We start from the raw sequence: 72,089 nt of genomic DNA, 5'->3' as shown, positions 1-72,089 counted from the left end.
GATCATCAGAATCATCTAGGAATTCATATTCATATAAAAAACCAAACCAAACCCAGTGCCGTCAAGTCGATTCCGACTCATAGCGACCCTATAGGTCATATTTCTATAAATTCCTAGTCCATACTTCAGTCCTACTGTAACTTGACACTCCACGGTCTGCTCAGCATGGCTGTAAAGACACAGGGAGCTGATGAAAGTGAAAGAGAAGCTTTATTTAGTTCGCCAAGTAAAGGAGAGCACCGGGACTCAGGTCACCAAGGTGTCTCCCAGAATAATAGCCAAAGGGGTTTATATAGACAAAGTAAATTGGGTCTGGGGTCCTCAGGAGCACCCCAGGTTGGGGCCAGCTAGCTGATTGGTTTGACATGAGAGGGCATTTTTGCAGCTGTACAGTCTTCTATGCCTGCTCAGTCTGAAAGGGGAGCTACAAAGATGGCATTTTGCCCACATCCAGGGTGTAAACGGGGGTGTGTTTTTTGACCTCTGACGTCAATAAGTTGTCTGAGGAGTAAGGTCATCAGTACCATGCAGTCCAGGAGGGCCTGAGCTGATCCAAGACCGGTTTTAGGTGGACCGAAGGCCCCAGTCTCTTATTTTCTTTAGCTGAGTCAGAACCGGAAGTATACCTAAATAAGGAGATACTCTAAAAGCAGAGGTTAGTTCCTGTTTTGCCTAATAAGGGGACTTCTACACTGGGAGTTAACTCTCTATGTTACTGCAGACAGCATGTTACCAATTGTCAATCTGACACAAAGGGTCTTTGTCTTTTCCCTAGTAAGAATACATGCAAAAGACAAACTTTATCTTCAGCAAGCTTTATTTTGCTTGAGTCAAGCAAAAGGAGTCAGTGAGGATCTAAACCTCTCCAAAAGACTGACTCGAAAAGGGAAGCAAGGCTAAGGCTTATATGGGTTCCGTGGAGACAACAGAGTAATGAGTATTTAGTGGGCTTCTTTCAAGGGACAAGTACTTCTCAGAATGGCGGTGCATGTTAATTAGGTTGCACGCGCATCTGGAATCCAAGATGGAACCTGCTGATATTCAAGATGGAGTCCTCTCAGCAGCCCTTGGCATCACTTATTACAGGATATAGTACAAGTGCACTGATTTTTGGCACTATATCACCATCTTCGGAGGACTAAGGTTAAACAGCAGTCACACTTCGTTCTTCTGCACATGTGGGAGCCTGTAAAGGGGGAAGGGACTAGAAGAACACTAAGAAGGAGATAGTAATTCACGGGTTGTTTCAGCCTTGTCTCTTGTTGACAGGGTGTGGTTCCTATCTACCCAACTTCTAGATGGTAATCTTTTAACAGCTCTTCTGTTCTGCCAGCACAGTTAACCCTATCTGTCTCAATCCCCCCTGAGAGATTTCATACTCATGATTCTTTATGAGGGTGTAGGGGCGGAAGTCTCTTCTGTAACTTTTTCAAGCTGACACTGGGTTGTTGGCCTGCCTAGCAGAGTAGAAATCTCTCCCTGTCTGGTCTCAAGCTTTGTAAGGACTAGCAGTCTCACTTTCAAGAATGGGCTAGAAGCCCTGCATCATCTTGGAATTGTTGTAACCTAGAGGACACAAACTTTATCACAAGCTTGAGGAGACAAGGCCCAAGAATCAGAAGTAGAAGTATAGCAACTAGGGGCCCCAAAAAGGGTAGAAACCAAGTAATAGAGGGGAGTGCCTCCCACACTGTCCACCAAATATCTTGGCATCTCCCTTTTTCTTCCTCAATCTCACACTGTATTTACATTCTCTGTGTTTCTATCTCTTTTCTTACGGGCTCTCTCCTTCATACACGCTCACTTTCTAGAACTCTCCCCAGTCTCACTTCTTCTCTCTCTCTCCAATCTTTGTCTCTTTTTGTCTCTCTCACTCGTTCTCCCTCTCCTCTATCCCCCTGTATCACTTTCTCACCCAATCTTTTTGTTTACTTTAGTCTCACTTTTTCTTCACTAACCTGTATAGGGGCCGTAGGCTGTGGGTTACATGGAGTATGAAGAAGCACCAATATCCTAGGAGCCCAAAAAATGCCTGTGGTTGTTTCACATTTTCTGGGTAGGGGTAGGCTTGGACTTTATCTCCGCTTCAGGCATCACTCCCATCTTACCCAACCAGATAACACTCAAGTACTTGGCCAACCAACAAGCCAGGCCCCTGTATTTTTCCTTGTTTACGGCCCATCCCCATGGCTGGAGGTGCATGACTATCTCACCAACTGCAGTCTGGTCCTCCATCTAATTTGCGGAGTGTTTTTCAGATATCTATAGAGCTTTGTCCTATGAAGATGATATTAACCATTCGTTGATTTTCAGTAACTTCAGGATCTATGTCGGTGTGTCTCTGGAAGGCCTGAAAAAATTCTTTCAAGAAACTCAGAGGGGTTTTCTTTAGGTCCCTGAAATACTTCATAAATTTTCGAGAGGTTTTTCTGGTTTTGTGCCCCAGTTTTAAGACCTTTTAGTAAGCACTTTCTATAATGCCTCCACCTACTCATGCCCTCCTTTGAATAGTAGTCTCACTGTGGATAAATTCCAGGGACTGTGTTATTGGCTGGCAACTTGTCAGGATTTTGGGGAGTTTATTGGTCCAACAAATTTTCTATTTACTAAATGCTAATAGAAAAAAGATAAGAGTGGGAAGTCTTTTGTGTTCTGTTTGATTGGCTTTGTGTGAAAATCTCTCTAAAAGATAATTTTCAGGATTGTCTCATCTATTATCTTTATCCTAGGGCTCAATTGATCTGTCTTTGTAAGTCCTTGTGAGTCCTTGTGAGCCCAGCTCCAGTTAGGTTACATTCTCTATGCTCAAGGACAGGAAACATATCGATAATCAATACCTGGACTTAGTTGAACTCCTAGATGGCGGCCACTCCAGGCTCTTTAAACTCATGGTGCAGGCTTTCCACCAGATACCATCTGGTCCTTCACCAAGATCTTAAGTAAGAGCAAAGTTCCCATCAATTGCAGACTCAATGTACATCAACATTTTAGCCCGAGGCTTTTCTTTTGCCTTTTAAGTGTGTAAGACAGTAGAGGATAAATTTTATTATGTCTAATACTATTAGGACTATCCCTAGCAGTAGTGACCTAGCTCATGTACTTATTCTTGATAGTAACCAACCCAGTAGATCTGGTGTTTGTAAGAGCGTAACAGTGTCTAAGCTCAGTGTCTAACCAAATAGCTTGTTGTCCAATTCTACGTGTTCTACTTTTCTTGAGTTATTTAACAAAAGGTATTTTTTACACCACAGACTACACTTTTCTTGGTCCAATAAATAAAAATCTAAAGCTATTCTGTTATGTCATGTCACCTTGGCTTAATGAGGTCAGAGATCACTGTTGTGTATCCATCCCACTAGCAACTTCGTCTGTTATTTGTCCCACAGTGATTGATAAATTTCTTATTAAGATTTCTCCAATTCAAATATAATGTAAATAGGAATTAAAATTACCCACCATACCCTGAGTGTTGGACCAATGGGCTTTTTTTTTTTTTTTTTTCTGGCTCTTGTTTTACAATGAGTAACAAATTTAACATTACCTTTCTAATATTTACTACGGATATCTAAAGATAATCTTAAAGTTTCCAAAGTGTATTGTCTATGCATTTATCAGGAATTTAAACAAGAAATTGTCCACATAAATTCACTATCAGTTGGAAAGGGATCATCTAAACTAGTATAGGTGAATATATCACATAAAAAAAAAAAAATCTAGAAGGAACACACAAAGTTTGTCCAGAGAGAACAGAAAATATAGAAAAACTTACATATGACAACTAAGTTTTCATTAGAGAATTTATGATTACCAAGATAGTACAGGATGGACTTCTCATGTTGGAGGTCTCCAGTTAATCTGTCTAAAACATACTAAGTGTTCTCCCTGAGGAAAAGCTGCCCTTCCTTGGTTTACCTATTAACAGTCATGGGTCACTTTCTCAGAAGCAGAAGTGGAATCTAAGACAAAATGGAGTCTGACTCATGAGATCTATCTCCTCTGAGAACCTGGTTTTCTTAAGATACATAATTTTCTGTACAGCAAAAGAATGAGAGTTTGATTATAAACATTAGGCAGGTATTTTATACAACACTGTCTTGAAGACTGATTAAACCGATTACTGATTTACCCTAAACATAACTCTATTTATTGATCTTGGGAATTGGTTTCTCAAAACAGACTAAATTCTTTAAAAAAAAAAAAAAAAAAGCACAATGCTCAGAGCAAAAATAGTCTTGTCAGTTTATCTGGACAATTGTTTACTTCAAAGTGGCTTCAGGAATCAGGTTTTTTTTTTTTTTCCCCAAAGTTCAAGGTTCAAAAGGACACCCAAAGGCGATGGCCTGTGTGTACAGCCCCAACCTCTACGAAAGCCAGAAATCGGGATTCTGGGAGAATTACATACAACTCTCTCATGGTTTTCTCTTTTGGATCATGATCTTGTTACAGAATCTTTGATCAAAAATGCTCAATCACTATCTGTTTTTAAGATCTCAGGCACCATACAGCAAATCAGGAGGTAGGATAGAAACACTAATATTAGGCCAATTGTCTGAAATAACCAATGAAACCGTAACCCTAAGGTCTTTGAACCAAGGAAACAAATCTCATGAGCTGTTTGTTTGCGCATAAGCAGCATCAGTAACTGCTTTTCATGTGCCTCAGCAACAACTACATTCTGCCAAACCTAAGATTGTTAGTTCAAGAGTTATGATATCTAAGGGGGGTTTTCACTAATTAGATAGTAAAAAAAAAAAAAATTAGATAGTAGATAAGAACTATTTTAGGTGAAGGGAAAGATAACGCACAATACAGGAGAGGCCAGGACAATTGGACTAAACCAAAAGCAAAGAAGTTTCCTGAATAAACTGAATGCTTCAAAGGCCAGCATAGCAGGGGCGGGGGTTTGGGGACCATGGTTTCAGGGGACATCTAAGTCAACTGGCATAATAAAATCTATTAAGAAAACATTCTGCATCCTACTTTGGAGAGTGGCGTCTGGGGTCTTAAACACTAGCAAGCAGCCATCTAAGATGCATCAATTGGTCTCAACCCACCTGGAACAAAGGAGAACGAAAAACACCAAAGACACAAGGTAATTATGAGCCCAAGAGGCAGAAAGGGCCACATAAAGCGGAGACTACATTAGCCCAAGACCAGAAGAACTAGATGGTGCCCAGCTATAACAAATGACTGGCCTGACAGGGAACACAACAGAGAACTCCTGAGGGAGCAGGAGAGCAGTGGGATGCAGACCCCAAATTCTCATAAAAAGACCAGACTTAATGGTCTGACTGAGACTAGGAGGACCCCAGAGGTCATGGTCCTCAGACCTTCTGTTACCCTGAGACAGGAACCGTTCCCAAAGCCAACTCTTCAGACAGGGATTGGACTGGACTATGGGATAGACAACGATACTGGTGAAGAATGAGCTTCTTGGATCAGGTAGACACACGAGACTATGTTGGCATCTCCTGTCTGAAGAGGAGATGAGAGGGTAGAGGGGGTCAGAAGCTGGCCAAATGGACATGAAAATAGAGAGTGGAGGGAAGGAGTGTGCTGTCTCATTAGAGGGAGAGCAATTAGGAGTATACAGCAAAGTGTTTATAAGTTTTTGTATGAATCCAACTTCATTTGTAAACTTTCACTTATAGCACAATAAAAAAATTTTTTTAAAGAGTTACAGTATCTAAACCCACTAGTTAGATAATTTAGGAGAAAAGAGGAATATGGTTTCTTATCTCCAGAAAGTAGAACCTTAAAGCATTTCTTATTTCCAGAAAGGAAAACCTTAAAACATCAGTAATATTCCCACATAAAACCCATAGTATCATATCATTTACTCAGCCTTATGTAGTTAACTTCTTTTCCATGTAATACTAGATCAACCACAGTCTGAGAACCCATCAGCATTTGCATAATAATTTTGGAAATTTTGATTGAGTTTAGTCACAGTCCCTTTCCTAAGTCTAATATAGTCCATCTATTTTTGTTGAAATATTCTGGTCAAATGTTTTCATAAAGTAAAAACTTATCTGTAGATGACAAAACTTAATATGGTCATGATTAATTTATAAACATAATTCTTAATGGTGAAAGACCTGATAGAAATTAATTACGAGCACAACACAGCAGAGAAATAAAACCAGTTAAAAAAAGGTTTTAGAACCATATTTTTAAAGAACTTCAGATGTAACACATAATAATCTTGAGACATAATACCATGTAGTCAGGATATATCAAGAATATACCAAGACCATCGAGTCTGCAAATACCTGAACAGCAACAAAAAATAACTTCATAGGTAAATGATGTGAATTCTCCAATCAGACTGTTGGCTTTAATGATGCTAGATTCAAAACATAAATAAATACACTCGTAACCAAGTTAGCAATTAAGATGACATAATATTATGTGTTTGTTGTCTAATATAGGCAAAAACACAAGAGGATATACTAACATATAAATTTTAACCCAAAGAGAAAAAATCAGGCACATCTCATGATTTTAACAACACGTCCTATGTAATTTATAACATGTTAGATAAAACTTTCTAGCACTTCTTCTTTACAAAAATTTTCATGCCTTTCAAACTCATCAGGAGTTTATCATAAGTTACCAGGAAACAAGACTTATTTCACCTAAAGATTTTTAAATAAAAATTTTTGTTTTTTTTAAAGCCATGTGGCTGCTTTTTGACTCAGGAATCTTATTCTAATGACAGACTGAACCTTTGTATTTGAAGTAGATTCGATTTAACATCAATAAGTTACCTAAAGGAAACCCTGGTGACATATGGTTAAGTGCTACAGCTGCCAACCAAAGGGTTGGCAGTTCGAATCTGCCAGGCGTTCCTTGGAAAATCTATGGGGCAGTTCTACTCTGTCCTATAGGGTCGCTATAAGTCAGAATCGACTCAACGGCACTGAGTTTGGATTTTTTTGGTTGGAAGTTACCTAAAAGAGCTTAGAAATTATTTTAAGCCTGTATACCATAAAACATAACTAAAATAAAGTTTCTTTAAATATTCCAAATTTTCATCCAACTTTTACTATTTCTCATATTTTTTTCAATCTAATTTTATCAACTGGCTTTGGGAAATCACAAGGTTTCTGTTCAACTGACTAATTAAACATTTCTCCAGGCCATTTCATTGTGATTTCTATTTGACCTTGGCAGCTAAGGGCTAGGGGCTAAGTAGGCCTGATTTTGCCCCACCTTACCTACCTTTTAACTCAAGGTAGAAGACAAGATTAGCCCACTCTGATTCATTCATATACAGAGGCATTTTGAATGGCTATGTACCCAGTAAATACCAAATCCCTTTAGCAATTTTATAAATGAACCCAATTCCTAGCTAGGGAGACTGGAGGCTGGAGGGAGTCATCCCAGTTCCAGACATTTTGAAAGGAAAGGTAACTTATTGATGTTAATTGTTCTAGAACTGTTACTTTTCTTTTAAGACAAAATTATCTTTTTTATTTAAACCATTTAGAGCAAAAGATGACCAATTGTTTGGTAAAACAGCCTAATCAATAAATTCTCAGGAGTCTCCACAAGCATGTTCTAATTTAACCTGAATTTCTCCTCACCAATTAGTTTCTATGCAGCATACATATTAAACATAAGATACAGACAGAGGCGACTGAGAAAATCCCACAGTCTCAACCTTCCCAGAAAGCCCCAGTCACACATCAGACAAACAAACAGACAGCGCTCAAACCAGACAAGTCAGGAAGGACTTAGTGAGGGCCAACACATTACTAGGAATATCTGAATCTCCACTTCAATCTTTTAGATACCTCTTATCTCCAATACAAAACAGAGGGGCTTCAATCTCTCAATCCAAACAGAGACCTCTGCATCCATTCCCCAGAAGCAGGGTGCACAAACCAGAGACAGACAACATCTAGACACACAAAAACAATGGCTGCCACACACTCATACACCTGCCAAAACTCTAGAGTCACCAAGACCAAGAATAGTTTAAAAACAAAAGGAAAGAAGAAAGAAAAGAAAAGTCAAGGAAGTAGACTATCAGAGTGCTCTCTGCAACCTCCCTCGGGGGATAGGCAACCCATTCCTGAGCACTCTCCGTGGCCTCCTCTTATCGGAGACAAGTGACCCACTCAATTTACTGAGTGCTCTCTGTGACCGTCTGATGGGGTTCACAACCCACTCAGTAGGAGCCTTCCATGGCTCTGCCCGAGGTCAACAACCTGCCCTTAGGATATGGGGTGATCAGCCCCTAACAAGGATTCATTCCTTGTTCCCAAACTCTCTTTTGCAAAAGCCAAACGACCAGAACGCTCTTTGCTAATCCCCGTTTGTTGAGGCTCTCGACCTGTTCAGTGGAAAGAGGATAGAAGAAGAAGGGAGGAAAAAAATGGAGTACCAGAGACCAATAGAAGTGCCTCCTGAGTGAACAGTTTAAAAACAAAAGGAAAGAAAAGAAGTCAAGGAAGTAGGCTATTGGAGCACTCTCCACAACCTCCTACTGGGGGTACATGACCTGCTCTTGAGCACTCTTCATGGCCTCCTCCTATTGGAGGTGACCCACTCAACTTACCAAGTGCTCTCCACGACCCTCTGCTGGGGTTCGTGACCCACTCGGCAGGCACTCTCCGCAGCTCTGTCCAAGGTCTGTGACCCGTCCTTGGGATATGGAGCAGTCAGCCTCTAACAAGGATTCACTCTTTGTCCCCAGACTCTCTTTTGCAAAATCCAAATGACCAGAATGCTCTTTGTGAACACCCCTTCATTGGGGCTCTCGACCCATTTGGTGGAAAGAGGAAAGAAGAAGAGACAGCAAAAGAAATAGAGACGAGGTACGCAGAAAAAAAAAAAAAAAGAGGATAATAAAGGTTGCTGAAGGGAGAGGGAGGACTGAGGGGGACAGCTGCCCAAACTTACTGCTTCAAAGAGACACCAGACAAAAAGGTCCGCGGGGCTGAATGTCTCTGAGTAGCGGTCTGTTCCGGAGGCTCAGTCCCTCTGGTCTGTGTCCCCTAACCCCTAATTTGAGCCCCTAGTCTCCCGGCTGGCTCGTCAAATTTTGTTACCAATTGCCATTCTGACACAAAAGTCCTTGTTTTTTCCCAAATAAGAATACACACGAAAGACAAACTTTATCTTCAGCAAGCTTTATTTTGCTTGAGTCAAGCAAAAGGAGTCAGCGGGGATCTAAGCCTCTCTAAAAGACTGACTCAAAAAGGGAAGCAAGGCTAGGGCTTGTATGGGTTCGGTGGAGACAATAAAGTGATGAATATTTAGTGGACTTCTTTCAAGGGACGGGTACTTCTCAGAATGGTGGTTCATGTTAATTAGATTGTGCACCCATCTGGAATCCTAGATGGAACCTGCTGATATTCAAGACGGAGTCCTCTCAGCAGCTCTTGGTATCACTTATTACGGGATATACCGCAAGTACACTGACCTTTGGTACTACATCACCATCTTCAGAGGGCTAAGGAAAGTTAAACAGGGTCACACTTTGTTCTTCTGTGCATGCAAGAGGCTGTAAAGGGGGAAGGGACTAGAAAAAATACTAAGAAGGAGATAGTAATTCATGGGTTGTTTCAGCCTTATCTCATGTTGACAGTGTGTGGTCCCTGTTTACCCAACTTCTAGATGGTAATCTTTTAACAGCTCTTTTGTTCCGTCAGCACAGTTAACCCTATCTGTCTCAGGTAGGCTCAGCCCCTTGGCACAGCCCTTTGTTTATTCAATGTGGCCAGTGTACTGCCAGTCTCACTCCTGAATCAGAATCTCTGGGATTGGAAATCCATGGCTTTAAAAATCTCCTCCAGTTAATTCTAATGAAGTTGTTTACCACAACTTTGTGAGTTAGAGCCGCCTGCTGCAAACAGCCAATTCTTGAGCAGGGGTGAGGGGGGTAGTAAGAGAGTTATTATATATCGATATATGGAGACAGAAGGGAATGATCTCCTCCTAAACCTGCCTGTCTCCAGAAACTGGAGGCCAGCTGGGGTTTTTTAGGGAAAAGGGGACAAAGGTTTTAGGAACTTGTGGAATGTCCATTCTCTTTCTGTGTGGTTTCAGTGGTCACATCTCAAAAATGTTGATCTTTTCCTGTCATTATCCCATCAGCCCACAAGGTGACTGGCGTCATCCTGGTAAGCATTATCCTGTTTGACAGGCTTAGATTGATAGCATTTGTTTTTCCACTGTCCTAGGGGAAACACTGGTTAACTTAACTTTTAGGGGAGCTAACAGCAAATTCATACTTGGAGACAGAGACAAACTACGAAAGGGAAAAATAGCCCAGGTTCTGTTCAAGATATGGCTGAGCACCTGTTCCAATGTGCCCAAGGTTTGAGAAGTATGGCATCATTTAAGCTTGCCCAGTATTGTTTGGTTCTGCATTAGGTTTGGGTACCCAGAGCTGCACATACTTGACTATCACCCAGTTCTTAGGGGATAGATAGCTAGCTACCCTTTTTCCTCTGGGGCTTGATTCTAAGCTTCTCAAAAAACATTTTTCCCTTTACAAAGTTTTACCTTGGAGCAGTTCTCTGGTAATTCTAAACAGAGGCAAGGAGCACTCTCATTATCGTAATCACTTCATCAGTCTACATTTTAATGGAGGCACATCCTCAATCCCTTTCAAAAAGGGAATCAGAGAGTATATTTTAAAACAAACAAGTTAGCACTACTTTAAAACCCATTTCCAGTCATTCTCACATCCTTAGTACAAATCCTTTAAAACTTCAGAAGTCATTAAGAGGCAGCCCTGAAGGTTTTTGATTGTCAGGAAGTGTTATTGAGATGGATTTGTTGAAGAGATGCTTTACACCATTTCACACTCCTGTCAAAACTTTTATTGAATTTCTAAACTGAAGATAAATGCTTTATTTATAGTCATAACAATCTGAAGTTTCACAAAGGCAAACGGGAAAGTCAAAGGGTCCTAAACCTGCATATAAAGATGGAATGGCATACTTTGGAGTGGAACTGGCTGCAATTCAAATGAAGAAGGACCTCTACAATAACGAAGAACAACCTCAACTCAAATTGTGTCCGTTATATGTAGAAAGAGTGAACCTTCCTCACTGATTGTTTGATTTAATTTTGTTCTCTAATGCAGCTCCATCACACTCATTCTGTCAAAAAAAAAAATTCCTTCCCTTATTACCTCCTTTAATATGATCAGAAACCTCCACAGGCAGGGTACTTGAGAAACAGCCCGTACAATCTCAGAGCTTTAAAGACCGTTAGGGATTATCTAGTCCAAACATCTCTTCAACACAAGAATCCTTTCTCTGGTGTCATCAACAAAGAGAAGCTCAACCAGGTAATGCTTCAAAGTGTTCAAGGAAATAAGGAAGACTAGCATTTGGCCCTGGTGGTACAGTGGTTAAGAGCTCAGGCTGCTAACCAACTGGTAAGCAGTTTGAATCCACCAGCCACTACTTGGAAACCCTATGGGGCTGTTCTGCTCTGTCCTGTAGGATTGCTATGAGTCCCAATTGACTCAACAACAATGTTTTTCTGTTTTTGTTTTTTTTTAACATTTGGTAGATAACAATTCACCTCCAATTATACTTCATAATTTATATGGTAGGGGATGATATGGAGATTTTGATAGATTAAGCGACTTGCCCATGGTGACACAGCTAACAAATACCTGAGTCAGGGCTTGAATTAGGTCTTTGGATTCCAAATCCATATTTCTTTTCCCTGCTGCCTCTCTGGTGATGATCTCTGTTCTTTGCAAGGCATTCCACTGCTCTGCTGGACAGTTTTAATCATTAAAAAATATTCTTAGAGTCAAACTCTATCTCCCTGTAAGTTAATAGAACTTTAAATTGTGCTTATTACGTGCAAGACACTATTCGAAGTACTTTACAAATGTCAAGTCATTTCATTCTGATTACAACCATATGAAATGGGTACTAGTTATTACCTCCATTTTACAAGTGAGAAAACCAAAGCCATACGTTAAATGGCAGAGTTGGAATTCAACCAGAAGCAAGCTATTTCCGGAGTCCAAACACCTTCCTGCCTCTAGCCACTATCATGTGGACTCCATCCTAATCTTTAAATCAACAGAATAAAACTATTTCTTTGATCATATAATAGCCATTCCAATACTGGAAGACAGCTAGCAAGGCCCCTCTCCCAGACCTGTATCAGTCAGGGTTCTATCAGAGAAACTAAACTCCTAGGAATGATATGTAAAATAAGGAATTCATTATAAGGATTTGACTTTGGGAGCTAGTTCAACCGTTAAGCACTCAGCTGCTAACTGAAAGGCTAATGGTTCAAACAGTGGCAGCAATAAGGTAGGTGTCACCCAGTGTGGTAACTCATGGTGTCATTTACCCTGGCCCCCACCCCCTGCCCAGGATGGGCGGAGCTGGCCGGCAAACCACCCTCCTAATGAGAGGATCCACCCAGTCCCTCCTGCCACCCAGTCCCTGACCTCCCCTAGTGGCACCTGACCGCCCACTGCCGCCACTGTCAAGCTGCTGTGAACACTGAGGTCATTTGGTGTCACCTCCTCTGATAGTGTCAGGGGGTGTGGTCTGTACCCCACACGGCTCTTAGTGATCTCAGTGGATCCATGGGAGAAGGACCTGGTGATTTGCTCCAGTAAATATTACAGCCTAGAAAACCCCATGGGGAGGTTCTACTCTGTCACATGGGGTCAGTGAGTCGAAAATTGACTTACGGACACCTAATAATATATTTGTGTGAGATACTGAATTTGAAGTCATATACTCAAAGATAGATATTTGATCACTGACAGCTATTAAACTTCATCCCTCATGCTCCCCCTTCTCCCCCACCTCTGGGAAAACTGTTAAGAAAGCTCCCTTATTTGGTGTCAGTGAGAGAGTCAAACCCTGAATATCTTTGCGCATATGCAGGTACTCCCACCTCAGCTGTATCTCCAGCCACAATAAAATCTCCAGGCCAGTCTCCTTTCCTTGCCCTCTCAAGCCAGTTGGGACCTGCTTGGGAGGCCTGCCCTGCTCTCCCAAAAACCTCAATTATGTAAATAATAAAACTTTTCATACCTCCTTAGTGTGTGTGTGATGTCTTCAGCTTCCACATCCAAACCAAAATTTGGGTGGGAGTCCCTCCTGCTCCTGTAGTGTAACCGTAAGCTAACTTAATTAAACCTGGCAAAAGAAAGTGACTTTCTCCTGATCTTTGTCCTAAATCCCTAAACCAGTCTTTCTTTCGGCTTTGTGTCATCTGTAACCCCCCATCTCTGAGTTCCCAATTTATTTATGCTGAAAAATCGCCAAAGCCTAGGCTATTTTGACCTTCACTTCCCCCCGTAAGCTCTATATGCGTCAACCATTGACTGTGAGCCAAGATGTGTGGATGCATATGGCAGGCAAACTTCCTAGGAATGACCTCCAAGATTCCACACCCCTTAATCTCCAGAACCTGTGAATGTGTTGAGATGCAATTGCTGTGATTTTTTCATGTTATATAGCAGAGTTGGCCTTAAAAGGGGAGATGGTCTAGGTGGGGTTAATTTAATCACACGAGCCTTTAAATGCAGAGAAATTTCTCCAGCTGGTAGCAGAAGGTGGCAGAAGAGAAGGCACAAAGTGCAGTCAGAAATTCCAAGCACAGGCAGATTCGACATGCGGTTACTGACTTTAAGATGGAAGAAGCCACATCAGAAGCCTCTGAGAGCACTGAGAACCAGCAAGGAAATGATACCTCAGACATAAAATTGCAAGGGACTGGATTCTCCATGGAAGTGTATTTTCCCCCAAGTATCCGGATAAGAGCCCAGTCTGACTGGTCCCTGAGCTCGGAATACACTCAAGCCAATCTAACCTTCTGACCTACACAACTAAAAAACTTGTTGCCATCGAGTCAATTCCAGCTCACAGCCACCCTATAGGACAGGATAGAATTCCCCCATAGAGTTTCCAAGAAGCGCTTGGCGGATTCAAACCGCTGACCTTTTGGTTAGCAGTCGAATGATTTTGACCACTGTGCCACCAGGACCGACACAACTGAGAGCTACTAAATGGGTGTTGTTTTAAAGCCTCAAGCTTGTGGTGATTTGTAATACAGCAATAGAAAATTAATTCAGAGTTCAGTGGAGTGAAGGTGCCAGAATTGAAGAATATAGGTTCCTCCCACCCTCAGAGTTTAAAATCTGGCAGGCAAGTATGTGTATAATAATAAAAAGGAAGCGTGACAAGTACTATAAGGACAATCCAAAGAAACCGCACGAGGACAGGGATTCTCAAGTGGGGGTAATTTTCCTCCCAAGGGACATTTGGTATATTTGGAGACATTTTGGGTTGTCACATCTGGAGAGGAACTGCTGGCATCTAGCAGGTAGAGGTCCAAGAGACTACGGAACACCCTGCAATGAACATGAAAGCCCCCAGCATCAAAGAATTATTCAGCATGAAATGTCAACAGTACCAAGGTGAGAAACCCTCTTTGGTAAGGATACTGAGAATTGAGCCTCTCTCTCTCTCCCAGTCCCTTCTCCTTGTCAGAGACCTTCCTCCCCTTTCTGGCCATACAGTAAATTTCTCTATCTCTTGTTCATACACAGGAACCATATGGCACCTGGCCAATCCCATTCCTACATCCATTCCTGGTGGGATGGGAACTGGGACTTTCTTATGTCATGGCACAAGAAGTGTGTGTGTGAAATCTCCACCCTGCATCAGTCACGAGGGGGTGCTCGCTGGCCATGGGAGACCAGTGCCCACAACTGAAGCTGATCTCACTCTATCTCTTCTTTATGTGAGTAAAGCATTATCCCACGCACTGTTAAGAGTCTGTAGTTTGTGCCTTTTGTTGGTGACCTCAAACCCTGGTACAACACGATAGATCTGGGCCAGCTTCTTAGGGGATAATGACAGTTTAGTTTGACAATGAAAATGAATTAGAATTTGACATATAGGGGTGCAGAGAAGAAGAAATCCTGGCGCCCCTGCATGGACTCCACAACAAAGTACACATAGAGCAGGCCACCGTAAGGAGTTTAAAGGTAATAAGTAGCTACTTTCCCCCATCACCATCCCCAGTCCCAAATCCTGACATGGTTTTCCTTTCAGTTGGCTCCAAGTATCAGAACTTCCTCAATAAAAACAAAATAAATTGAGGAGCTCAAGGTCACAATAAAGTGCTAGAATTTAAGAAGGATAGAAAAGAATCAGACAATGTGTTTACAATCTAATGAGAGAGACAGACCTATCCACAAATAAGTGCAGCAAACTTAATTTTAGTGAAAGTAACTCCGTATTACTCCTTCTACCAGTCAGTTACCTCCCGGGAATCCTCCAAGGGTGCCTCAACATAAGTGAGGCGTGCAGTCCAATTCCTGTGTGTGCGTTACCATAATTAGTTAATTCGATGTATTTCCCTCTCTTTAGATCCGCCATAGGGTCTTTCTTCTAAGGTGCTCATAGGAACTCAGCCCTCCCCAACTGAGATAGTTCAGGTGCTTACCACTCACTGTGATACCCCTCATTACCCACAAGGTTTATTATTCCTTTCGTATGAACCTAGTGGTCAAGAACACAAGAATACTCAAGTCCAGACAGGGAAACAAAAATAAAAGAAACCCACTCTTATCTTTGGTACGGCATGTTTGTCAAAGCCATTGGAGGGGGAGAAATGAATCTGTCACTAGCAGCACTTTCATTCTGGATAGCCCTAAACATGAGCAGCTGGGCTGAGATTGCCTTTTCAGAGTTCACAAGGGACTTTTACAGCTGTCACATCTAAGCAAGTCTTAAAAACCATTCCTCAAAGCCAGATTTATTTGAGACAAGCATCTGGTGACAAATGTTGAAAGAATAACAAAACCCTCTGTACTCTGGGTTTCTTGACCTTTTTGTCTATTAATGTTCAGCTTCCCCCACCCTCCACCCCAATCATAAAACCATGCTACTGGGCTCTACTTAACGCACGTTGCTGGAAACAAGTAGAATAGATATTTATACTTCTCTGCTTGACAAAACTCAACCCATTAAAAAGTCAACATGTCAATTGACAAAAGAATGCAGAGAGCAAAGATGCTCAGCTCTCAGTTGGACAGTGAGAACTTTTTAATTGAACCAAAACTCGAGCACTCTTCACTAAATCCCTTGATGGTTAATTATCTGTCAGTCAAGTAGATTTTCTTCATAAATTTAAAAGAGTACTGAGCTTCCTTCACAGACAATGGAGACTTCTTTTTTTAATCTTAATATACTGTCCAGAGTTGCCTAGAGAGAAAGCCATTTGGGTTCCAGTGCCTATAAACTCTCCTTTAGTGTCCTGGGTAGAAGCAGCTGGTTGACAGATTCTGTATCATTTCAGTGATTGATTCAACTGAACAGGAGTCCTAAAAACGGGGTTACCCTTGTGCTGAGAGGACGAGGTAGGAGAGCAGAAGTAGGAGCCTACTTTGAAATCTGCCTTGATAAGACAGAATTCTAAGATTTCTTCTCATCATTAAGTAGCATCTATTCATGTCAGGAACAATTTTCAATGTTCCTGGATTAACTCAATAAATAAGAGTAGGATGAGACAGTTTATCACTCCCTCCCTAATATACCCAAAGGGCAGAAACACCCAGGTCGTAAAGCAAACAAACAAAAAACCAAACTCACTGCTGTCTAGTCAATTCTAACTCATAGCAACCCTGTAAGGCAGAGTAAAACTGTCCCCCTAGGATTTTCAAGGCCATACATCTTTACAGAAACAGGCTACCACATCTTTCTCCCACGGAGTGGCTGGTGGGTTCAAACCACAAATTTTTTGGTTAGCAGCCAAGTACTTAACCGCTGTGCCACCAGGGCTCCTTCCCAGGCCCTAAACCCAAGGTTTATTTATTAAGGATGCAGATAAAAGGAAAAAAGTTGTGACACTAACTGCCCATCTGCCCAATGGATGACCCTTAGTCTCAAGGCAATATCATCTTACAGACTGTGCCAAGATGAATGTAACTAACAACTGATGCAATATCACTGACTCCTCTTAACCCCTGACTTGGCCCCAGCTGTACCTCCCAATAAACCAAAACCAAACCCACTGCCATCGAGTCGATTCCGACTCATAGCGACCCTATAGGACAGAGTAGTACCTCCCAATAGCATCTACAAAAGGGAAGCCAAGGAGTTGAGCTAAACTTCAATGCAGCATCCAAAAGAGCAGGATGCATGTCACCTTAGTTCTAGAATATACTTCTCTCATAGGCATTTACTCCCACACACTTTTGTTGTTAGGAGCAAGTGACTGCTCTTCACCCATCCAGCCTCTATTACAACCATTTCCCCCTTCCTCCTCCACAAACCACACACACATGTTGCTACACAGCATCAGGGACTTTTCTCCTATTGCTTCAACTACTTTGTTTTACTTGCTATGAAAAAAGAGTAATTCATTTTAAGTAGGAGGAGAAATGAGAGAGGAAGGGGGAAAGGAGGAGGAAAATGAGCAAGCAGAGGAGAAAGAGAACAAGGATGAGGAGAAAGAACAAGTAGAAGAAGGAAAAAGAATAAAATGAGAAAAAAAGCATTGCTGATCAGTATGTGGTTTTATATTGTAATGTTGGAATGTATTATAATATAATCTAAAGTGATGTCTAATTGTATTCCACATTACTTTATTTATCTATCCAGCAACTACTTAAACTCATTGCTGTGGAATTCATTCTGACTCATGGCGACCTCATGTGTTACAGAGTACAACTGCTCCATATGGTTTTCTTGGCTGTAATCATTACAGAAGCAGAACACCAGGCCTTTTATCCATGGTATTACTGGGTGGGTTGAAACAGCCAACCTTTAGATTAGCAGCCAAGCACTGTCAAAGAAGAAAATCTCATACTCTGTTACAAGTGAAAGAAAAGGTGTTATATTGAGAAATAATACAGCTTGCGCTTAGCAGGACTAAGTAAAAATACAAAGCACTTTGCTATTGTTAAAGAAGAGGGGGGTCTATATACACAGAGAATAAAGGAAAGGTAGGGGATTAATGATTGATTATAGATAAGATCAGCTTCAGCCTGAAGTTCTTTGAAATGTAAAGGTTGACCATTTGGCTATGAGAGAGTGAATTACCACCTACGTAAGTGGTGTTAGCCAGCTTCATTATACATGATTGTAGTCATGAACACATTTTTCCCGGAAACAAATTCTTACATCTTGTCACATTCTTCCCATGAACAAATGGTTTACATCCTGACTTGTTACTTCCTGGGAATGCATGTTGGCCTCATCATTCTTATGTCTGACACGAGTGACTGTCTCCAGTTTGAAACTTTTCGGTTTACATTTCCCCCTTTTGATCAAGCCTCTGCTATGGGGCACTGATCACCCACAATGGAGTAGCATTTCTTCTGCAAGGACTTCATCTGTTTTCTTGAGAAGTTTTGGTTAATAAAAATTGCTTTCTTCACCTTGCTGAGCTAATAGTGCCATCTTCAGCGTGAGTAGCTTTTATTGGGAATACCTTAACAGACAAGGCCACGTTAAAGAAACATTCCTCAGTCAGGACAGAATGATAGAAGGAGACAAAAGCGAGGTGATTAAACAACATGATTATGCCTGTGAAACCAGTATAGTTTTAGGGACAAATGGTTTTGAAGTACAACATTTCATGGATAAAATGCATTAAACTAAAGCAAAACAGCTTTTTATAATTACAATAATAGAAATGATGAGGAATATAAAGATTCCAGAATGAAGTAGCAGTTTTTTCCACCGTCCATCCCAAGAGGAAAACCAATTATAATATCAGTTAAGGAATGAAGAGAATCATTGAGGTGAGATACTACACATTGCATATGATTAACATAGATTGTAATATCAGCACTATTAGCACTATTGTCAGGAATATAGACACAGCAATCAGATTTTATCATGGCACAGGTACATCTTTGGATTGCAGTGAAAATGTCAAGGGCCATTCTATTTTGGAGTACTACTTTTCTCATCATTGTCATTTCAGTAATGATTTCTTGAGGCCCAAGGGCCCTGTCTCTTAGAGTAGTTTGTATATATTTGGTTAATTTTTTACAAGTGCCATAACATATTCACGTGCAATGGGAGGTAAGAATACTGCCATTAAATAATCAACTCAATGAAACACTGATCAAGAACATCGAGCTCTTAATATAAGTACGTTAGCTGGTAAAGGGAATTCAGTTAAAATACATCCTTGAGTCCAGTTCAGAATGCATCTTCCAGTCTAGCCTGGTGGGAGCCAGGGTCAAACATTGGTTCCACATAGCCAAAAGCTGCCATTAGGGGCTCCCCAATGGATACCTGGGCATCATAACCAGTTGGTAGCAAACCAATCAGTAGCTTATAAGGTTATAACTGATGCACATTCAGACACTGGAAGCCATTTCATAGGTTTGGTGATAGCTGGGTTATTCACGTGGGCACGGTCAGATTGTTTCCAGAGAAGGGGAGACCCTGACTTAGCCTCCCCTGCTTGGGGAGTTAACCAGATGAATCTGTCCCATAGTTGTTGATATGGACCTACAATACCAAGAGTACTGTTTGTGGGTTTGGGAGATTGTTTAACTAGGTCTTCTTGGGTGACTTTATTTTGTAAAGTAAGGGTTGTGTTAAGACTAAAGGTAAGTTATGGCCTGGGTTTCGTTCAGATCTGAACACAGGCCTTTTATTGATGGAAAATCTAGTAATAGTGATTTCCTGTGGTAATGAACTATTTCTCCATTATTCTCATATCCATAGATCAAGAGCAATCCAATCAGATCCCCGTAGTGAAGAGACTCACTAGGGAAGGCCAGACTGACTTAAGTTTGTGAGGACACCACATATCCAACAGTTAGACCTTTTAAAATGATGAGCATAAGCGTCTGCCCAATCTAGGAAAACATTAGTAGAGATATGACTATAACAAAGGTAAAAAGAAAAAGAGATAAAGACGTACATTTTCAGGCCAGGTCCAGGGTCTTGGGTCAGCTGTCGGCCTCAGATGGTGTCTGCTTCTGGCCACAGAAGCATTTAAATGTAACCTTCAATTCTCTGGTGTGTTAGCTAGTCCAAAGAGGAGTCTTAGCCGTTTTTTTAACTGTGACAAATGGTTTTATTTACTCTGATTTGGCTGTACGTGGATTGGTGAAGAGGACTAAGTGCAGTCCCTTCCAACAAGGTTCTAATGATGCTTTTATTTGGTGTCTCTCTCCTGGGGCAATGTTAGGCAGACTTCAGGAGTCTAGTTTATGTTTGTCAAAGGCTTCTCTAACCTGTGAAAGATATTCTTTACAAAAAAAAAAAAAAAAATTCTTTACAATATTAGATTAAAGGTTGACAATACTTCAGTAATTCAGGTTGAACAATATATCAGGGTTGGTGTAGGCAACATTAGGAAGGACCATTGGTCTCCCAGTGTGATCATTAAGGTTGTGTGTCAACTAGGCTGGGCCATGACTCTCAGTGGTTTGGTAGTTATGATGTAGTTTGGCAGTTGTATAATGATGTGATCACCCTCACGATGAGATTTAATATAATGTGATCACCTCCATGATGGGATCTGCTGTGAGTTGCCAATCAGTTGAAAGGGAGTTTTCTTGGGGTGTGGCCTGCATCCAGTATAAGTGGACTTTCTGGCAAGACTCATGGGCTTTTGCTTACACTGGATCCTGCAGCTGGCTCCTGTTCATCTGACCTTTAGTTCTTGGAACTTGAGATAGCAACTTAACTGCCAACCTTGGGATCTGTCAGCCTCCACAGCCTGTGAGCCAAAGCCCTATTTTCTGACCTGCCGACCTAGGGTTAACCAGCCCCTGCAGCTACATGAGTCAGGAGAAGTCTCCAGCCTGACCCATGGACTTGGAAAATCCTGGCCTCTACAACAGTATGAGCCATTTCCTTGATATAAATCCCTCCACTACCCCCCCATATATATGTGTGTGTGTATAAATATATATACATATACATACATACATATATGTATAACAGGTACTATGCCCACAGGAATCATCAAAGATAATACACCTTCAAAGTCCTGCTTCTGACACCAGAAATGTCAAAAAGAAAATCTCGTACTATTAGGAGTGAAAGAAAGGCAGTTTTATTGAGGATTAATACAGCTTGAGTTCAGCAATGCTAAGTAAAAATACTAAGCACTCTGGTGTTGTTCAAGCAGCGAGGGGTTTATATGCATAGAAAACAAAGGAAAGGTAGGGGTTAATGACTGATCATACATTAGATCAGCTTCACCTTGAAATCCTTTGAAATGTAAAGGTCAGCCAGTTGGCCAGGAGCTAGTGAGTTACCACCTATGTGAGTGGCGCCAGCTGGTTCAGTTATATGAGATTGTAGTCATGAACACATTTTTCCTGGGAACAAATTGTTTACATCTTAACACATTCTTCCCATGAACAAATGGCTTACATCCTAACCTGTTGCTTCCTGGGAATGCACATTGGCCCCATCATTCTTACATATGACAGGAGTGTCTCCAATCTGAAACTTTTCCATTTACAGCACAAACCATTTATACCACCCAGGGACCTATTTATATAGCGCCACTTATATCAAAGTACTAGAGGTAGAGCTGACAAAATAAAGCTCCCACCCTCATGGAACTCATATATTTTTTTTTTCTTTTCCTTTTTTTATCGTGTTTTAAGTGAGAGTTTACAGTTCAAGCTGGTTCTCATACAAAAATTTATACACACATTGTTATATGACCCTAGTTGCTTCCACTATAATGTGGCAGCACACTCCTTTCTACCCTAGATTTCCCAAGTCCATTCAACAAGCTCCTGTCCCTTTCTGCCTTCTCATCTCATCTCTGGACAGGAGCTGCTCATTTAGTCTCATGTATTTTTTTTTTATCTACTTGAGCTAAGGAGTACACTCCTCACGGGTATAATTTTATGTCTTATAGTCCAGTTTAATCTTTGTCTGAAGAGTTGGCTTTGGAAATGGTTTTAGTTTTGGGCTAACAGGGGCCATGTCTTCCAGGGTCCCTCCGGTCTCAGTCAGACCGTGAAGTCTGGTCTTTTTACTAGAATATGAGTTCTGTACCCCACTTTTCACCTGCTCCATCAGGGACTCTCTGTTGTGTTCCCTGTCAGGGCAGTCATTGGTGGTAGCCAGGCACTATCTAGTTCTTCTGGTCTCAGGCTGATGTAGTCTCTGGTTTACATGGCCCTTTCTGTCTCTTTGGCTCATACTTTTCTTGAGTCATGGAACTTATATTCTAATAAGGAGACGTAGTTAATAAATTTTAAAATAATCTATATTATAATCTACTATCAGGAACGGATAAGTTCTATGAAAAATCAAAGCAGGTTTAGGAGACTGAGTATGAGTGCTGGGTTCAGAGAGAGGGTGTTGCTTTATCCAGGGTGGTGAGGAAGACCCTCTCTGAAGAATAAATACTACGGCAGAGACACAGATGAAGCTCAGGAACCGATCAAGAAGCTATATGGAGGAAAAGTATTCCAGGCCCAGTCCCTGAGGTAGATGCCTTCTTGGGGTGATCCTGTGGAGCAGCAGGGTGAGCAGGCTAGAGGGTAGTAATCAAGACAGAGGTGGTAAATGAGGTTGGAGACGTAAGCAGGGACTAGACTAGGATGGACCTTGTAGCCCATGACAAAAAATTTATTCCAACCATGGCAGGAAGCCATCAGAGTAGTCTAAACAGGAAGGTGGTAAAATAAAACTTAATGTTTCAGAAGGATCATTCTGGCTGCTGTGTGGAGAAGTCTTTGGGCTTGCAGGCTAGAAGCAGGAAAACTAGTCAGGAAGCTATTATAGTCAAACAGGAGAGAGACTAGGGTGGAAGCATTGCAGATGATAAAAAGTGGACAAATCTGAGAATGATTCCCAAGAATTTGACCTGATAAATGGTTCTGCCATTTCCTACTATAAAGACAATGATAGGAGCAAGCTTGGAGGGGGTATGGGGGGCCGGGAAAGAGTTATTTTTGGAACATGTTAGGTTTGAAATCCCTATTGAAATATCCAAGAGGTGATGTTGCAGAGGTAGTTGGGTATGCCAGTCTACAGTTGGAGAGAGATATGACAGCTGAAACAAATCTGAGCCATTTGCTCAGAAACAAGATTTAGGACTAAGAGTTTAGAATGTGAGCAGAGAAAGAAGAGAAAAAAAAGGTCTAAGGATCCAGCCCCGAAAATGCACTTAGAGCAAAATGAGGAGAAGGAGCCAAGAAAGTAGACTGAGAGGGAGCAGCCAGTAAATGTGACATTTTGGAAGCCAAGTGAAGAAAAAGAAGGGTGGGATTAAGTGGTCGATTGCTGCTGAGAAGTCAGGGGGAAAACTAGGTGTTGATCCTTATATCTGGTTATGTGGTGGTCACTGAGCTGGGTCTTAACTTGTATTTCAGTGCAGTGGTAAGGCATAAAAACCTGACTGAGAGGGTTTAAGAGGGAATGAGAGAAAAGTGTAGATAATTAGTATAGATGGTTCTTCTGAGATTTACTGTAAGTGGGAGCAAAGTTCTTGGGCAATAATTAGAGAGGAACGTAGAGTTAAGAAAATATTTTACTTTTATAAAAAATTATAGTGTGTTTGTATGCTATCGGGAAAGAGCCAATAGAGAAGGGAAAACTGGTGATACAGAAGAGAGGGGAGAAATATTAGAAACAAAGTCTTCAGTAGGCCAAAGAGGGTGGGATTCCCAGTGTATAAGTAGCGGAGTTGACTTCAGTCATCAGCTTAACTGGGCATCGGAGATGGAGGGAAGACAGAGTATCAGGGCGCAGATGCAGGCTGGCTAGACGATTCCATAGTGGGAAGATACGGAAGCTCTCGCCTGACTGCTGCTTTTTTCTCAGTGAAATAAAATGTTCAAACTGAGGAGAGAGGGGTTAGTGGTTTGAAAAGAAAGAAACAAAATGGAGTGAGTTGACTAGAAAAATGTGGTAGAATTACTGCACAAACTACTAGAGATTTGTTGTCATGAATGTAACAAAACAGTTGAAACCCAAACTCAATTATCCTATGACCTTTATGGACTCTCTTCTTAAAATAACCTAACAATATTTTCAGAGAAATTCTATCCCCAAAAAACAAAGAGTTTCTTATTCTCAGGCTTTAGGAAATTTTCTAAAACATTGATAATGATTTTGCTCAAGTTCTGAAATAAGAACTATATATGCTGAACTGTTAGAAAACTATATTTTTTATGAGAGCAGGGATTTTTATTTATTTTGTTCATTGTTGTATTCCCAGTGTCTGACACTTAGTTGATAAATGATCAATAAATCTTGAAAATACATTCATTAAATGAATATATATGTACATACATATTTTATATATATATAAAACATATGCCATACAAATACCATTCAGGCATCTCTCTAATGGCCTATAGTAACAGTATGCCCCAAACATCTTAATGTAATTTTAAGCTTTAATAACTTTAGAAGTGTAAATGCTAAAAGCCTACCAAAAAAAAATTACTTGAAAGTTAAATTATTTAAGGTTCTCATATGTTTATACACTTGTGTGAATTTTTAAAATAAATTTTTAATTTTTTGTTTCAGTCAATGTCACCTTCAGTCACAGGAACTGAAAAAAATTAAATTAATAATGTATTATTTAAAACTCAAATATCTCAATAAGTACAAAAGAAATGTGAATAATTCAACTTTCAAGTTACGTTATCAAAATTTCATAGCGTTTACACTTTTGAAGTTCTTAAAGCTTAAAACTGCATTAAGATTTTTAGGACACCCTGTGTAAATGAGCCATGTGTTGTTTTGTTGTTGGGTTCTGTCCAGTTGATTCCAACTTTTCATGACCCAATGTGACAGCCATATACGGTCTGTATCATATATCACATGAGGAAAATGTGGCAGTCTGCTTCCATAAAGATTACAGCCTTGGAAGCCCTATGGGGCAGTTCTGTACTGTCCTGTAGGGTCATTGTGAGTCAGAATCAACTCAACAGCAATGGGTTTGGTTTGGTTTTATGTCATGTATCCCACCACTCATCTATCAGTGTGTTGTACTGTGGTGGCTTGTGTGTGTTGCTATAATGCTGGAAGCTATGCCATCAATATTTCAAATACCATCAGGGTCACACGTGGTGGACAAGTTTTAGTGGAGTTTCCAAATTAAGACACACTAGGAAGAAAGGCCTGGCAATCTAATTTCAAAAATTAGCCAATGAAAACCTTATGGATCGCAACATAATATTGTCCTATTAAGTGCTGGAAGATGAGCCCCTAGGTTGAAAGGCACTCAAAGTACATAGTGATCACAACAATAGGCTTGAGCATACCAACAATCACGAGGATGGCACAGGACTGGGCAACATTTTGTTCTGTTGTATGTGGGATCACTGTGAGTCACATTCAGCTATACAGCAACAAACAACTACATATCGTATGTCAGTCCCTGGTTCTTCCCAGGAAAGATGAGAGAAGAAATCCTCTGTCCCAGCCCAAACCCTCCTCTATGGATCCTGTGCAGGAAATGCCCCCTTCTTACCTCCTTTTACTGGTCAGGGGTAGCACTTGGCCTTTACTTGTGTTATTCAGACACAGTCTAAGAGTTCAGCTTTGCGGGCTGGTCTCCACTGGAGACCTACTAGAGTGCAGCCTCTCTGTGAGATGCACTGCCACTCAGCAATGCTAGCACGTTCCCTCTCTGACCTTCGAGGTCTGTGCCTCTCCGGAGATGACATTCTCCCTGCAGGATCGGCATTCTCCCTGCATGATCGGCATAAGCAATCAGAAAGAGTTATGCCTCTTTTGGCCAAGGGGTCTCCCTCTGACTGAAGGAGCAATCTAAAATGTATCTCCTACTAGGGCAGTGACACGTTCTTTGTAATAGCCCCAGGGCAACAACGGATCAGACAGAACTCCATTTGCCTAGTGCCTGGAGATTTGGGTATAAGTTATGAACAGAAGTCCAATTCACTGAGTTCCTCTGCTGTAGCAGAGAGTTGTGCCCTGAGGCTAGTTAGGAACATAGTTTGTGGTTTCACGTTTTATCTAAACGATTTTATTGCTCCTTCTCCACCTCCCACCACTAAAACCCAGGCAAACATAGAGGAGAGGAGCAGAGAAAAAAGAGAAAAGGGAAAGCAGATGAATAGCCCTCGTGGTAGGGGACGTTCCCTGAGTCAGCAGAGTATATGTAGGTAGCCCTAGGCAGGGTCAGCAGATTAGAGGGCAGCACAGTGCTCAGGTCACCCATCCATGGTGAGGGTCCCATCTGTGGTCTGGGACCTGCTAACCCACGTTATCTGCATTCTAGGCTCCATGCCTGCAGGTGATTCTCGCCAAGTACTACAGAGTAAATTCATGCAAAGTGCTGAGAGCAAGGCTCAGTACTTAGAAAATACCAAATATAAAAGCCTCTTTTGTCATTCTGCAAAGTTGTATTAATTTACATTATTGTCCCTTTTAAAATTGGAGATTCAGAATAAAAATCAAGATTCCTCACTTTAAAAAATGATTTAGTAAAACCTGCAAAAGCCAGAACCTGTGTAAGACAGAAACCTGACAGAAAAGGGAAACTCAAATATTTTCCAGTAAAACGAGGGATAATAGTGGTAAGACTGCACCCTGCCAAAGGTGAAAAACTTCCAAGACCCAGAAAAACAAGGCAGTCCCGGTGAGTTCCAGCTCTCACAGTTTTCATTGTAATTTGATAACCAAACCAGTCGCCGTCTAGTAGATTTCAACTCATAGCAGACCCATGTGTTTCAGAGTAGAACTGTGCTCCACAGGGTTTTCATGGCTGTGAACTTTCTTCCAAGGTTCCTCTGGGTGGGTTCAAACTGCCTCCCTTTTTTTTAAGTAGCCCAGCGCCTAAATGTTTGCACCGCTCAAAAAAAAAAAAAAAAACTTGTTGCTGTCAATTCCGACTCATAGCGACCCCATGTGTTACAGAGTAGAACTACTCCATAAGGTTTTCTTGACTGTAACCATTACAGAAGCAGACCACCGGGCCTTTATTCAGCAGCACCACTGGAACTGCCAACGTTTACATTAGTGATTGAATGCAAACTGCACCACCCAAGAACTCCTAATTTGATAACACATGTCAGTAATTGGCAGAAGCTTAGAAGTAATAGCCTGTTTATTTGGACCAGGTCATATTGCCTACAGAACTTGCTTTACTTGTGTAAGTTTATTCTCTAGATAGGAAGGTCATTTCAAATTATGATCCCTGTCTTTGAAATAAACAAAGGGAATTGCAGTATACGTAAAATATTTTTAAGCAGTATCAGAAAATGAAAGGTTACCAAAAAATTTAAAGGATATTGTCTTCAAAACACATGAAGTTGTGATAAAGAAAATAACTCCTAGCATTTGAAAAATTGACATAAAATTGTATGTTAACATCTTATAATTGAAATTTTTTGACAGACAAAACCAAAGGGCTTAAAACAACATATATTACTCATAGTTTCCATTGGCCAGAAGTCCAGGCGCAGTGGAAATGGATTCTCTGTTTAGGGTCTGAACAAACTGAAATCAAGGTGTCAACCAGAGCTGTGGTTGTTGGCAATGGTTGTAGAATTGAGGTCCTGTTTTCTGGCTGATGTCAGCTAGGGGTTGCTTTCAGCTCCCAGAGGTCACCCTCAGGTCCTAGATATATAGTGTCCTCCATAGGCAGCTCACAACATGACTGTGACTGTTTGCTTCCTTTCAAGTCAGAAAGAAAGTGTCTGTTGCTGCTTCTTATCTTTTTTAAGCACTCACCTGATGAAGTCAGGCCTACCAGGATAATCTCCATTTTGCCACAAAGGGTAGCATAATTATCAGAAGCAGTGTGAGTCATATTCACAGGTCCTGCTTACACTCAACAGGACACTGTTATGGATTGAATTGTTTCCCCTAAAAATGTTTGTCAACTTGGCTAGGCCACGATTCCCAGCGTTATGTGATTGTCCACCATTTTGTCACCTGATGTGATTTTCCTGTGTGTTATAAATTCTACCTCTATGATGTTGATGAGATAGGATGAGCAGCAGTTATGTTAATGAGGCAGGACTCAACCTACGAAATTAGGTCATGTCTTAAGTCATTCTCTTTTGAGATGTAAAAGAGAGAAGCAAGCAGAGAGACATGAGGACCTCATATCACCAAGAAACAAGAGCCAGGAGAACAGCACATCCTGTAGACCCGGGGTTCCTGCACTGAGAAGCTACTCAACCAGGGAGACTGACGACAAATCCAAATTGTTCCTAGACTGTGAAAGAATACATTTGACTTTGTTAAAGCCATCTAGTTGTGGTATTGCTGTTATAGCACTAGATAACGACGACAGGCATGTACACCTGGAGGCAGGAATCTTGGGCATCATCTTAGCACTCTGCCTACCACAGTGAGCATATCTAAAATGCATTTAGTGTTTTATCTTTTTCTTTTTTTTAATTGTACTTTAGATGGAGGTTTACAAACTAGTTTCTCATTAAAACGTTAGTTTTATGACATTGGTTAACAACCCCACAACATGTCACCACTCTTCCTTCTCAACCTTGGGTTCCCTATTACCAGCTTTCCTGTCCCCTCCTGCCTTCTAGTCCTTGCCCCAGTGCTGGTGAGCCCCTTTAGTCTCATTTTGTTTTATGGGCCTGTCCACTCTTTGGCTGAAGGGTGAACCTCAGGAGTGACTTCATTACTGAGCTGAAAGGGTGTCCAGAGGCTATACTCTCAGGGTTTCTTTAGACTCTGTCAGGCCAAAAAGCCTGGTCTTTCTTTTTGAGTTAGAATTTTGTTCTACATTTTCCTCCAGCTCTGTCTGGGACTCTCTATTGTGGTCCTCGTCAGAGCAGTCAGTGGTGGTAGCTGGGCACCATTTAATTGTACTGGGCTCAGTCTGGTGGAGACCGTGGTAGATGTGATCCACTATACTTTGGACTAATCTTTCCCTTGTATCTTTAATTTTCTTTATTCTCCCTTGCTCCTGAAGGGCTGAGACCAGTGGAGTATCCTAGATGGCCCCTCACAGGCTTTTAAGACCCCAGATGCTACTCACCAAAGTAGAACGTAGAATATTTTCTTTATAAACTATGTTATGCCAGTTGAGCCAGATGTTCCCCAAGACCATGGTCCCCACAGCCCTCAGGCCAGCAATTCAGTCCCTCAGGGAGTTTGGATGTTTCTACAGACCTTCCCTGACCTTGCCTTGTACAAGTTGTGCTGGCTTCTCCAGTATTGTGCACTGTCTTACCCTTCACCAAAGTTAGCATTTGTCTATTATTTAGTATTTTTCCACCCCACTCCTCCCCTCCCTCATAACCATCAAAGATTGTTTCTTTTTGTACGTAAATCTTTTCACGGGTTTTTACAGTAGTGGTCTCATACAGTATTTGTCCTGTGATTGACTTATTTCACTCAGCATAATGCTCTCCAGATTCATCGTTGTTGTTTATTGTTGCATAATACTTCATTGTGTGTATGTACCAGAGTTTGTTTATCCATTCTTCTGTTGATGGGCATCTAGGTCTTTTCCATCTTTTTGCTATTGTGAACAATGCTGCAATGAACATGGGTGTACCTATGTCTAGTTGTGTGACAACTCTTATTTCTCTATGATATATTCCTAGGAGTGGGATTGCTGGATCATATGGTATTTCTATTACTAGATTTCTAAGTAAATGCCATATCATTCTCCAAAATGGCTGTATCATTTTTCATTCCCACCAGCAATGCATAAGAGTTCTGATCTCCCCACAGTCTCTCCAACATTTGATATTTTCTTTTTTTTTTTTAATTAGTGCCAGTAATGCCAGGGTAAGATTGTATCTCATTGTGGTTTTGATTTGGATTTCTCTAATGGCTAGGGACCACAGCATTTCCTCATGTGTCTGTTATCCACTTGAATGTCTTCTTTGGTGAAGTGTCTGTTCATTTCCTTTGCCCATTTTTTTAATTGGATTATTTGTCTTTTTTTTTTTTTTGTAGAGGTGTTGGATTTTCTTGCAGATTTTAGATATCAGGCCTTTGTCTGATTTGCGATAGCCAAAATTTTTATTTCAGTCTGTAGGTTCTCTTTTTACTCTTTTTGGTAAAGTCTTTTGATGAGCGTAAGTGTTTAATTTTTAGAAGATCCCAGTTATCTAGCTTATCTTCTGGAGTTTGTGTGTTGTTGGTTATGGTTTGTATCCTGTTAATGCTGTGTATTAAGGCCTCTAGCATTGATCCTATTTTTTCTTCTATGAACTTCATAGTTCTGGGCTTTATATTTAGGTCTTTGATCCATTTTGAATTAGTTTTTGTACACGGTGTGAGGTATGGATCCTGTTTCATTTTTTTGCAGATGTATATCCAGTTTTGCCAGCACCATTTGTTTAAAAGACTGTCTTTTTCCCATTCAAGGGACCATACGCCCTTGTCGAAGATCAAGTGACCATAAGTGGATGGATTTACATCTGGGTTCTCAATTCTGTTCCGCTGGTCAATGTATCTGCCATTGTACCAATACCAGGCTGTTTTGACTACCATAGTTGTAGGTCCTGAGGTCAGGTGGTACATGTCTTCCTACTTTATTTTTCTTCTTTAACAGTGCTTTACTTATCCAGGGCTTCTTCCCTTTCCATATAAAGTTAATGATAACTTTTTCCATCTTTTTAAAGAATGTTGCTGGCATTTGGATTGGGATTCCTTTGTATCTGTAAATCACTTTGGGTGGGATTGTCATTTTCACAATGTTGAGTTTACCTATTCATGAGCATGGTATGTTTTTCCTAATGTTTTATCTTTTTTAAACACTTTCTCATATAATCACTCATTTTAACAAGTTAAGTAAATAAATAAATAAAACTACAAATGTAATTTAGAGAAGAAAAATAAAAAGATCCGGAAGTTCAAGTTTGTACCTTTCCTCCTCCCTTCATGTAAGTCAACTGCAGCTTGCTTGCAGAAGAGAAATGTACATGCTTGCAGATCTCCATGACCAAAATGGCACTCAATATCTCCATTTGTTATTCAATTCATATTGTTGAGTTAAACTGGTAGTTTCACACCATAAAACAATAAAACTAAATCTAGGTGTTGCATGCCGTGGAGTCGATTCTGACTCATAGTGACCCTATTCGACAGAGCAGAACTGCCTCATAGAGTTTCCTAGGCTGTAATCATTATGGAGAAGTCCTTTCTCCATGGGAGCAGCTGGTGTGTTTGAACCTCCGACCTTTTGGTTAGCAGCAGAGAACTTTACCACTGCACCACCAGGGCTCTTATACGAAATCTAGTAAGAGACATAAAATGTCAATAATTCAGGGTCAGTCATAAGATTGAAAAGGAAAAGAGAGGGTTTGTCCTGAAACTAAAGCTACCCCACAGCCTCTGCAGAGTCAGACAAACAAACACACAAGGAAAATGAACAAAGCTGCTAAAACCAAAACCAAACTCATTGCTGCAGAGTGGATTCCAACTCACAGCGACCCTACAGGACAGAGTAGAACTGCCCCCATGGGATTTGCAAGGAGCGGCAGGTGGATTCCAACTTCCGACCTTTTGGGTAGGAGCTGAGTTCTTAACCACTGCACCACCAGGGCTCCTAGCAAAGCTGCTAGACCACATTTCAGGCAAATTAATTTCACAGCCGGTTAGAAGAGAAAGGATTTCACAGCAGAAGAACCAGCAGGCCTGGAAAAATCATTAGCGCCTTAGGGCTTGAGGAAACCTTTAAAGATCAAGAAGCAAACTCTTCTTAGACGTTTCAGCACCCGTAGCCATATGTCAGGAGCAGGACTTAGAAAACTGATGTTTCCTTAAAAGCGCCACGTGCAGACTCGTTTACCAGCAATGAAAACCAGAAGAAAGAAGTCGAAGTTCTCAAAAGTCAATGCCGGCCTGGATCTGTGACTTCAGTGGAGGAAAGGCGTGGCCTTCAAGTAGGAGACAGTGGGTGGGGCGGGGCGAAGGGCGGTCCTGCCAGAGGCCCCGCGTGGCCCTATTTCAGGCCAGAAGCATGGGGGTGGGATGTGCTTCGCAGAGGGAGAAACAACTCCACACTGGCTGTGGCCCGAGTACTCACCCCAGACACTGCACGCCCACCTGGAGAGACTGCCCAGGGTGCCACGGAGCCCAAGGAGCTACAGGGCAGACAACCGGGCACCCCGCACACACATCAGGCCCCACTGCGGCTCTCTCTGGCAGAGAATAGAGGCAGGCCGACTGCAGGGGCGGAGTCCAGCGTTTTAGGACCCTGGGCTCGGGCCTGGCCCTCTGCAGTCTCCTTTTAGATTTTTTTTTTCCTATTAATTTGGCTTTATTTCTCATCAAAAAGAGTTATGTGATAAATTGTTATGAACTAACACAATTTGGGGCGTTTGAATTTTTTGCTTGGGGTAGAATGTTGTTTTATGTAGATTACTTAGTGGTCATATTTAAACTCTAGAAATTGGAATGAAACAGCAAGTTAGCTTCGCGGTACTAAGATAAAGAAAAAACTTTCTGAAATTTTAGGGCCAAGAGTGGTAGGTGCATATACAGCACACCTGACTTTTTTTTTTTTTAAGTTATTGCAGTTTTCCTGGTATTTGATATCATTAGAACACTTCAAAATTAGGTATATTTTTTCAATGGTTAAAATATTTGATTAGAGTATTTGGAGAATAATTGACTCTGGTCTAGAAAATACTATGGAGTCCGTCTCATCCTTCTCTGTCTTCTTTCCTTCATCTTTTTGTTTCATTATACACAAGAGGCTTTTATTTTATTGATATTTTTTGTAAAACTCAAAATTAAGATATAATTTAAATACAACGAAATACACCCAATTTAAGTGTACAGATCAATCACTTTGGCAAATGTATACACTGGTGTAACCACCATCATAATCAAGATATTCAATACTTTCATCTGAATAGTTTGTTCCTGCCCGTTTGGAATCAATCACAACCCCTCACCCCCGCCTGCAACCATTAATCTCCTTTTTGACATAATAGATTAGATCTCTGTCCTGGAGTTTCATATAAATAGATTCATACACTATTCACTCTTTTATGTCCAGCTTCTTTAGCATAACATTGATGAGATTCATCTACATGGTTGTGGGTATCTGTAGTTTGTTCTTTTTTCTTATTACTAAGCAGTATTCTATTATATGGCTAAACTAAAAACTAGTTTATCTAAAATGGCTATACAATTCTGAGTCCACCCCAGAAGCATATGACAGTACCAGTTCTGTCAGTTCTTGCCAGCACTTGGTATTGTTGATCAGTTCACATGTTGATGGTCTTTTGGGTTGTATCCAGTTTTAGTTTTAATATCTGGTGTCTTAAATCCATCTGGAGTTCATTTTTTTTTTGTGTGTGATGATTTGTAGTGAATATCAGCATTTTCCCCCAGACGCTCAGCCAAAAGTCTCAATGGATCTAATGAAGAGTTCATTATCCCTGTTTTCCTCCTTCTCATTTTCCTCTCCTATGAATTCTCCCTCAGTGGCCTAATTCCACAGTTCTGGTCACCAAGTATACATTGATAAGGCCAAAATCTTCTCTGGCCTAGAATGGCAACTCCATAGACCTATCTCCCTCGCTCATACACACCTCTGTCATTCAATCCAACAGCAAATCCTTCTAAATATATACAAATTCTGACCACTTTTCATCACCTCCATCACCATCCCTGTGTCTAAGCCCTCCTTACCCTTGACTCAGATTTGCCTCTTGACTGGTCTCCCTGCTTCCACACATCCCCCTCCAGCAATCAGAACAGTCTGTTGAACCCTAAGTTAGATCATGTCTTCCTTCGCTCTAAACCGTCCAAACATTCCTGCCCCTTATGAAGGCCTATAAGGCCCTGCATAGCCTGGTCACCACTTTCCCTCTCTGTCATCCTTTCCTCCCACTCTCCCACTTGCTGACTTCATTCCAGCTATACTGGTTCCATAACTGCTCCCTGAGGACACCAAGCATCCTTCCTCTGAGCCTTTGCAATGTCTGTTCCCACTATCTGAAATGCTCTTCCTTCCTGCAAGGCTTGCCTGAGTGCCCCCTTCTAGACTTTGCTCAAGTATTACCTTCCCAGTAAGAGTTATCTTGTTCATCTCATTTATTGAAATACTTCTCCCTACCACCAAACTCAATCCCCCATATACTGCTTTGTTTTTCATAGCATTTGTTATTGGCTAACCTACCAGAATATCTACTGATTGTTTGTTGTTATGTTCTCCCCTCCAGCTAGAATGTAGGCACCACAAAGGCAAGCGTTTTGAGTTTTTTGCAATTGATGCTTTTACCTTGAAGAGTCCCTAGCACATCCCAGATGCTCAATAAATACAATCAACCGATAAAATGAATAAATGAACTTCCTTCTGAATATAACCTGGATCTTCCATAGGTATCTCGTACTACTAAGAAGTCAAACCAAAAGTCAGTTTCTCATATTTTTGCCAAAGCTGCTCATGTCCATTGTCCACACCAAAGAGCTAGAATAGGCCTGGTCTTGATGCAGTTACCTCCTTCACCTTCCTCTTCTGTTTCCTCCGAGCCATCCCCACCAACAGCCACTCTAGACCAGGGGCTCCCCATCTCGGCTTTACTTGGGTTACCGTGAAGTTTCCCATAAGCCTCTTTGCCTCTGCCCTAGCACCATTTTATTCTTCCTTTTCACATACCCATTAGGGTGTTTCTAAAATCTCTATATAATCTTTTTCTTTTTTTTTTTTTTTGGCTTATAATCATTCCATGGTTACCCTTACTCCCAGGATAATGGACAGATGGCCCCTCATGGCATGTAAGTATGTCCACGGTCTGCCCCTGCTGGCCCTGCAGCTGCGTCTCCCTCCCCAGATTCACTTTCCAGCCACACTGACTACCTGCCTGGTGTCCCACTGGCCCATGATCTCCCCCTTCCCTGACTTTTCACATGCTCTCTTCTTAACTTGGAAATAGCCATTCTCCACTAGCTTCTGCTCCCTTTTAAAGTGGCAATTCAGGCTTCATCTCCCCAAGACTGTTTTATGTTTTCCTTAGCTACTCTCTTATCCTTACCACTTACCCTACCAGTCGTAATTTTTGGTTTATTCATGTCTCCCTAACTACATTGCAAGTTCCTCTGGAACATGAAATGTCTTTCAACTCTCTATTAATAGGGCCTCACACAGAGTCTAGTGTAGAGGCCTCACTGAATAAATGTTTAATAAAATAATAGGTAAGAAGCTGAAGGAAATGCTCATATTTTTTCTCTTTCCCTCATTTAAGATAGCTCTCCCGGGTAATGAAATGGGAAATGTGAAGAGATTGTATTTTCAGCAATTAAGTCGAGTGGAGACATAGCAGGACTCTAGGGTCATCTAGATCTGGATGAAATTGTAACTCATGCAATTTGATATTTTAGTGGCTTAGATGACAGCCAGACAGGTTATTTTTTTCAAATAGGTTCTATCCAGAGAATCTTTTGTGAATTTTTTAAGCAGCAATATAACAGCTTGTGAGTAATGTGTTGCATCCTAGTCTTAAAATTTTCAAGAATTACAGAGCAGGCATGAGTCGTTTCCTCCTTTCTTCCTCCTGGCCTGCCAGCCTGGGTGCCAAGCCCATCCTGGCTAGATGAAGTGGTTTGGAGCAGGGATGACTGATCTAATTCTAAATTAAAGAAAAAAACACAAAGAGATATTTAAACTTTTTTAAATGATTACATTTTAAAATGTGGTTTCCTAACACACTTCAGGGAAGATCCAGTCCACAGAGAGGTTGGAGAGTTGGAAGGGAAGAAACACAGAGAAAAGAAGCAAAGTCAGGTGACCTCATCTCTCCCTCCTCTGGCCTCACCACCTCCAGGGTTGTCATCCCTTACCCTTGAAACACAGAGAATTTAGAAGTCAGCACGTGCAGTGATAAAGTGTGTCCATGTCCATGTCCTATTCACTGGGCCGGAAAAATATTGGCACAGTTAACTCTGGCTCAACATCTCACTACTCATGGAAAGTTGGCTCATGCAAGTCAGTTCTTCCTCCACAGTTGAGTCAAAAAACGGAGACAAATGAGCAGAGAGCTTGGGACCATCACGCTAATATTCAAAGCCAGAGATGGAATGGTTGATGAAACATACCGATCTCTCTTCTACTTTCCGCAGTGGATCTTCTCAAACCCAGTGTGTTCACTTCTGACTGGGCTCATCTGCCCCATCCCCCCTCCCCTTCTCTCTCTCTTCCTCTCTATCTCACATGCACTGCACACATACTCCATGGTTCTGGCCTCCAGCTTGCTATAAAAAGACAAAGAGCAGGTTAAGGCTGTCTGACATAAATGTCTGACATAAGTGGCTGAGTCTCTTCCCAGCAGAGCAAGGTTCATTCATGGGGCACAGTGGTCACCCACCATTTTCAGAGGAAGTTTTTGCTCCTTAATTAATGAGATCTTTGTTCTTACCTTAGAAGAAAATGAATGGGTTGGTAACCCAACATTCCCACCTCCGACAAGCCCTTGGCAGTGACAAAGGTGCACCAAAGACGAGGCTGCTGTTTGTGATGCCCATACCAAAGGCAGGATTGCTCTGACCAAAGGTAGAAGTAAAAATGCCTGGAAGTACAGGCATCTCCTCAGCAGTGCTGGTTCATTCAAAGTCAAAGGGCATCCAAAGTTACCCACGCTGGCTGGGTGAGCCACAAGTGTTCTGACTGCAGGTGAGTATTGAAATGTGTCCTTAAAAAGGCATGATGTTCTGCCCTCTGATAGCAACAGGTGTGTTCTGTCCATAAGCATCCCAGATGCTTTGACTGATGGTGGGACCAGAAGTAGCCACAAGTAAAGGTTTGCTGATGTCCTATCCCATTACACATCCTGTACTTTGGCCAGGTGAGCCGCAGGTGTTCTCACTGTAGGCAGGAACAAAAGTAACTCCAAATACAGGAATAGACGTGGAAACAGGTGTGTTCTGGATAGTTGGGCGCCAGGTGTTCTGATGGAAGGCAGGGATAAAAATATATTCCAACCCAGGTATGGTGCTGACCTCTTCAACTACAACAGATGTGCTCTAACCAGAAGGATCCATGCAATATGACTGCGAGGAGAGACAGAAGTGTCTCCTGGCGCACGTTTCTTCTCAGTGGTGATTTCTCCTCCAATAGCAGCAGGTATGCTTTTGCTGTGCAGGACCCAAGTGCTCTGATCAGAGGCACAAAGGAGAGTATCTCCCACGACTCTATGAAAGTAGACTCTCCAATTGTACTAGAATGCTGTATGCTGGCAGGAACCTGGTGCTCATGTCTAAGCTCCCCCAACATGAGCTGTGGTCCTAGGGGTCCACCTTGGCTCTGCTCCAAAGCTGAATGCCCCAGACATGGAGCTGGAGTCTGGGGCAGCCACACTGTCTTCAGAGCTTCTACTACCCATAAGGGCTTCAGTTCCCATAAATAAAGACGGATCTGGAGTGGTGTCAGCAAACAGTGCGCTACTATCCCCAGTGCTAGGCATCATGGTGACAGCTGTAAAGCCAGAAATAGTGGGTACACAAACAGGAAAACACCTAGGGTGTCTACAAAGGCCAGCTTTGTACTAATAAGAATGTCACAAGTAGAACATGCAGGTGTCAAATCTGCAAAAAATGAATGATTTGTGCTACCATTTGGTGGCTGCATGTTAAGTACACTGTTAAGTCTGGAGCTTGTGCTGGGGCTGCCAGGTTTCCAAAAGGGAAAGAACTGTAGACCCAGGCTCCTGTCCATCAGAGGCCACAAATATGGGCTGAACGTTGGCTCCTTGATCAAACAGAAGATTGAATGTTATAGTTGAGTCCCTGGCTGACTGTGCGGGCAAGCTGGTGGAGACTGGGGTTGAGGCAATGCTGATACTTTACAATGTATTCTGTTAACTATGGAGCCCATGTAAAATAGGAAGAAGTTCTCGCTGGAGACAGGCCTGGGAAGGAGGCCTAGTATCCATATAAGTTTCATTAGGGTCAAAGGCTGGCATGGATGCTGAGTCTGCAGAGGTGCTGGATACAAGAGGTGAGGCAACTGGAGAAGTTGTGATGGGCAGACTAGAAAAGAGAGGGACACTGTGGAGTATGGCTCACTGTTGTTGCCCATCAGGGACTCCCCAATATACACTGATGCCTGGATCCTGGGCCCAAAGCAAAGCTGAGATGGGGGTGTTGTGGCTAACTACAAATGCTTGTGGGTTGTTAGAGACTGGGGCCTTTGCAGGGGATGTCCGCTCCACTCTGCAATGAGCCTGAGTAAATGGGAGGGAGCTACCATGGGAGCCTGAGGGCATTGGTTTCTTCTGCGGAACCCAAGTTCTGACAATACACTGGAAGGGAAGAGTCTCCCAACACAGTTATGACACTGGCCCTTCCCATTGTGGCACCTGTGCTTTGGCTACATGATCCCCAGTTGTTCTCACTGTAGATGGAATAGAAAGGTCTCCAAGCATAGGTATGATGCTGGCCCCGGTACTGACTGCTACAGGTATACTCTAGACAGGTGTAGCCCGGGTACTCTGGAAGTAGACAGGAATGAAAGTAACTCCATGCCTGTGAATGGTGCTTCCCGCTCCCCCCCTACCCCCAACTACAGCAAATTTGCTTTGGCCACGTGGACCACAATTGCTGTCACTATTGGCGGGAACACAAGAGTTTTCAAGAACAGATTTGGTGCTGGTCACTCTAACTTCAACAATGTGCTCCCTCCAGAAGGGATCCAGGTGATCTGACCACAAAGAGGAACAAAAGTGTCTCTGGCACATTTTTTCGTCAGTGGTTCTGACTCCTCCAACAGAAACAACTATACTTCTGTTGAGAGCGCCAGAGGCTCTGATCAAAGGCAGGAAGGAAAGTATCTACCAAAACTTATTTGCTCTCCAGTTGTAACAGGGGTGCTATAAGCTGGCAGAAACATGGTACTCCAACATGGGCTATGGTGCTTGGTGCCCCCTCCATCATGCCCCAAAGCTGAGTGCTTCAGACATACTGCTAGGACATGCCCTACTGCATCTGGATCACTCCTTCAAAGAGGGAGGACACCTCCAGCAGGGCTATGTGAGCTGGGGACGCATGTCCTTTGTGAAAAAGCTCATATAAGACCTCTGTATTTTCTTACTCAAGCTGTTTTAGAGCATTTAGATTGGAGGTTTTCCATCAGAGGCCCAGGAAGGAAGTGCTGGCTCCAGTGGTCCCCAGGGACCTAGATGCTGATGGTCACTTCTACTGCAGTGGGTCCCTTCTCTGACCCTCCTGCCTTCTGGTACTATTTGATTGGCCTCCTTCACTAGCTCTTTCCAGCATTCTCCTTAGAGCTTCAGTTTAGTCTCCTTTAGGTAAGAGTCTGAGAAGTGATTAAATGGCTCCAGGCTCATGAAGGAACAGTCTGCTCAAGTGGCAAATGGAGGCAAGTCTGTTTGGCCCTAAAGGAGGAATCTTAACCATTCCTGAGTGGCCAGCCATCTTGGAGGTGTGAGCAGACAGCACTGGTTGCTTCATCTGAGTCTCACCAAGGCTCAGAGGGAAGGGTCTCCACAAGATAATTAAGCCTGCAGAGTCAGAAACTGCCTCTTAGAGGTGATGGAAAACCTCCAGGTAAAACAGCCTACTAACAAAGCCAATGACAGAAGCAGGAGCAGTGCGATAATGCTGACCAGACCAGAGAGTAAGGAGGGCCGGAGAACTGATGGGCCACGTCCAGGCCACGTGGGTGACCACTGGCCAAGTGGGTGGGCCAAGCTTGCTGAGGTTGATGCCCATAAAGAGCAGTTTGTGCACTTTCCCACCCTAGGAGGGAAATATAAACTCAGAGAGACCTCCCAGGTACAGCAGGTAACAGTTCAGCCCTGATGCTTGTGACTTATCCACAAAATGTGTGAGAGAGAAAGAGCACCAAAAGCCAAAGGGTGATGCGAAGGGCCCAGCACTTCAGGACTTCCTGCTGCTGCTGCTGTTGGAGCCTAGGTGGGCCCGTGCTGTTGGGGACAACTGTTAGCTGAAGGGTGTTGTAAATACTCTTTATCACATTAAAGGACTTCCTATCAATTTCTACTTTTCTGAGAATTTTTTTTCAAAAGAGATGTTAAATTTTGTCAATTTTTTCCCAGAGCAATAGAGATAATCATATAGCTTTTCTTCTTTATTCTCTTAATATGGCAAATTACATTGATATTTTTCTTATTGTGGTGAAAATATACACAACACAACATACAGCAATTCAACAGTTTCTGCCCTCACAGTTCAATGACACTGATTGCATTCTTCAAGTTGTGAAACCATTCTTGTGATCTTTTTCCAGATTATTCCACCACCAGGAACATGCATTCACATTCACTTCAACCTAAATGAAAACTCCCTCTTTCTGCCTCCTTCCTGCCCCTGGTAACCACTTATAATTTTTGGTTTCTAATATGTATTTGCTTATATCCTGTAAGAGACCATATACTATTACACTGATTGACTTTTGAATATTAAATCAACCTTGCATTCCTGGAACAAACCCTACTTTGTCATGTTCTGTCACCCTTTTGCATTTTGATGGATTTTACCTGCATAATGCTGTTTATGATTTTTATGTCTACATCCATGAGGGGTATAGGAGCCCTGGGAGCACAGTGGTTAAGAGCTCAGATTGCTAACCAAAGGGCGGCAGTTCCAATCCACCAGCTGCTCTATGGAAACCCTATGGGGTAGTTCTACTCTGCCCTGTAGGGTGGCTGTGAGTTGGAATCGACTCAATGATAATGAATTTTTTTTTTTTTATGAGGGATATTAATCTGTAATTTTCTTTTCTTATTTAGGTTTTGATATTAGTATAATACTTGCTTTATAAAATGAGCTAGTTGCCTCCTTCTCTACTTTCTGAAAGCATATGTATAACACTGATAAAACAATTTCTTTATATGTCTGAGAGAATTCATCAGGAAAGCCACGTGAATCTGCAGTTTTCTTCCTGAAAAGGTTTTCATAGTTCTTTATTATCCTTTTAATTTCTGTTAGATCTGTAGTGATGTGCCCCTTTTTAGGCCTGATGTTGGTAATTGGAGTTTCCTCTTGTTATTTCTTGATCAAACTTTCCAGAGGTTTTTCAACTTTATTAATCTTTCCAAAAAAATCAACTTTCAGCCTTGTTAATTTTCTCTACTGTATATTCTCTATTTCTTCTCCTAGCTTAATTCTTTATTTCTACTTACTTTGGATTTAAGTTGCTGTTTTATTTCTCTTTCCTTAGGATGGAAGCTTAAATCACTGATTTTAAAATCTTTTTTTTTATTATTTTTTTATATAACCAGTTAAAGCTACAACATTCCCTGAAGCAGTACTTTAACTTCATCTCACAAATTATGATCTGCTGTGTTTTAATTATCATTCAGTTCAAAATATTTTCTAATTTTCCTTGTTACTTCTTCTTTAACCAATCGGTTATATAAACATGTATTTTGCTTACTTCCAAATATTTCAGGATTTTCTAGATATCTAGTTGTTATTGATTACTAATTTAATTTAATTGGGGTCAGAGAAAATCCTCTGAATGATTTCAATCTTTAGAAATTTACTGAGACTTATTTTATGACCCAGCGTATGCCTATCTTCATGAACATTCCATGTGAACTTGAAAAAGAATACGTGTTCAGCTATTGTTGAGCATAATATTTACAAATGTCAGTTAAGTCAGGTTAAGATTTCTGCACCATTACTTGTTTTTTGTCTACTGGTCTTAATAATTATTATGAAAGAGCTATTAAAAACTCTAACTATGAAAACACACTACCTACGTAAACTAACACAAACAGAGGTAGAACAACTAAATAAACCCATAACAAAAGAAGAGATTGAAAAGGTAATTTAAAAACTCCCAACAAAAAAAAGCTCTGGCATGGCTTCACTGGAGAATTCTACCAAACTTTCAGAGAAGAGTTAACACCACTACTACTAAAGGTATTGCAGAGCATGGAAAATTATGGAATACTTCCAAACTCATTCTATGAAGCCAGCATAGCCCTGATTCCAAAACCAGTAGAGACACCACAAAAAAAATTACAAACCTATATCCTCCATGAACTTAGACACAAAAATCCTCAACAAAATTGTAGCTCATAGAATTCAATAATGTATCAAAAAAATAATTTACCACAACCACGTGGGATTCATACCAAGTATGCAGGGATGGTTTAACATTAGAAAAGCAATCAATGTAATCCATCATATAAATAAAACAAAAGATAGGAACCACATGATCTTATCAATTGATGCAGAATAAACATTTGACAAAGTTCAACACCCATTCATGATAAAACCCCCATCAAAAAAGGAAAAGAAGGGAAATTCCTCAACATAATAAAGGGCGTTTATACAAAGATAACAGCCAACACCGTCATAAATGGGGAGAGTCTCAACGCATTCCTCTCAAGAATAGGAACCAGACAAGAATGCCCTTTATCACCACTCTTATTCAACACTGTGCTGGAGGTCCTAGCCAGAGCAATTAGGCTAGATAAAGATATAAAGGGCATCCAAATTGGTAAGAAAAAAGTAAAAGTATCCCTGTTTGCAGATGACATGATCTTATACACAGAAAACCCTAAAGAATCCACAAGAAAACTACTGAAACTAATAGAAGAGTTCAGCAGAGTATCAGGATAAGAGATAAACATACAAAAATCAGTTGGATTCCGTTACACCAACAAAGAGAACATCGAAGAGGAAATCACCAAATCAATACCATTTACAATAGCCCCCAAGAAGATAAACTACTTAGGAATAAATCTAACCAGAGACATAAAATACCTATACAAAGAAAACTACAGCACACTACAGAAAAAAAACAGAAGAAACTTATGTAAGTTGAAAAACATACCTTGCTCATGGATAGGAGGACTGAACACTGTGAAAATGTCTATTCTACCTAAAGCAATCTATAGATACAATACAATCCCAATCCAAATTTCAATGGCTTTTTTAATAAGATGGAAAAACAAATCACCAACTTTATATGGAAGGGAAATAGGCCCCAGATAAGTAAAGCATTAAAGAAAAAGAACAAAGTGGGAGGCCTCACATTACCTGATTTTAGAACCTATTCTACTGCCACAGTAGTCAAAACAGCCTGGTACTGGTACAACAGATATATAGACCAATGGAACATAACTGAGAATCCAAACATAAATCCATCCACCTATAAGCAGCTGATATTTGACAAAGGCCCAAAATCAGTTAAATGGTGAAAAGACAGTCTCTTTAATAAATGGTACTGGCATAACTGGATATCCGTCTGCAAAAAAATGAAAACAAGATCCATATCTCACACCATGCACAAGAACTAATTCCAAATGGATCAAAGACCTAAATCTAAAATGATAAAGACCATGGAAGAAAAAATAGGGACAAAGCTAGGAGTCCAAACAGTATAAACAGTATACAAAACATTCCAACAATGCACAAACACCAGAAGAGACACTAGGTAACTGGGATTTCCTAAAAATCTAATACTTATGCTCATCCAAAGACTTCACCAAAACAGTAAAAAGACAATCTACAGACTGGGAAACAGTTTTTGGCTACAACAAATCCGATCAGCATCTGATCTCTAAAATCTACATGATACAGCAAAAACTCAACAACAAAAAGACAACCCAATTAAAGAATGGGCAAAGGATATGAACAGACACTTCACCAAGGAGACGTTCAGGCAGCTAACAGATACATGAGGAAATGCTCACAATCATTAGCCATCAGGGAAATGCAAATCAAAACTACAATGAGATACTACCTCACCTCAGCAAGACCAGCACTAATCCAAAAAACACAAAATAATAAATGTTGGAGAGGTTGAGAAGAGACTGGAACATGTATATGCTGCTGGTGGGAATGTAAAATGGTACAACCACTTTAGAAATCAATTTGGCGCTTCCTTAAAAAGCTAGAAGTAGAACTACCGTACAACCCAGCAATACCACTCCTTGGAGTATATCCTAGAGAGATAAGAGCCCTCACACGAACAGATGCACAGACACCCATGTTCATTGCAGCACTGTTTACAATAGCAAAAAGATGGAAGCAAACCAAGGTCCCCATCAAAGGATGAATAAATTATGGTATATTCACACAATGGAATACTACACAATGATTAAGAACAACGATGAATCCATGAAACATCTTATAACATGGAGGAATCCGGGAGGCATTATGATGAGTGAAATTAGTCAGTTGCAAAAGGACAAATATCGTATGAGACCACTATTACAAGAACTCAAGAAAAATTTTAAACAGAAGAAAATATTCTTTGATGGTTACAACGGTGGGGTGGGAAGGAGGGGGGTATTCACTAATTAGATAGTAGACAAGAAATATTTTAGGTGAAGGGAAAGACAACACACAATACAGGGGAGGTCAGCACAACTGGACTAAACCAAAAGCTAAGCAGTTTCCTGAATACAACCAAATATGTCGAAGGCCAGAGTAGCAAGGAAGGGTGTCTGGGGACTATGATTTCAGGGAACAACTAGGTCAATTGGCATAACAAAAAGTATTGAGAAAACATTCTGCATCCCACTTTGGTGAGTGGCATCTGGGGTCTTAAAGGCTAGCAAGTGGCCATCTAAGATGCATCAATTGGTCTCAACCTACCTGGAGCAAAGGAGAATGAAGAACACCAAAGACACAAGGTCAGTATAAGCCCAAGACACAGAAAGGGCCACATAAACCAGAGACTCCATCAGCCTGAGACCAGAAGAACTAGATGGTGCCCAACTACCACCCATGACTGCCTGACAGGGAACACAGCAGAGAATCCCTGATGGAGCAGGAGAACAGTGGGATGCAGACCTCAAATTCTCCTAAAAAGACCAGACTTAAAGGTCTTACTAAGACTGAAGGGACCCCAGATGTCATGGCTCCTGGACCTTCTGTTAGCCCAAGACTGGAAGCATTCCTGAAGCCAACACTTCAGACAGGGATTGGACTGGACTGTGAAAAATAAAATGATACTGGTGAGACATGAGCTTTTTGGCTCAAGTACACACACGAGACTATGTAGGCAGCTCCTGCCTGGAGGCAAGATGAGAAGGCAGAGGGGAAAAAGAGCTGGTTGAGTGGACATAGGGAATACAGGGTAGACAGGAGGAGTGTGTGGTCATATTTAGGGGAAGAGCAGCTAGGGTTACATAGCAAAGTGTATATAAGTTTTTGTATGAGAGACTGACTTGAATTGTGGTTTTAATTTTTATTTCACTGATTACTAATGATGTTGAGCACTTTTTCAAGTCCTTGTTGAACATCTGTGAATCTTCTTTTGTAAAGAAATTAATACCATTTTCTTCCTACGGTTACTTTAAGAATATTTTTTAAATCTGCATAAAGCATAGTGTCAGTACACAATTAATGTCAACTGTTATTTTCCCTTAGAGACCTGGTGGCAGCAGTAGTTAAGAGCTCGGCTGTTAACCAAAAGGTCAGCAGTTTAAATACACCAGCAGCTCCTAGGAAACCCTATAGGGCAGTTCTACTCTGTCCTGTATGGTCACTATGAGTCAGAATCAACTCAATGGCAACGAGTTTTGTTTTGGTTATTATTCCTATTGTCATTATTATTGGACATTCCTCTCTGATATGATGGATGCTATGTCCTCTTGTTAACCCATATAACTCCATGCTAGGCTTCACTCCAATTCCTTCAATTCCCATAGGAACCATTACCTCTACTCTGTTACGGAGACACTTTTATTGAAGGTTTAGGGTCATGGTAGGACATGACACATCATATGATACAGACAATAGCTAAAAGTTAAATATTAGATATCACTGTTCTAAAACTCAGTTGACTATTTCCCACTCTGAATTTCTCACGTGGCTTTTGCCTCCACTAATCAGAAAAAAAAAAAAAATTATTTGTTCTTTAATCAGTTGCTGTCCAGTTGATTTTTGACTCAAAGCAACTCCATACATGTCAGAGTAGAACTGTGCTCTATACGGTTTTCAATGACAGATTTTCTAGACACAGATCTCCAGGCCTTACTCCTGAGGTACATCAGGTGGACTCAAACCTCCAACCTTTTGGTTAGCAGCCAAGCATATTAACTATTTGCAACACCCAGGGACTCCTTTACCTCCAGAAAAAAAAAAAATAAATAATCCACCTTATTCCTGGGACTTATTTTCTTCAGCGTCTCCTTACACCTCTCTTTTTTCACCAGGAGTTTGGTCCCTCAACATTTCTCTCCAGGGTTACTCATGGAAAGTCAAAATCCTTCTCTCCCTGTTACACTGAGCAAATCAGCTCTCTCTATATTTTCATCCATCTTTTTCAGTAAATTCCCTACAAGTGAAGACTAGAGCCGCATATTTCAAAGTCAAAGACGATACCTATCAAGGTATTTTTCCAAAACAACGTGCCTTCTCCCAAGTTTTAAATTTTGCCACTCTATTCTTTCTTGGAATGCAGTGGCGCTCTGGTGGTACAGTAGTTAAGAGCTCAGCTGCTAACCAAAAGGTCAGCAGTTCAAATCCACTAGCTTCTCCTTGGAAACCATATGGGGCAGTTTTACTCTCTACTATAGGGTCACTATGAGTCCTAATCGACTTGACTCGAAGGCAACAAGTTTGGTTTTTTGGTTTGGAACAATAATGGCCACAGTTAGTTCCTATTTTAAATGATAAGCTTTTCCTCCTGTTACATCTGTAGGTGTTAGTAGTCCCATATTGAAGCTAAGACAGCTGAGGCTCAGATAGGTGAAGTGGTTTTCCAAGGTTGCACAACCATTAAGGATGGAGCTTGAACTCAAACCCAGATTTACCTGACTCTAAAGATTGTTCTCCATACACTAATCCACACTCCTCCCCATTAAACACCGGGCCTCCGCTTACTCACTCTTTTTAATATTCTCTCTCTCTCTCCAACTTAACTTATTATTCAATGTTCTCTTGGGTGTTTACCCTTATTGCAACAGTACTGTTTGCCACATGTAATCGTATCATCGTAGGACGTCACCAAACATCAGACCCGTGGCATCTTTTCTGTGAAATGGTATCAACACCAGCTACCAGCTAGAAGAATTCACTGAATTAACAAACATTAAAATACTCTATGAACAGTAAAACACTGGATTTCATTTCTAGCAATATGGTAGCTTACAATCTCCAATTATACTTAAGGATGTTGGATAAAATATTAAGGCATTAATGCAGGGCTGAGCTAATAGTAAGATAAGGGAATTCCTCAGAGGATAGAAATGGCAAGAAAGCGTAAATTTACTGGGCTAAGTGATAGCTGAATCTACAGTTTGCTCTGGAGTATCTGCCAAACCCTGCTGGCTCAGAGCCTCAGTTTTATCAGGTCATGTGTGCTTAAGGCGGAAGACAAGCTTGGTCAGCTTGAAAATTCCCACACAAAACTGAGATCTCCAAAAGATGACACAGTAAGTAAATTAGGAAAAGAAAAAAGAAAAAACTGGCAAGGATGATGATGAAGATATATCCCTACCTAGGCTTTGGTGAGGAAGACAAACAGAAATTTCTCCCTTGAGAATTCCTAAAAAGCCTCACCTCCCTTCCCCTGTCCCATACACTTGGATGTGAACACGACCCTAACCAAAACATCCAAGCCAATCATTTTGTTAGAAGTGGTCATGGAATGGCAGTGTCCTCACATTTACATAAACAACTGGATTATTAAAGGACACAACGGTGCCTCTGTCATTCGGTATCTGGTGTACAGTGTTGTCACTGAGCAACTCAGAATCCTAAACACCTGTAGTCCCGTCTAACAACATTCAGTCCCCAGGGAAATGTTTCTTCTTGCTAATTGCTCTATGTCCTGGAAACAAAAGGCCACAATGTCCCTATTCCAGAAAGGTCTGTGGATTAGAGCCCTGGTGGTGGACTGGTTAAGGCTCATTTGCCAACCAAAAAGTCAGCAGTTCAAATTTACCAGCCACTCCTTGGAAACCCTAAGGGGCAGTTCTACTCTGTCCTATAGAATTTCTACGAGACTTGTGAGTCACGATCGACTCAATGACAACAGGTTTTTTTTTTTTTTTAATGTTCGACAATTCATATTTCTTTTATATGTATATATGTGGAGCCCTGGTGGTGCAGTGGTTAAGAGCTCAGCTGCTAACCAAAAGGTCAGCAGTCCAAATCCACCAGCTGTGTCTTGGAAACCCTATGGGATAGTTCTACAATGTCCCATAGGATCGCTCTGAGTTAGGATCAACTTGATGGCCCAGATATAACATGTGAAAAGCATGGTACCAGTTCTTCACATTGGCAACTGGGTGGAGACAGATGCTAGAACTGTGAAAACATTTACTTTTCTTAAATATTTAGTAATATTTAAACTTTCAAAATAATTTTTATTTAAACTTTGATACCCTTAGTATGATATACATGTTGTCTTTTAATTTTAACAGATAATCCCAAATATTTTAAAAGAAAAATAACTATTTTGTAAATATTTGAAAAATCTCTTTAATTTTTTATTTTTAAATATATTTTGAATTATTAATGAAAATATATCTAAATATTTAATATAGTAATTATATTTTATTTTAATTTTTACTCTGTTACTGGTAATAGAAAAATTATGTGCAACATCTTAATTATAACATAATCAGTGATTTTGTTGAAATGAAGACAAGAAAAGTAAATTTCATAAGAAGTATAGACTAATAAACTGAGTATTTAGTTACTCCTATAAATTTCACCAGCCTACCAAAAGAACATCTAGACATGCAAAATAATGAAACTCACTTTTATATTTTAATGACTTCTAGTCAAAAACCACAGGTTTTCAATTTTTTTAATTTAAATTTTTTAAATATACAAAGGTGTATTTATAAAAGTAGGAGGGTAGAACACATTGTATTTAACATTTTTTTTAATTTATTACTTTAAAAAATTTAGGCATACGATGTGTGGCCCTCCATTTGGTTTCTTGCCCCAGTCATTACAAATGTAGGAACAGGCTTGGCCAGGTTCCTTTCTGGAAAAATCCACTGTGAACTCAAGACTCAAAAAATTCCCACAAATACAGTTCCAAAGATCATGATCTCACAATTTAAAAAAATCGTTAAACACATGAGGAAATAAACTATCATGATTGAGACACAGCAGAAAATACAATCTTACCAGCTAAAACAGATGATACTAGGATTATTGAATATAAATTATTTTAATATGGTTAGAGTTTGGAAGCTAAGAGATTAAGTTAAAAAGACATGGAAGATAGGGTGAGAAAACCCAACATACATCTATTGCAGTTGCAGAAGGAGTTAACTGAAAGACGAAAGAGTGAAAATATGTGCATAGATGGAAATTCGATTTATGACAGAGTGGGCAATGCAGATCACTTGAGAAAAGATGGACCAATCGATAAAGTGTGCCCAAATAATTGATTAGTTATCATATTGAGAAAAAAAGAAAATGAATCCCTATTTCAGATCACACTAAAAAATCACTTATAGATGGGTCAAGTACTTAACTATAAAATGTAAAACTTTCAAACCTGTATAAGAAAATATAGAAAAATAACTATGACCTCAAGGAAGAATTTGTAAATAAAGCACAAAAAATATAAACCATAAAGAAAAGACAGATAAATTAAATTCAAGAACCCAATTCATCAAAGACACCATAAAGAGGGTGAAAATATACACCACGCACTGGAAGAATATATTTGTATCACATGTAATAAAATAGGATTAAAGGATATTCATGAATCAATAAGAAAAAAGATGAACAGTTCAATAGAAATATGGGCAAAATATACCATGAGGAATTTCACAGAAAGGGAAACTCAAATAGCCAATAAACATAAAAACATGTCTAACCTAATTATTAATTGCCAACATGCAAATTAAAACCATAATGAGTTATTACTTCATATTCACCAGGTTAACAAAAATGTTAAATCTAGATAATAAAACCATGAGGCATTACCTAATAAAGTTGAATATGTACGTATCATATGACCTGGCAATTTAACTCCTATGAGACTATATCCTAGATAAATTGAATGTGTCCAGAAGGCACATTCCTAACATCGAAAAACTTGGAAACAGCAGAATGAAGAAATAAATTGTAAATACAAAAAATACCACCAAACCAAAGCCAAACCCAGTGCCGTTGAGTCGATTCCAACTCATAGTGACCCTGTAGGACAGAGTAGAACTGCCCCATAGAGTTTCCAAGGAGCGCCTGGCAGATTCAAACTGACAACCCTTTGGTTAGCAGCCGTAGCACTTAACTACTACGCCACCTACTACGCCACCAGGGTTTCCAAAAATACTACACAGAAGTGAAAATGAATGAACTACAAGTTCACACATTCATGTGACTGCATGGTAAAAGCATGTTGAATAAAGGAAAAAGGTTGCAATTGAATATATACAGTATGCTTGCTTACATAAAGGTGAAAAACATAAAGCTAAGCAAAAAATTATTTGCAAATGTATGTAATATGATAAAAGCATTTTCAAAAGCAAATCTAGGATAGTGGTATTAGAACCGACTAGGAGAGGAAGTGAATGAGGCAGGTTCAGAGGAGCTTCTGAATCTTTAAGCTGCATAGTAGATTCACGGTGTTGACTCTTCTTTAATGATTTATTAAATGAACCATTAATTAACTAAACCATTAATTCAATCATTTAAACCATTAATTAAACCATTCAATAAAGTTCACTATCCTTTAAACTATATATCTACATGATATATTCTCTTTTTTATGTTTGCTATATTTTACACTAAAATCACTTTTTAAAATAGTAGTAAGATGTAGTACAAATGTGAAAATATTGTATTCTTATACTGAAATTAGAACAAGTCCATGAGAGCCAAAGTACAGCCTTGAGTATATTCCACCTGAATTTAGAAACCATCTCAAGAATAGATTTGATGCACTGGACACTAATGACAGAAGGCCAGATGAGTTATGGAATGACATCAAGGACATCATACATGGAGAAAGCAAGAGGTCATTAAAAAGACAGAAAAGAAAGAAAAAAACAAAATGGATGTCAAAAGAGATTCTGAAAGTTCCTCTTGAACCTCAAGCTAAAGGAAGAAATGATGAAGTAAATGAGCTGAACACAAGATTTCAAAGGGTGGCTTGAGAAGACAAAGTATTATAATAAAAAGTGCAAAGACCTGGAGATAGAAAAGGGAACACTCTCAGCATTTCTCAAGCTGAAAGAACTGAAGAAAAAATTTGAGCCTTGAGTAGCAATATTGAAGGATTCTACAGGGAAAATATTAAAGGATGCAGAAAGCATAAAAAGATGGAAGGAATACACAGAGTCACTGCACCAAAAAGAATTGGTCGAAATTCATCCATTTCAAGAGGTAGCATATGATCAAGAACTGATGGTACTGAAGGAAGAGGTCCAAGATGCGCTAAAGACCTTGGCGAAAAACAAGGCTCTAGGAATTGACAGAACACCAAGCAAGATCTTTCAACAAACAGATGCAATGCTGTTGCTGGAAGCACTCACTCTTCTATGCCAAGAAATTTGGAAGACAGCTACCTGGCCAATTGACTGGAAGAGATCCATATTTGTACCCATTCCAAAGAAAGGTGATCCAACAGAATGCAAAAATTATTGAACAATATCATTAATATCACACACAAGTAAAATTTTGCTGAAGAGTATTCAAAAATGGTTGCAGCAGTACATCAACAGGGAACTGTAAGAAATTCAAGCAGGACTCAGAAGAGGACGTGGAACCAGGGCTATCATTGCTGATGTCAGATGGATCCTTGCTGAAAGCACAGATACTAGAAAGATGCTTACCTGTTTCATAATGTGGATCGTAACAAACTATGGATAACATTTCAAAGAATGGGAATTCCAGAACACTTAATTGTGCTCAAAAGGAACCTGTACATAGACAAAGGGGCGGTCATTCAAACAGAACAAGGGGATACTGTGTGGTTTAAAGTCAGGAAAGGTATGCGTCAGGGTTGTATCCTTTCACCATACCTATTCAATCTGTATGCTGAACAAATAACCCAAGAAGCTGGACTATATGAAGAAAAACAGGGCATCAGAATTGGAGGAAGATTCATTAACTGAAATATACAGATAACACAACTCTCCTTGCTGAAAGTAAAGACAACTTGAAGCACTTGCTGATGAAGATCAAAGACCAAAGCCTTCAGTACAGATTACGCCTCAACATAACGCTAACAAAAATCCTCACAACTGGACCAATAAGCAACATCATGATAAACGGAGAAAAGATTGAAGTTGTCAAGGATTTCATTTTACTTGGATCCACAGTCAACACCCATAGAAGCAGCAGTCAAGAAATCAAACAACTCACTGCATTAGGCAAATCTGCTACAAAAGTCCTCTTTAAAGTGTTAAAAATCAAAGATTTCACCTAAGGACTAAGGTGCACCTGACCCAAGCCATGGTGATTTCAATTGCCTCATATACATGTGAAAGCTGGACAATGAATAAGGAAGACAGAAGAACTGATGCCTTTGAATTATGGTGTTAGCAAATAGTATTGAATATACCATGAACTGCCAGAAAAATGAACAAATCTTTCCTGGAAAAACTACAGCCCGAATGCTCATTAGAAGCAAGGATGACGAGACTTCATCTTACATACTTTGGACATGTTATCAGGAGGGACCAGTTCCTGGAGAAGGACATCATGCTTGGTAGAGGGTCATCAAAAAAGAGGAAGACCCTCAACAACATGGATTGACACTGTGGCTGCAACAATGGCCTCCAACATAGTAACAATTGTGAGGATGGCGTAGGACTGGGCAGTGTTTTGTTCTGTTGTACATAGGGTCGCTATGAGTCAGAATTGACTCGATGGCACCTAACAACAACGATAACAACATCTTCAAATAAAAGCATGCAATATTTCACTTAAACCCTAAGAGCTAAATAGGCTTTTATGGAAACTCAACCATAACATTTTCTCACGAAGAAAGGGAGTTTTCAATTGAAGAAAAAAAAAACTACATTAAATTTATACACACATACCACACTCATGTATGTATACGTGCATACTCAAATACATACATATTTGTGTATATGTGTGTGTGCATACACACACATACATTCACATTAACACACATTCATTTTTAAGTCTCTAACATCTGAAGTCTGTTTCTTGGTGCTAAGGATAAAAAAGTTAACATGATTTTCAACTATTTTGGTTTTGACATATATGCTCTTTAATTCCTCAGAATCCTAAAGATCAAAATGTTACCTAGGAAAAAGGGAAATCTTGCTGATCAGCTCAGAAAATCTCCAGAAATTTATATGAATTATATACTGCGGTCACGTGGGAGAAAACAATGAGAAAAAGAAGCGCTGGAAATTCTGGTGAGTCTGTACAGACCCTAGGGAAAAGAAAGACCTGCTCCCTGCAGAACACATGCCAAGTTTCATGTATTTTTAAGGTCTTGATTGTGCAGGCTGGTGACCGGCATGGTGGCTCAAAAGTGACATGGTTCCAATTTTATTATTACCCTCGAAGAGGTCCCCTTCCTGGCCTCTCAACTTCTAAAGTTTCAGCAGCTGTGACCTGACTGCTCCTTGCCTTCTTCATGGGCCTCACTACTTCTCCCATACTAACAGAGACTTCACATTGCCAGGGTTCCTATAAAAACTGGACTGGGCCTCATCTGGAAGGTCTGAGCAACCCAAGGTGTTGGGAGGCCAAGTGCACAGCAGGGTGTCCAAAGGGCCTGATCCTAGACTTTGGATTTAGGGACTGAGTTGAGGGAGATTTCCTTGAGCTCTGTCTGCATGCTCAGGTAGTCTCCGATGACAGCCATGAACGCAATGCACACGGCTTGGACAAACCACCAGGTCAGAGCCAAGGCAAAAGGGGAGCTATAAAGCCAGCAGCCTGGGAGGTGAAAGAAATAGACAGTGACGGTAAAATCCAGGCACTGTTTCTCTCATTGAATGAAGTACACCAAGCCCAGGGCACAGGTGAGGGCACTGAGGATGAAAGGCATCATGGAGAACCAACCTGGGGGGATGGAGAAGCCCAGGATCTCTGCCTTGAACATCTGGTCCAGCAAAGAACAGGTGTATACCAGCCCGTCTACTAGAGCTAGCCATAGGCCCAATGAGCCATAATAGACAGTCTGCATGAGCATGATGGGCTACAGGATCAGTAATGGGTCCCACAGGTAGCGGTGGAACTGGCCTGCCATGCCAGCCCATGGGACACGGGCATAGCCCCAGCCTCTGTGAGAGCCTCTGCTCTGGGGGCCAGGGCCATCCCTGCACCGGTGGCCAACTGGAAGACTGACCCTTCCGATAGAGGCCCAGCCTCATCAGTAGACCCCCACCCCTCCACCCCAAACAGCGCTGACAGGCAGGACCATGGAAAAGAGGCTCTACAGGCCTAGAGAGGCAAAGCTCCAGGGACAAGGCCACAGGTAGTTTCTTCAGGACTCTATGTCATAGTTCTATGGAAACTAGAAGTTCAAAAGTCTTTTAAGATTACTCGATTTTAAAATAACTTAGTTGTTAAATATTCCTTCCACTTGTGCCCCAAACCCAAGGACTACCTTTTTTTTCCTCTCTCTTTGTTCAACATCTGATGTTTATTTGTTAAATTATGATATGTCATTACAAGAAAATTCAAATGTAGAGGCAGAGGAAAATGTAACCAGCACATTTGCAAACAGGTTAGCATTTCATTCCAATCAAATTCTCCTAGTTAAATTAACCTGGTTATTAATCACAGAGAAACCCTGGTGGTGTAGTGGTTAAATGCTACAGCTGCTAACCAAAGAGTTGGCAGTTTGAATCCACCAGGAGCTCCTTGGAAACTCTGTGGGGCAGTTCTACTCTGTCCTACAGGGTCGCTATGAGTCAGAATCGACTCGACAGCACTGGGTTTGGTTGGGGTTTGGATTAATAGCAGAAAATGCCTGATGCCTACATAAGAATGGATTACTAAACTTTCGTTCCTTCACGTTGTCATACTTACTGGATTTTTTCAGAATATAGAATTAACGCAAACTCATTTAGAGAACTAAGAAAATACAGAAGAGTAAAAAGAAGTAAACAAAAGTTACTCATCATCTCGCTACCAAAGATAACCCCACAAATTTTTAAAATCTATTTCCTTTCCTTTCTCAATACATATGCATTCTTATTTTCATGAAATTCGATAGTGTGTAAACAGTTTCATATCCTGCTGTTTATTTTACATAAGCACACTTAACATCTTGAAAAACATTACCTTCAATTACTACAAATATATGTCACCATTCCCCTTATTTCGTTTTTAAGTGGATTCCTTTTTTGTTTTTGTTTTGTTTCTTGCTTTGTTTAACCACTTTCTTAGGTTTTTTTTTTTTTAATATAAAAGTAGAATTACTTGGTCATAGGTTAAAAGCAGTCAAAGGCTTAGATACATATTTCTTTCCAGAGTGATTATCCCACAATAGTAGATGAGAGTGTGGAGCTATCTGTACCCTTGTTTGTGAAACTCTGTACTCAGAATATATGTTTTGATCTTTTTTTATTTTTCCAATTTGACAGGTAAAAATTATGTTACTTATTTCTTTTGTATTTCTTATATTATTATTAGCCATTCCTGACTTCCTTATGCTTCTAACTACCTCCCTTTCTGAGTTCACACTTTTCTTCCCTTCTTCCCGATATAAATCCTGGACACAAGGAATGCTCTGCCCTTCCAACGACCCCATCTGCTCGTAAACTACTCCTATACACAAACACCCAGGCAGAGTGGGGCCCTCAATACCTACATGCAGAATTGCTAATGGTATAGAATAATTAGCTCCCTTCACTTGTACAGCGGAGGGTGGCAAAACCAGCTGGCACGGGATTTCAGCTCATGGTGTGCAGCAATCAGCTCAAGATTGCTGATGGTGTGCACCTCTTCTCATGTCACACTGGTTCCTTGAAATCAGCCACGGTGAAAAGATTTACACCATGGGAATCGGCAAACACTACAAATTAAATATTTCTTCCCCAGAGAACCACTGTTTTAACTGCACATCCTTACAACCACTTTTGTTTATGGCAGATAAGCTAGTGTCAGACTCTTTGCTGAAAACAATTAGAAGAGTGTGCAAAATATTTTTAAAAATCTATTTGAAGGCGTCAGGCACTATCGAGACAGCCAATACTGAGGGTCTAAGATTCTAGAAAGGAAGGAAGTCTTGAGAAGTAAACCTGATATTACCAGTTGCCGTGGAGTTGATTTAAACTCAAAACAGTAGAACTGTGCTCCACAGAGTTTTCAGTAGCTAATTTTTTGGAAGTAGGTCAGCAGGCCTTTCTTCCAAGGTGCTTCTGGGTGGATTTGAATCGCTAATCTTTCAGTTAACAGATGAGCATATTAACCCATTTGCACCACCCAGGGACTCGAGTCCTTAGTCTCTGATATATTCACGGGTCTATAAAAGTAGCTGCATATCACTTTAAGTCCAAGAGAAGTCACCAAATGTATATTAAACAACATGAAATACAGAACATTAAAGCTATGTCCATCATTAGAATCCTGATCAAGCGTATAAAACCACCATGGGCACTTACAATTTCAACTTTTACCTTTACCTCAAACCTAGAAGATAAACTGAACAGTTTTACAAATTAGAAGACCTAGACCCAGAAAATTTAAATACCCTACGTTTCAATTGGTGGCAAAACAAGGACCAAAACAACTACCTCCAGACCCCTTTGAATATGAGGCATTGCTATTAAACCACCGTTCGGTTTGGTGAGCATTGATATGCGTTCCTTAAACTTGCAGTTGGATTTGCAATGGCCCATCCATACGTGTGTTGACTGGATGACTAAAGAACATAAAATTATACTGTAAAACCATATCAAATATTTCTGTGTCACAATGCCAGGTGTTCAGTAACTGATGACAGATTCATTCATGTCAAAAGTCATTCTATGGTCACGAAACTGAGGAAGTCAACAAATTCTCTACTCATCATTCAAACCCACAACCTTGAACACTTTAGTACCTTACTCTAGCCATCTGAGCTAATTCATGGTCTTTGCAATAAAAAGATACAGAAAGTTTCTAAATCTAAGAGTACACTTTGAGTGAATGTCAAATATCTTGTATGATAGATTGGCTTTTTTCCTCAAGTACTGAGCAAACTTCGTGCCAAAAAGAAACTTGCTGTGTTACTGATAATCGAAAATGGATTTACTTAGCTGGCCAGCTTTAATTAGTTTGCTGGTGCTCCAAAGACTTTCGTGCAATGAGATTTTTTTTCTAATACCTGTAATGCATACAAGCGTTAAATCAAAGCTGACTCCAGCAAAATCTAATTCTAAAAGCCCTAGAGTAAAATCAAGATAAAATAATTTATACCACAACCACTGCATCAAAATAGAAAGAAGTCTGTGAATAGTCCAATAGCTATCACCACTATGATTTCCCAAAGAAAGAAATCAGAATTTAGGACTTTATAACAAATCCCACATTCATTACATTTCATTTGCTTTTAGCTTGTCCAGAAGGGTTGCCATTTCTAAAGCACATCAATTTAACAAGTTTATAATACATTAAATTTTATAATACATTAAAGGCTAGAGGGAGATGTACAAAAATCAAAAGGGAAGCAGTTCTTTTTCTTTTAAAATGTATTTAATGCTGCTATAAGATTGTTACTTAATAAATAAAAGGCAAGAAAAATGACCAGGCTAGGCAGGGACGATTTCTCAGCCTTCGGGGTAGTACTGAGTAGGGGGCTAGCACGGCTGCCTTACAGTGTCGGACCCTGCACTCTTCACTTATTCTTTGACTCAGGAGAGATCTCTCCATTTCACTGCGTTTGAGCATATTTGGAGCCCTAGTGGTCCAGTGGTTAAGAACTCGGCTGCTAACCAAGAAGTCGGCAGTTCGAATCCACCGGCCACTCCTTGGAAACTCTGTGAGGAAGTGCTACTCTGTCCTATAGAGTCACTATGAGTCAGAATAGACTTCACGGCGGTGGGTTTTTTTTTTTTTTTTTGGTTTGAGCATCTCTAGCAATAAAATGATGATTAAAACCATTAAGCACTCGGCTGCTAACCGAAAGGTTGGCAGTTGGAACATACCCAGCAGCTCCTTGGGAGAAAGACCTGGTGATCTGCACCCATAAAGATTGCAGCTAAGAAAACTCTATTGGACCATTCTATTCTGTCACATGGTGTCACTATGAGTCGGAAATCAACTGGATGGCACCTAACAACAACAACGAACTTATATATTTGAACATAAAATGGATTAATACAAATATGTAGTTATCAAATTCAAGCAAAGAGGGTTTGGCAAGTTGGAACTTACTTTTGAAAACAGAAATAGGCAAAAGTGAAAAAGGAGGAGGAGATATTGATAAAATTCCATCAGGCTGAACATACTACCTTGATACGGAGAGTAGACACCCTCTACCTACAGGTGCAGATATTGAATCTCCCTTAGCCCTCTCACCCTCAAAACTATAAATACCGAAGCTTGCCAAATGCCAAATGGTGTTTATAACAGAAAAATGAAGGTTATACAGAAGTCAAAATTGCCAAAACTTCTAAGACTGGAGTCAGAAGACCTTGGTTCTAACTCTACCGCCTCCCGCAGCTCTTAACCGTGTGCCCTTATGCAAATTGCAAAGTCTCTTTGGGTTTCCTTGTCTGAAAATTAAGGGTAGTTGTTACTTTTACTAGCATTCCATCCCTCAACAGCCTGCATGCCCCAGAGGGTTCAGGGTGACCTAGAAAAGCAGAGATTGTTCTGGGTCACAGAACCTTAGATGTTATTGACAGCACAATGTCAGGTGAGTTTGCTAACCTCTGTTCCAAGTGTGACTTAGGAAATGTAACTCTCACAAAGACTTCCTATGTGCCAATTTTATGATATCTTCTCAAGTCTTCACCCTGATATCTCCTCCCATAATCATAACCAATCCACATTCTACAGTGAAGAGAACAAAAGGAGCAGGTGATGCTGAGCTTCCCAGGGCCTCATCTCCTTCTTGGCAATCCATAGTCCTGAGCGACAGTAATTAGATCGTTGTATCTAGCCATTCCCAATGTCTCAGGGTCTCAAATATTTTAAATTCCTATGTATTCTCCCAGGGTCATACATTAAACATTTTAAGTAACGGCCATGGGAATACTAGGTCCCCATCGAAAGGGCCATCATAATACAAAATGTACAAGATATTCTAAAACACTTAAATAAAAGCCTCAATCAAAGATCTTTTGAGGCTGAGATTCATGTTGAGCCTTGGTTAGAAAAAATAAAAAGAATGAGAGAGAGAGAAATGATTTTAAAACCATCTACGATCCAGTTTGAAACCAAAAAAATCTCACTGCCAACAAGTCGATTCCAACTCATAATGACCCTATAGGACAGACTAGAACTGCCCCATAGGGTTTTCAAGGCTTTAAATCTTTACAGAAGCAGACAGCCACAACTTCCTCCTGTGGAGCGGCTGGTGGTTTGGAACCACCTACCTTTTGATTAGCAGCTGATCATTTTATTACTGCACCACCAGCGCACCTCAGTTTGAATATAAAACCTTTTTATTTGGCTCTCTTATTAAGAATTAAAAATTTGAGAAACTAGTTTGTTTTGTAAACCTTCATCTAAAGTGCAATAACAGAGAAAAATAAATTCCTGACCAAAAAAAAAAAAAAGAATTAAATACATTAGTCCTGCATAAAGGCTATAATTTTATAAAATTGTTGTAAGGATTAAATTAGAAAATGGAGGTTAAAAGCACACTGAAAACTGTTAAATTTTTTAAATTATTAATTTACATTAATCAGGCAATATAACAAAACATAGAACATGTCAATGAGTAACCTACCAAGTTCATAAAAGATAAAGGAATATTTCTATAACTTCTAGTCAGAGACACATATATAGAAATCCTACTTTCTGGCTCTAGTAAAAAATAAAGCTCTTCCAGAAGACATAAGTTAAAAATATAGTGACTTCTTCATCCACAAAAAAGTATGTGTATTTAGTTGTATTCAGATGGAATAACGTCTGATCAAGTTGTCAGTGTAAATGTGATTGCAGAGAAAATATTTAATGCATCTAAGAAATATTTAATCCATCCTTTAAGTCCATTCACAAGCTCTGATAAAATACAAATATTATTTTTACAAGAACTCTTTATCTGTTTCTTAGTGTGGATCATTGACATATACAAACCAAATCCAATGGCATATAGAAAGAATGCATTATGATGGTCAGATTTATTCCAGAAATGCAATGTAACTTACCATATTAACAGAATAAAGAAGAAAAAATCAATTGTCATCTCAATAGACTTGAAGACACATTTGATAAAATTCAACACCATTCATGGTAAAAAAAAAAAAATTTTTAATTTTTTCTTAAACCTCAGTATACTTGAAATAGAACTTCCTTAATATGATCAGGCTTTATATCAGAAGACTCCAAAAACCTACAGCAACTATTCACACTTAAAGGTAAAATGTTGAAAACTTTCCCTCTAAGATTGGGAATGAAAAAAAAGAGAGCTTCTATCACAACTTGTATTCAACACTGTACTAGAGATTCTAGCCACTGTAATAAAGGAAAACAGAAAATGAAAAGTGGACTTCGAAAGAAGAAATAAAAACTTTTCACTATTGATATGTTGTGTAGGTAGAAAATCTAAAAAAATCTAGATAATTTCTTGAAATTAATGAGTAAATTTAGCAAGTTTGCTGGATACAAGGTCAATATAAAAATTAATATTAATAGGTCTATATGCCATCAAAAATGAGAGAAAAAATTTAAGAGATACCATTATACTTGCATTAAAAAATTCATGACCCTAAAGGACAGAGTAGAACTGCCCCATGGAGTTTCCAAGGAGCACCTGGCAGATTCGAACTGCCTACCGCTTGGTTAGCAGCCATAGCACTTAACCACTACACCACCAGGGTTTCCAAGAAATAAATCTAACAAAAGATGTACAAGACCTCCTCATATAAACCTATAAAACATAGATTGGGAGACTTAATCGTGTAGAGATGTCAGTTCTCTCCAAGGCCCATTTGGCCTTTTGTTAATTGTGGAAATTGACAACTGATTCAAAATTGTATGTGGAGATGCAAAAGACCAAGAATAGCCAAGACAGTCCTGAAAAGATCAAAGTTGAAAGATTTGCACCGCTACAGACTGTCTTATAAAACTATAGACAGAATAGATAAATATGCCAATGAAGAAAAGAGAGAGGATTCAGAAACAGGGCCACAGTTGTACGAACAGTTGATTTATGTCAAAGGTGGCATTGTAGAGCAGCGAGGGGGAATGTGTTTTTGTTTTTTTAAATAAATTGTGCTGAATCGATTGGATATTCTTATGGGGAAAAGAAAAACCTTGACCCCTATCTCATACAATACACCAAAAAATAATCCCAGGTATTATAGTAAAAGTTAAAACAACAGAACTTCTAGATGATAACCCATTGCTGTCAAGTCAATTCTGACTTGTAGAGACCCTAGATTATTACATAAGATAATAACATCATGACATTGGGGTATAGAAATATTTCTTAAATGGGATACAAAAACTATTTAAAGGAAATAATTAATAATTAGGCTACATTAAAATTAAGAAGTTCTTTTTATTAAAGTATACCATCAAGAGAATAAAATGAAAAACACATAGTAGAAAAATATTTATAAAATATATAATCAACAAAGGACTCATATTCAACATAGATAAAGAATATATATCAAAATGAAAAAGGGAGAAAACCCAATAGAAAATTGAACAAAATTTTCTTAATTTTTTCTTAAACTTCAGGATATTTGAAATAGAACTTCCTTAATATGATACAGGGTATATACCAGACCTGAACAAAAGACCTGAGGAGACGTTTCTTAAATACCAATTGCCAATAGGTGTTTGAAAAGGTGTTCAGCTTCCTCAGTCTTGAGGGAAATGCAAAGTAAAAACTTAGTGTAGCATCACGACACCTACGAAAATGGCTAAAATAAAAAGACTTAGTAATACCAAGTGTCAAAAAGAATATGGAGCAATTGGAATGCTCATATACTGCTGGTGTGAATATAAAATTTGTGAAAACAGGCGAAACTTACCTATAATATAAGAAATCAGGATACCATTACATTTGAGAAGAGGGTGGGAAAATGACTAGAAAAGAACACAAGTAGGGGGAGCTTAGGGGTGCTAGTTCTATTCCTGGGAGGTATCATATTTCTTGATCTGGATGGTTATTATACAGCTGTGTTCACTTTGTGATAATTCATCAATCTATACACTTAGGATTTTATACCTCTCCATATGTATTATACGTCAATTTTTAAAAGGTTATTTAAAAATTGAATCATAGCTGCTATTAAGAACTGGAGGACAACAGTCATCAAAACCAGTCAGACAATAGTGTAAGTTAAAATGAACTTTCTGAAAATCCTGCAATGTTAAAGCGTAACTCAAACACTAGGACTGTATCCCTGGGTTCACCAGTTCTTTTATAAGCTTTTTCTAATGTCTCATAGCAAGGACTTTCCAGAGTCACTTTGCCTTCAACAAAGCTAAGAAATCTAACAACTGTGGAAGTCTGAAGCTTTAGTTTTTTTTTCTTCAAATACTCCTCCAGAACTCGAGCAGTAGAGACAACTAGTAGAGGAGAGAGAGCCCTCTCAGCATGGGAAGGAACCCAGAAGTCATTAGTCTACTCTGATTCCAAACACGGGAACCTTCTGCAGCGTTGCTGGATTTTAGCCTCTGCTGAAACATCTTCAGTGTCAAAGAACTACCTACTCCCTGGATGAAGAGCTTTCTACGCCTGCAAATCAGCCTACAGAAAGCTCCCAACCCACCCCTCCTTAACTCACACCCTTTAGATACAAAAGAGTAAACCCTCTCCAAATAACAGCCTTTGAGTACAAGAAGCAGATATCATGCCTCCCAAATAGTTTCTCTTCTTTACACTAAACATTCCTGCTTCCTTCAGTCCTTCTCATACAAAATTAGACACTGTCGTGTTGAGATAAGCAGCTTTCTTTTTGTTCCTGAAATGATTTCTTTAGGATAAGTGTGATTCAGTTTGTCAGAGGTCCAGGTGAGGATAAAGTCTAGCTATAGAAGACAAAGATGGCCAAGGCCAATTTGTGTACAGGCAGAGCAGGCTGTTGCCTGTCCTACATGATTTGATGGGCAGAGAAATTTTCTGTGGCTAAAACATTTTCCCTCACTTGCCTACCATGAAACATGAAACTCATATAAATCACAACATTGCATTAAGGTATAAAAGATTACTATGAAAAGGCAAATGTTATGCTGTGATCAAACATGAATGTTAGACAAGAAACTAGTTTTTGAGATGAGATGGAACAGACCATGGGGCAGGTGCAGGAGAGGAAAGTCAAAAAGCATATGCAGAATGAGACAACCACGTATCTGGAGAAGAGGTCAAACCCGGTTTGCTGGGGGTGGGGAACACCTAGAAACTTGGACTGAATAAAGGTACCAGCTACCAGTTGCCATCAAGTGGATTCCAATTCATGGCGACCCCATGTGTGTCACAGTAGAACTGTGCGCCATAGGGTTTTCAATGGTTAATTTTTTTTTGGAAGATCACCCAGTTTTTCTTCCAAGACACCTCTGGGGTGGGCTCAAACCTCCAACCTTTGTTAGCAGCTGAGCATGTTAATGGTTTACACCATTCAGGGAATCCAATAAAGATACAAACCCCTAGAAAGAGGGGGAAAAAATCGAAAGAGAGAGGAGAAGTGAACAGTTTGCTAAGAGCTAGCTCTTCTCGTAGCCATAGAGAAATTGCAAGAACTAGTTTTTTTTTTTAGTGGGTAGCTCAGAAGCAGTGGCATGGACAATCTCTCCCTGTCCTTCTGTCTCTTTCTCTCCTGCACTCCCCTCTCCTTTCCTCTTCATCACTATGCAGTTGGCCCACCAGGAACTGCCCTGCCAGTGAGATATGATGCCCTCCAGCTTCCGTGCCACTGACTAGGTAAGTGGAGAAGCCTCTCCAGCTCTAATCTGCATCCAGCTGCCCTGAATTTGGACAGGGTTAGGGGATGAGTAGAAATCCTGATTTCGGCTTCTGGTCTAAGTTCTTTCCTTCAACACAGTCAAGTCAACTCTATCAGGGCTATATGGGAAGGGACACTTACTGGGCAATTAATAAAGCTGCATTTCAAACCTCATCTGGCTCAGAGGGTCTGTTCTTAATTGGCAAGAACTCAAAAACACTGTGGATGATTGGCACCTTTAACTTCCAACTGTAATATATTGATAAGTTAGATTAGTTACTTTACAAACTCTTCCCTCCATAAACATTTAAGCAAAGATCTTCTGGGAATAATGTTTTGAAACCAAAGAATAGGCTGTATAAGGTAGAGATTTCAGCCTCCGAAGAACTGATTTCATAATACAACTTATCTACAGATAACCCATTGCTGTTGAGTCAGTTCTGACTCATGGCAACCCCCTGTGGTACAGAGTAGAATTATTCCATGGGGTTTTCTTGGCTGTAATCTTAACAGAAGCAGATCTCTAGGCCTCTCTTCCACAGTACCACTGGGTGGCTTTGAACTGCCTACTTTTAGGTTAGTAGTCCAGCGCAAACTGTTTGTGCCACCTAGGGAAACTATAGAGACAGCCTGAAATATTTGCCAGGGATGGGGATGAGGGATGCACAGATGCTCACAACGGGTAAGTGTCAGAGTCGAGATTCGAACACATTCTATCTGCCTCTTGTTCGAGAGTTCTTCTGTAATGTGCTCCTGCCTTGCAAACCACTGGGGTTAGGCTTTACAGCCCTACCCCTGGTGGGGGCAATGTGTGCCTCAGGGCCCCGAAATCACCTACTGTTAGAAACCATCCATTTCAATCTGCTTGCCCATAAATATAGAGAAATGAGAAATCTGATTCTCCACATTCCACAAATCCTTCAGTTTGTCACACCCACACCTGGGACCATATGCAATGAATTAAATTAAGCCCAACTGTTGATTTAATGGTTGATTTGGGTTTTTTTTTTTTTTTTTTAAATCAACCAAAGCTTTCTCTAGCCAGCTCTGTTCTTAAAAAGATAATTACACTTCAAGACGGGAAACATGAGCCATATCCCTAGGTAATGTGTTTTGAACTTTGCAAGATTTATGGCTGCTTCTTCCTATTGAAAGATACTCAGCTCAGAAAATTGCAAAGTTAAGTAGAAATGACAATTAGCCATCTTGTATTTCACTGAAAGCCTTTGGAACCTGAAAAGTAGTCTGAAGGGTTTCTTTCTTTTTTCACCAAAATCATTTAAAACACACGCACACACACACAAAAAATTATAGAAATTTAGAACTAGAAAAAAACATTCAAAATCACCTTGTCACAACCCAGAAGACAAAGGCCAGAATTCATTTTGGTAAGTGTTTTTCAAGCATTTTATACATATTGTCAAATTTAACCTTTACAACAACCTTTTAAAGTAGGTACATAACCCATCTCTAGATGAGAAAACTGAGGCTCAGTGACATACAGATGGTATGTGGAATGGCTAGTGGGTTCGAGCCACCAACCTTTTGGTTCATAGGCGAGCACTTAAAAACTGCACCACAAGGGCTCCTTATACGGAAGAGGTCGAGATTCAAATTCAGACCTGTCTTACTGTAGACCTTGTGTTCCCAACACCCACGCAATCTTATCTCCCTATTCTAAAAGCTTCCCAATTACTTTGTATCATATCCCCTTTCCTTCATGGGAACTCTGATATCTGCAATTATCTTGCTTATTCTTGTCTTTGTAGTCTGCCTTTCCCCACTAGAATAAAAGCTCCATGAGAGAAGGGACTTTGTCTAGCGTTCACTATTCACTCCCGGGACCTAGCACCTAACAGTCACTCAGTCAATGGAGGTCACATCAATAAATATGCCAGACTTGTTCAAAAAAATTAGTCTGAGCCAGAAACAGAAGCCAGGTATCCCCTGGCTTCTAGATCGATGCCTATTCCATAGCTGTTGTTCTTCTTTCACCTGAGACAGGGGAGCCTTTTTCAAGCCAAACTTCCCAGGTGAGTGGTGCCAACACTCCACCTGTTTACCTGCCTTCATAATAACCATCAAATCCTGGCTAAAATCTTCTGTGTACACAAAACTATTCTAGGAAGAGTATTAAGAAGTGTGAACTCTGGTCCCTAGTCCCAAGGGGTTCATAGTCAAGCTAGAAAGACAGAAAATAGATACCTTTAAAAAGTAACTTCCACTGCAAAGCCACCTATTCTGAGTATCCAGTGAGCAGCTGTTTGTGACAAAGTTTATCTTCCTGCAGAAATTTCAGTTCCAGGGAAACCTAAAGTAGGGCTGAGGTGAGGAGAGAGGAAGCCTCCAATCTGCCAGCTCCGACATCTTCAGCACCTGCTGATCACACACCTGCACTCAGGCGTGATTCAGCAGCTCCTGTGATTGGCCATTTCAATTGCTGTCTCTGTAGATCACTGTCCCAGCTGAATATCCAGGGACCATATTCATCAAAAGCATAATTTGGGTGGAACGTGACTGTTTTCCAAAGCTGAAGTTATGCATCTGTTAGAAAAATCGGCAGTATCTTTAAAGGCAGGTTGGTTGTCTCTGAGGATAATGGATAATGGTTATTTTCACTATTCAAAGGAAATAATCAGTTCTTCGGTGTGCTTTCAAAAGTATTGCGGTATTTACTTTTGACCACCCATAAGAAACGAACAAGATTCTAACCAAGAATCTAGCAACTATCACTACTGTACAGAGAAAATACCAGATTTCCTAATATCTGAAAATCAGGCCAGTGAGTTAGTTCGGTGACGTTAAAAGGCAGCAGGGTGAGGTGGGAAAGCTCTGTACTGAGAACCTGAAGGGCTGGTGTGGTGGCTTCCTCTCTGCCTGCCCAGCCCCTCTTCTCATCCTGGGGCCTAAGTAGGCACATGATTCAGGCTGAGCCAGTTACAGGACTCTGCCCCTCTCCCTCAATGATTGGTCCAAGTGCAGGAACATAACCCAAACCAGGCCAATTAGAGCATTTCTTCCGTATTTTTCTCCCTCTTTCTGCTTTGGCTGTGAGCCAGAAGGATGCCAGAGCAGCTATGTGAAGGACTCCTAGTAAATGAACCAAATGCAGAGAGGATCCGAAATAGAAAATCAATACAGAGAGGGAGTTGATTTCCCAGTTCCAGCCATGGAAGTTTGCAGAACTGCCTGATCCTGTGTGAGCTATCCCAGAATCCTTCCAGTAACTCTTCCCTCCCCGTTTTTTTCTTAAGCTAGTTTTAATTGCGTTTCTGTCACTAACAATACAAGGATGACTAATATCGGGAAGTAGGGTGATACAAATGACGGACCTTTAAAAGTTAAAAGGGCTTAGTTGATATGAGATGGTGGCAGTCAGGATCACACCATTTCCAGCTGCGAAGACAATGATCACTCTTATGTGGGAAGACAGTGATCCTTCTTATAAGGAAACTAAGCAAAAGTTGTATCTTGGAAGACAGACCACAATAACATTTTGGTGGTTTGGTAGAAAAATTTCAAGAAAAGCAGAAGTTGTATCTTGGAAGGCAGACCACAATAATATTTTGGTGGTTTGTTAGAAAAATATCAAGAAATGAGAGCATGTTGGACACTTCTGGTTTTTGAGTATGGTCCTTCAAGAGATAAATAAGCTTTAATTCAAGCTGACCCTTCTAGAAGTGGATAGGAAATAATAAGATAGGTATATCCAAAAAAAAAAAAAAAACCCAAACCCATTGCCATTAAGTTGATTCCAACCCACAGAGACCCTATAGGACAGAGTAGAACTGCCCAATGGGTTTCCAAGGAGTACCTAGTGGACTTGAACTGCCAACCTTTTGATGAGCAGCTGAGCTCTTAAGATAGGTATATAGTGATGCTAAAACAGAAGCTCTTCCTGCCAGTAGGTAGTTATCCAAAGCTACCGAGGGTCAGACAACCATGCTCCTGCAACACTGTCAAAGATGAATCCTCTTCCCCACAGTGAAGTTATTTTACTGACAAGGACCGGGGATATCTGGGAGTAACTTAGAAATGGAGAAAGCCTGATCACCCAGACTTCTCCCAAACAACTCAACCTATTGCTTCAATTTCCCTGAGGCAGGAGCCCAAGGGAGATGTTACTAAATGGAGGCTATAGGAGGATGGTGACATAAGTGCTATGGTTGCTAACCAAAGGGTCGGCAGTTCGAATCCGCCAGGTGCTCCTTGGAAACTCTATGGGACAGTTCTACTCTGTCCTATAGGGTCTCTATGAGTCGGAATCAACTCAGTGGCACTGGGTTTGGTTTTTTTGGTGGTATTTTTTATAGGAGGATGAGGATCCCTAGGTGGTGCATGTAGTTACAGCACTCAGCTGCTAACGAAAATGTTGTCAGTTTGAATCCACCCAGGGGCCTCAGAAGAAAGACCTGGTGATTTTCTTCCAAAAAATCAGCCATTGAGAACCCTATGGAACAACGTTCTACTCTGACACACACGGGGTCTCCATGAATTAAAACAGACTTAATGGCAACTGTTTTTACAGGAGGATAAGAGTTCTGTGAATATGTTTCTAGAAAGACAGAAACTTCAAAGGCAAGGTACAGAGTTAAATATTATGACTCAGTAAGATTTCGGTTGTAAGTCAACAATATGAACTCAACATTGACAACCAGCTAGTTTTTTAAAAGAGGTATTTTGTTGAAGAAACTCCTAATTGGAAGCCTGTAATTGCTCAACCTCTAAGGCAATCCCCAGGTTCCTGTAACCACAATGATAGCAAGTGAGCTTCTAGAAGAGTACAGTCTCCTGTGGGCTGCTGCCCTATCTGTCGTGGCCATGGAGGCAAATGGTCAAGGCAAAGCTTTCTGAAGACAGAATGCCAAAGGTTTAGCAGTAGCCAGGACAGAGAGTTAAAAATGCATGGGCCTTACTAGTCCCATTGCGAAGAATATGGTGTATTCTCTGGAGTTGTCACACTATGTGATGCTTACCCTTTTCACCCTTTCCAAACAGAGTTTTTATTGTGGTTATTCTGTTTTCCTCATGTCCCACAGTTTTCAGAATCTCGAGGTGCCATCTCCAGACCTGACAGAGAGAAAGGCATATCCCCAGAGATCCTGGGTTTAATAATGGACTCAGTAGCTGGTTAGTACCTTAGAATACCTCTTTTTGAGGAGGGGGGGAGCATATATGTGATTGCACAGGGATTCACTATATCATGTAGGCAGGAGTACCCTTGGAATTTTATATATGGGAAGAAGGGTGTGTGTGGATATATATACATACTAAACAGCCACAGGGAGAACTGTGACATCTGAGGGGTCAATCATGGAACAGCACTCATAGTCATAGTAATTGGTCCAGGATAGGACCAAAGTCATTCTCTAGGTTTTTCTGCTGGAGCTTGTGGGGAAGGTATCTCATTCCTCTTTGGTTGCAATCAGTAAAATTATAACCTCAGAGCTGCTGGTAGACAGGGTCCTTACTAGCACCTAAGGCACCTTTGTGCAAAGTAGAAAACTGTGCCCTTCCTCAAACCATTTTAGCTGATTTTTGTTAGAATAGATACTTGAGTGCCATCTGCTGGAAATTTGCCATAATAAAATACAAATCTTTGACGTCTACGGTGCTTTGTGACTGACCTTTAGATGAAACACACTTGTATACCACGCTGCACAAGGCAACCCTACTGACCACCATGTCCCATGTTACATGGGGAAGCTTGACCCAATGATGCCAATACACCAAAAGAAGCAGAGACGAGAAGGACTGAGAGAAGTTCCTGCAGGCTTCAGTTTTCTATTTCCAGTTCCTGAAGCCCCCAGGGTGGACCTGGCTCCTGTAACTCATTCTTCCATCCTGTGAACAATTCCTAACTCTGCAATATTTCCTTCCTCTTAAGTTAGTAGTTAGTTCAGATTGAGTTTTTGTTCCTTACAACCAGAAGATTCTTGACAAATAAACCCAGGTTCACTCGTTATCTATCCCTGTGACCTTAGCTAAGTCATTTGACATTTGTGAGCTTAAGAGTCCTCGCCTACAAATTGAGCAATGGTTGAAAAAGAATCAGATGAGAGAAATATGCAAAAGGGTTTTGAAAGTACAGTATGCTGTATGATGTAAGGGGTTCCAGAATGGCATTGAAAACGAGAGCGACGATGATGACGATAATTCGGACATAGCAACAGAAGATGCAGACCATATTCCCATTATTTTTCTGCTTTCCCATTTTTCATTCTAACGCAGGGGGAAAATTTTTAATGTAGAAAGGAAGAAAAAGAAGACAAAGAGGAGGCTTTTCATTAATTTAATTCAGAATCAATAGGCCTAGAAGGATTGATTTGTGCCCTGCTGAACAATAGGTTCAGGATTCTGTCCTGCCTTCTTCCAAAGGGAAGAATTGAAGGTGGATAACAAGTATGCTCTGTAGCCATGACAATTAATACCCACCCGCAATCAAAACATTAAAAAATAAAACCTGAGACACCTTGTTTTCATCATCACAATGTATTTAATCTATTATGGGTGGTCCTTGGTATATCAACAAGTTAACAAAAATAATAATAATACCAACTGCTCCAGAGAACAAAAAAAATAAATAAAATTAGCAGCTGTTAGTAACCCAGGTCAAAGACCTTTACCTTTGCTACGCAAACACTTTTAGTGGAGACAAAACCCATCAGTTACAGAAGCAATCAGGTTGAAAATAGAGGGCTCACCTTAGGGCATAGTCTACTAATTTGCTGATCATTGAACACAAGCAGGGACCAGTATATCACTGTTCTTTGAAACACTAGACTGTACTCTTTCTTCAAAATGACCCAATATATTTCATCCTGACCTTTTCATTGTTTTTCCATACCTTAACCAATTCACCTGAGCTTGGCAGGCCAATTAAGTAACCAGCAAATCTTTACTGGAGCTCACCTTTTGCAGATCCCTGTGCTGGAGTGTTTGGGGCCTGTAAAATGCATAAAATAGGGCAGCTTTATAATTAAGAGGAATTAAATCCATTGCAGTGGAGTTAATTCTGACTCATTGCAACCCTACAGGACATAGTAGAAACACCCCACGGGGTTTCCAAGGAGCAGCTGGTGGATTCAAACTACTGACCTTCTGGTTAGTAACTGATCTGTTAATCGCTGCATAGCAGGGCTCCAAGAGGGACCTAGAGCACTTCGCAAGATTCCTAGAAAAAAAGCTATGAAAATAATAAACCAAAAACAAAATCCACTGCCATCAAGTCGATTCCGACCCATAGCAACCCTACAGGACAGAGTAGAACTGCCTCATAGAGTTTCCAAGGAGCACCTGGTAGATTTGAACTGCTGACCTTTCGGTTAGCAGCCGTAGCTCTTAACCACTATGCCACCAGGGTTTCCATGAAGATAATAAAAGGGTTTAAATATTAGTTCCATGGGATAGTCAAGAGAAGCTAAAGCTTCAAGTATACTAAAGGCTTGTTTGCAGATAATGAATGATATTAAGTATAGTTTTGTGTTGTCCATCATGTCAAATTCTTACACATGCTTGGGAAATCACTGAGGCTATGAAGTTTTGGAAGAGACAGAAAGTGCTGAGATCCAGTGTGTAAGTGGTGGAGTAAGCCTTGGAGAAAGACACTGCTATCTATAGAGATTTTTCCACCTCTGGGTGGTTGCAGCACATCAGAACACAGTTTGGTGAACATAGAACAGGCTAGACTTCAGTCCTCATGCCCCTTGACTGGACCCCCTGGGTAGTGAACAATATGTACAATATGCAGCAGCCCTGGTCTTGGAGAGCAGGCAAGATGGCATGTTCAGATGGCACCATATGGCACGTCAGAGCAGAGGCTCTAGAGCCACTCCCTGGTTTTGAATCTTGGCTTACTAGCTGTGTGGTCCTGAGTAGGTCACTTGATCTCTCTATTCCTTGGTTTTTCCATCTATGAAATGAGAAAAATATAGTACCTACCTCAAAAGGCTGTTACAAGAACTGCGTTAATATTTGGCACATGGTAATCACCATTTGATCCACATAGTCGAATGCCTTTGCATAGTCAAATAATCCAAGAATTGGAAAAAGACTCATTAACCACCTGCAATATGCAGATGACACAACCTTGCTTACTGAAAGCAAAGAGGACTTGAAGCACTTTCTGATGAAGATCAAAGACTACAGGCTTCAGCATGGATTACACCTCAACATAAAGAAAACAAAAATCCTCACAATCATACCAATAAGCAACATCATGATAAACAGAGGAAAAAACTGAAGTTGTCAAGAA

General features: G+C 40.4%; 1 pseudogene; it reads right to left on the bottom strand.

Annotated features, from left to right (window-relative positions):
* Positions 1 to 53,741: 53,741 nt before the first annotated feature.
* On the bottom strand, positions 53,742 to 54,389 carry LOC111750359 (protein SYS1 homolog; annotated as a pseudogene).
* Between the last annotated feature and the right edge of the window lie 17,700 nt (positions 54,390 to 72,089).

This window comes from Loxodonta africana, chromosome 16 (assembly GCF_030014295.1).
Source record: "Loxodonta africana isolate mLoxAfr1 chromosome 16, mLoxAfr1.hap2, whole genome shotgun sequence".
NCBI classification, from domain to species: Eukaryota; Metazoa; Chordata; class Mammalia; order Proboscidea; family Elephantidae; genus Loxodonta; species Loxodonta africana.
Note: the sequence above shows the minus strand (reverse complement) of the source record. Positions and strands in the feature narration are given on the sequence as shown.